General features: G+C 35.3%; 5 protein-coding genes across 9 annotated transcripts in view; 2 read left to right on the forward strand and 3 right to left on the reverse strand.

Annotated features, from left to right (window-relative positions):
* LOC108978192 overlaps positions 1-167 on the reverse strand; it is a 78,418-nt gene extending 78,251 nt beyond the window's left edge. For both annotated transcript variants that reach the window (XM_018948357.1, XM_018948351.1), the window contains exon 1: positions 1-167. This exon is cut by the window's left edge and continues 179 nt beyond it. In XM_018948357.1, the coding sequence (XP_018803902.1) occupies positions 1-107 (107 nt within the window). In that variant the 5' untranslated portion in view covers positions 108-167.
* A 10,645-nt stretch (positions 168-10,812) lies between these two features.
* Positions 10,813-20,709, reverse strand: LOC108978373. Its single transcript, XM_018948629.1, has 5 exons — positions 19,817-20,709; positions 19,537-19,752; positions 18,728-18,972; positions 16,019-16,411; positions 10,813-11,093 (listed from the first exon to the last, which is right to left on the reverse strand). The coding sequence occupies exons 1-5, from the start codon at positions 20,628-20,630 to the stop codon at positions 10,836-10,838; spliced, it is 1,926 nt and encodes a 641-aa protein (XP_018804174.1). The 5' UTR covers positions 20,631-20,709; the 3' UTR covers positions 10,813-10,835.
* Positions 20,710-21,485: 776 nt separating this feature from the next.
* On the reverse strand, positions 21,486-22,208 carry LOC108978680 (thyroid transcription factor 1-associated protein 26). Its single transcript, XM_018949077.1, has 2 exons — positions 21,960-22,208; positions 21,486-21,890 (listed from the first exon to the last, which is right to left on the reverse strand). The coding sequence occupies exons 1-2, from the start codon at positions 22,116-22,118 to the stop codon at positions 21,654-21,656; spliced, it is 396 nt and encodes a 131-aa protein (XP_018804622.1). The 5' UTR covers positions 22,119-22,208; the 3' UTR covers positions 21,486-21,653.
* Positions 22,209-22,722: 514 nt separating this feature from the next.
* LOC108978637 (adenine phosphoribosyltransferase) lies at positions 22,723-23,780 on the forward strand. Its single transcript, XM_018949016.1, has 3 exons — positions 22,723-22,953; positions 23,013-23,250; positions 23,314-23,780. The coding sequence occupies exons 1-3, from the start codon at positions 22,871-22,873 to the stop codon at positions 23,527-23,529; spliced, it is 537 nt and encodes a 178-aa protein (XP_018804561.1). The 5' UTR covers positions 22,723-22,870; the 3' UTR covers positions 23,530-23,780.
* Positions 23,781-27,661: 3,881 nt separating this feature from the next.
* On the forward strand, positions 27,662-60,154 carry LOC108978304 (carbohydrate sulfotransferase 11). Of its 4 annotated transcripts, none has more exons than XM_018948509.1 (9): positions 27,662-27,797; positions 35,776-36,111; positions 49,976-50,104; positions 51,596-51,743; positions 54,836-54,902; positions 54,970-55,114; positions 57,578-57,733; positions 58,039-58,370; positions 59,867-60,154. In XM_018948509.1, exons 2-9 carry the CDS (start codon positions 35,980-35,982, stop codon positions 59,934-59,936), a joined length of 1,179 nt encoding a protein of 392 aa, XP_018804054.1. In that variant the 5' UTR covers positions 27,662-27,797; positions 35,776-35,979; the 3' UTR covers positions 59,937-60,154. The 4 variants fall into 4 exon arrangements, with proteins under 4 accessions (XP_018804054.1, XP_018804082.1, XP_018804063.1 ...); XM_018948518.1 differs by lacking the exon at positions 27,662-27,797 and adding an exon at positions 32,922-32,971; XM_018948528.1 differs by lacking the exon at positions 27,662-27,797 and adding an exon at positions 33,051-33,100.
* The last annotated feature ends 7,593 nt before the right edge of the window (positions 60,155-67,747 follow it).

Here is a 67,747-nt window from a genome sequence, read left to right on the forward strand (position 1 = left end):
ATTCTGCTATAATTGTGGTTGTGGTTGTTGCTGCTGCTGTGATTGCTGTCGCCGGAGTTGATAATGACCAGTGATAAGAGCATGAGCAATACCGATATGCGTGACATTATGGTGAATCAATTTGTTTTTGTTTTTTATCTTAAAAATATTGCACTGAAGAATTCACGTTTAATTTTAGTTTTATTTTAAATTAATTTTATTTTATTACTTTTTTAGTATTAAAATTATTTTTTAGTGTTGAAATATTTTTATTATTACTTATGTTTTTTTAATTAATTTTTTTTTTTTTTAATTATTTTTATAGATATATATATATTTTTTATTGTTATAACTATTTATATTATTATTTTAAATATTATTTAAGATGTAGTGATGACTTTTTTAAATATCTGGCGCTTTTGATGACTGACTGCTTAAAAGTGTGACTGACCGTTAGACCGGCGCACGCGGAATGCGCTCCACTCGCTGTGTTTCGTAGCGAAAATGCTGTTCAAGGTAAAGTCGCTGCTCGTGCAGCGTTTAGGCGGCGTCTCAAAGCGCAGGCAGCTATGCGGTAACGTGACGCACTTAACCACTCGACGCTCGATGCTCGAAATCCAAATTAATAACAGGGTTCGTTGGCTATAACTAAGGCATCTAGCGCATTAGAAATTTGTTCACAGCAAGTTGAAAACTTGACGCGCTTTCAATATATTTTTGTAGTTGTAGAATAGTTGTTGCTGTAATATTTTAATTTTTCGTAGTATTTATTGTTGTAATATAAATTTGTTTTTAACATTTGCTATTGTTGTTGTTGTTGTAATATTAACATTTTTAAATGATATTTTTTGTTGTAATATTTAAGTTTTTTATAACATTTTTTGTTGTAAAATCTGCATTTTTTATACTAACTGTTGTTGTATAACTATGCGCTTGCATCTGATTACTATGCATCGTTTATTTATCAAATCGTTAACGAAATTTTCAAGTCAATAGTAAACAAATGCGCGGAAGACACCACACACGCGTTACGTCACTAACACACCGAAAACAAGTTTATCGCCGTCGCGTCCACTAGCCTTTAACTGTCGCTTATCTGGATTCAGGCTGGCCGTCTGGCTAACTTGTATAGATTATATTATTGTACCTGTTCCGTTACAGCTGGCTGCGCCGCGTGTTACATTTCTCCGCGGTCACTGCTTATTTCTGCACCAATGAAACACCTTCACCACTGCACACCACTCTCACTTTCGCCTGCGACGCACTCGTCCAACCGGCTTGACGACCAAAACTAAATTGGAATATTTTATGCATGTAAATCTGCGACTAATCAAAACGCTTTCTAAACATTCTGTTGACAATATTCAAATGCAACAAATTATGAGAAATAAAATTTCCAAAGAAAATAAAAAAAAAACACAAAATCGAAAAACAACCACAATTCGTTGCGACAAAAGGCGCTAATGAGGCCGCTGACGCTTAGCTGTTGAAGCGCACACTGGCCACTCGTTGCTGTCTATCGTTTCGACTTCCACCAGTCCCACCTATATGCATGTGCATATGTTTGTGTCATTATTATCCAACGGATTAATTAAGGCCGCGCCGAAGAAAGCATATTCGTTTATTCATATTTCAGCGACGTAGTATTTTCGATTATTAAATAACAGCAACTAATAAAAAAAACCCAAAGAAAAAATTAATGCAAACACAACACCGCCTTTCTTCACCGTAAATGGTGTGTTGTTGTTGTTGACTTGAATAAAAAATGTTGTTCGTAGCACGCTGTACGCGATGCTTCACTTCGTTCGTTACACTTGATTAAGTCGAAGCTTTGAAATTTGTAATGTAAATGCTGCGCATGCGCGCCACAGCTGGTCTTTGCACAAAAGTTCGTAGTTTTGGACGTAAGAGAGTGAAATTGCTTATCAATAGCGTTGTTCTTATTGTTGTATTGTTGCTGCTGCATTAATGACTACCAGCGGGTGGTAAGCGCTGCTTGACCAAATGCGTTCGCATGCACTTATTAGCCATGAAATTCCAGCGCGATAACTCCGAGTACTACATACACATACAGCACATGCGCTCTCTGCTCTGCCTCTACTTGAAGCTTTGAAAATTGCAATACATTCACTCTCTTTGGTGTGCGCTCTCTCACTGTCTTCGTTTATTAACGCTCACTAACTGTAGCTTCGTTGCGCTCACCAAGTTTCTCATTGCCACTTTTGCCTCTTCGCACTGATGCTGCGGCGATCTTTTGGCATTCGCGCGTTGACAATCACGCTGTTAACATCTTAAATAATGCTTGTCGCTTGCTTGGTGGCAAAATCAAAATATATTCCACTACTATCTAGCGAGCTGCCGTCTCTCTGCATGCTTGCTTGGCTTTCGACGTACTAAATGTTGGCATTGCTATTCGTAAAACCGTAAACTGTTCGTCGCTCTCTGGAACTGATTGCTTGCTCTTTGCCACCGAGCTGGACTTATTTGTAAGTCGTTGAGTTTGCTCTTATTTTGGCAAGCTTTGCCTTTGCTTGAGTGGCTATTGCTGTGTGCTATTTCACTGACTCTTTGAGATATTGCAATTGGGGAACAATTTTCAGCCTTTCACCTCAAAACTAGTCGTAATGTTTTACGAGTATAATGTTGTGCCTTTGCGCTCAGCACAGCCACTGCTCCTCGTGAGAAATTGCTGTTACCGTGAACAAATTGCAATGTGTATGGGTCTTTTCATTCATACATTTACATATATTAACTTGTATAAATTTTTTCACTGGAACTGGTTGCATTCTTAACATCATCCTTGCATTTATGGATGATCATTAAACCAGTCGCTTAACCAATAACTAATGACAGCGTATTTAATGGTTTGAATCGAGTAATCGAAAAAAAAGTGAAATCAAAAGACTTAAGCAACAAACTCGATAAAATATAGCCGCTGTTGGAAATATGTTAAAATTAAAATTTCAGAATAGCTGCATGGAAACCAAGAGAATATTTCTTTAAGGTAAGGATAGTTTTAAAAGTAGTAACTTTTCTAAAACAAAGCTATTCATATGAATAGTAGGTATTCAACGAGTTCAGTTGGAGAAGTATATTTAAAACACTTAATTCAAGAAATATTTGAAGTGAAGTTCAATGCTTAAAAAATTTATTAAAATTGAGCAATAAATTGTATGAATACCTTACAGGCGTTGGAGCGAAAATGTTTTAAGAAAAATTAGTGCTTTTAACTATGTCAAAAATATAAAAAATATAGCCTTAAAGACATCTCACCAAGAGCACAATAAAGTGCTACAAGAGGTATTTTCGAATGGTCCAGTAAGCTTATCGTAAACAATTAAATACAGTTCAGTCATAATTATACCCACACTATCCTCGGGTTAAAAACAGTTTTTTTCAACATTTTTTCTCATATATATAAAAAATTAAATATTAAAAATTCTGAAATTAAAAAAAAATACTTTAAACTCGGCCATTGCGATACCTCGGAAAAAAGTTGAGCCCGAGTTGGCAGGATAACTTCTTACAAGATTATCTAAAGTGGAAAAATACGTGTTCTAGTTTAAAACCTTAACTTAGAACTTGTACGAAGAAAAAAAGCTGATAATTCGATTTTTAGCAAACATTTTTACATAATTAAATAAAAATCCGTCGTCCAAATCTTTAGAATTGTATTTTAAAGATCTGTGCCTAATTTCATGAGGATCATTTGACTAGTTCTCGAAAAATCTTGTCAACCGACTTCAAAAACAAAGCTTCCAGAAAAGCGTGTTTAAAGACGATGCACATAGCTTAGCTAGTCTAGAGTGCAAAAGTTCTGAAGGCTGTATCTCTGAAACAATTACTCGGATCAACTTGAAAATCTATGACAATATTCAATATTCTCGAGATATTGTAGAATTTAATAAGACAACCAAAACTTCGGTCTGTTGAAACCCGTAAACCCATGTAACCCCTTAAGTTTGCCATGATTTTTGTAACGCCCATATCAACTATCGACAAAAACGCCCTGAACCCATCACAAACCTGTTTAGGTGTTTTATTTTTAATTTTGCAATTTCACCTAGTTGTCTACTTAAAAGTATCACATCTTAAGTAATTTTACATTGATCTTGCATAAGTGGGGCATTCGAGGGGGAAGTATATTATATTCTTCCAAACAGCTGATGCAATTGGCATTCGGTAAGATATTCAATCTTACTGCATAAATCTCAATCGGACCGTGCCCACTCAGAACTCCCGCAACCACTGAAAAATGAAGCTAAAGCGAAAAGTTTCCTGAACCTCCTACGATACGCTGAGTCAAAGAAGTTCCCGTTCCTACCAGTTCATACCGGTTCCTACCGATTCCCATTCCGCAGTTATTAAAACTAAGGTGACCGACTAAGCAACAATATCTGCCTTACAATTTCCTGCAAAATCGCAGTGGTCAGGCACCAAAACCAGTCAAATCATAAAATACTCGCCTTTCATTAGTTTTGATCACACAATCATCGAACTGAAGACTTACATCGCTGCTCCACTATCTGAATGGATATTCACCACTTTAAAGGTGGTTGCGCTCCGGAGCAGTAGGTTTACTGTCACCTTTATGGCATTCACCTAAGCTTGGAAAACACTGGCGTGGTCAAGAAGCCTAAAACTGGAGATAATGAACAGTGTATTCCTCCACCAACCCTTCCAGCAAGCTTTGACCTATCCGTACAAGGTGGAGTCACTCGTTCTCATACCTCGAAGGTAAATTATCAAAGCGATACCCAAGGTTAGGTTTTAGAGTGCCCACGCTCGCAGTTATCTAAGTATCATGTCATACACTTCGTAGCTACATCCACTACTGATTTATACAGGAAGCCATTTTTCGTGAGTGAGTGTGTGCGACTTCAACCAAACAAATATGCTATAGAACGTTATGGGCCTAACTATGGCTTCACTTTCAGCAGCAGTACAAAGAAACCGATGCTTCTCTTAATCTTTCCTCGATTTTTGGTTTCCATTGAAACTTCTTGTCTGGGATGAGCTGTAGATACTTAACTTTGTTAGGAATCGGAAGAAATTTTCCTCTCATTGATGGTAAATACACCTCTAATATTTTACACTTCCTAGTGAATAAAAGCAACTCTTGCCAACAGGTGCTACTTCAAATTGAGTAGGTAATTGAGAAGTAAAGTCCTCTCTCGACGAACAAAAACCAAACTCTATAAATCACTCATTATTCCCGTTCTGCTATATGATGCAGACGCTTGGACGATGATAAAAAACTGATGAGTCGACGTTACGAGTTTTCGAGAGAAAAGTTCTGCGAAAGATTTATGATCCTTTGCGCGTTGGCCACGGCGAACATCGCATTTGATGGAATGATGAGCTGTATGAGATATACGACGACATCGATATAGTTCATCGAATCAAGACACAGCGGCTGCGCTGGATGGATTATGTATACGTATGGACAGCTCTGAAAGTATTCGACGCAATACCCGCCGGGGGAAGTAGAGGAACAGGAAAACCTCCACTCTGTTGTTAACTTGGCTACAATCGTATAAGCGATGTCTGCGCCAATAAAGAAGAAGTGAATAAAACCAGTTCGGTGCCGCTAGGATTTATGGAATTGCCGTTTTCAGCAATCCAGTTGAAAACGACACTAATGTACCCCGTCTTGAGCTCTTACACGATATTCAGAAATTTTCAACATGACAGGTAACACAAAGAACAATCCATCATTCTTCCGCCATAACAAATTAAATAATGATTAAAACCGATATTTAGTTCTGAAATAAACATTATACATACAATTTTCTTCTCATCTTCTTCTTGTAGCATTCAATAATATTCGTATTAAATCCACTGATCTTCTACATACTTCTGCCCTGCTTAGTGCCAGACACACCACTTTTTTTATTTTTTTACTTCTGAATTTAAGTATTGAATAATAAAGCTCATACAACACTTTTGGGATTAAAAACATGTGTTATTATTGCTTAGTTGTAAATTATGTAATTGAAATTCCAATGGCCCAACATTTAGTAATGTCATGTCAAGGTTGATAAGCGCATCAATCTTTTTGGACAGCTAAGTATGACCACATGCATCCATTTTGTATGTACCTGTTTAAGTAAATGTAAAGCGACTAATTGCAAAGCATTTAAAAATTCAATTAAACACAAATAAAATTATTAAAATATTGTTTAAAATTCTTCAATGAACGGTCAATCGCTCAAGCTAATACCATAGTTTCAATATCTACATTATTCATCGCAAGAAGTCCACTAAGCAAACTACTTTTATATGCACACTTCTAAATATACATATGTGCTAGGGTGTGCGTTTTTTTTCAACATTTTATTTACATAAGTTTCAAGCTGTCTGTGTGTTTATAAAATATTCACCAATTATTATACATATAATAAAGGTAACATGCTTCTTATATTCACTTACAAAGGCTTTTGGGTCCATGTCATAACTGCCTTATCTCCACAGATAGTTTGACAGCCAGACAAATAGTCTTAAAAATTTGGAAATAAATCGCTATAATTGAATTTTAATGAGTTTATAGTCCAAATGAATTTAAAATTCTAGCTTGTCTCAACAAATATGAATGTGAGTTATCATAGTAGAAAAAGGGAAGGTTTCCAAGTAGGGTTTCCAAAAATCTGAATAATTTTGAAAACGGCAAAGTACTAACTTTTTCTTTCCAGTTTATAAGGAAAAATTCACAATTTATATCATCATGTCATCTGAAATATTTGTATCGTATCAGAGTATTTATATGCTCTATAATAAAACCTTACCTTCACAATATCAGTCTATGAATATTGCCTGATATTCGACTTAATTTAGTACTTTGAGGGGGGCAAGTTTAGGTATTTTGTGAAAACTGCACTTCTCTCCCTAACTCACTATAGACTAAGGCAAAAAAGGATCCTGAAACAATATATTAAATGACTATAGAACTAAAGCAACGTGTTGGATATTTTTTTTATGCAAATACTGTGTGCAAATTGTGAAAAAATATACGATATACGAAACATAGATTCATGTATTCACTCCAGAACCCCAGTCATCCGAACCAAACCCGTGAATCGAAAACTAAGAGTGGGAAGACACAACTACACAAAAACATAATATCTAGATAAGGAAATAGCCCTTTAAATTACAATTATAAATGATTGTTGCAACATTTAAAGGAAAATGCAGAAAAATAGTCTCACTTGAAGAAGAAGAACRAGACAACGTATCACAAAATAATAAAAACATTGACAATCGGGCCTGAAGTGGGGCCTCTAATTGTTACAACTCTGAAAAAACTTTAACTTCGACTATACCGAAGCTTTAATACACTTCACAAAGACGAGATTTTAAACCGTCAGCTCGAGCTGAACCATTACTTCAAAGATTATACCGTTGTTTTGGATACCGTAGCTGTGAGTATACACGAAGAGAGTCGATTCGGCGCTGTTCGCAGCAACTCGGAGTGACGTATGGAACGATTTAGCGCATTTTAATTCGGGATCTTAAATTGAAAGCAAACCAAATTGTGCAAGAACCGTATCCGCTTCCCTCTATGAACCCTTGAAAAGTTCCAAGAAGGCCCGACGTTTTCGAGCAAAATTTTCTTCAACCATGAGGTAGACAAGCAAAATTGCCGCATGTAGAACAAAGAGCAACATGAAGATGTTAACAGCTGTAATTTCACCCAGAAAAAACACAACAGTTTGATGTGGTTTTTGAGCCTGTGGAATCATCGGTCCATATTTCTTCTAAAATGATGCCATCAATGGCAACTGTTTTCGCGACATGATAACCGACTATTTGATACCAGAATTTGAAGCTTGTTATCTAGGCGACATTTGGTTTCAAAAGGACGGTGCCACTTCCCACATATCGCATCAATCAATGAATTTATTGAGAGGACACTTCGGTGAGAAGATAATTTCATGGTCTTGGAGGTCTTGGAGCAAAGAATCACTCATGGCATTTGCTAGTTACTAGTGGAAATGCTCAAACGAGTCTTCGAAAATGGGACTCCACGGATTAACTATCGGAGATGTAGCCACGGTCAACATTTCAAGGAATAACCTTCAAAAACATGAATCTCAAAGGATGCTATTTCGATTTCGAATGATAAAATACAGAATCTAGAAATAGATCACCTTTAAAAAATCTGTTTCTCTTTTGGAGCCATATGAGTGCTCTAATATATATAATAATCTATTTGGAGTTATCTCTTCCTTAGAAATAAAATTTTTTTTAAATTTAATTTTAGTGTAAAAGTCTGCATTTCTACATGCCAATCAGATTCTTAGCCATCTCACCAATCTTATACGCATTGTGTATTGTTTAAAGCTTTGATATTGATTTGGCAATAAAAGTGAAGGATCCCAATGCTGTAGTGATTCCGGCCTCCGCCGTAGATAACTTCTAAAAAATGTTCGCTCTGGAAGCCATTGTCCTAACAATGTTCTACGGTTTGAAAAAAATTAAAAATTGAATAATTTTGAAAACTGCCGCGTAGAGAAAAAGTCGCAATACCTAAGAAAACGATAACTGAATTTTTTAAAAACTTCGAAATTTATAATATTCATCTGAAATTGTTGATATGTCTGACTACATATGTATGTGCCTCTTATAAGGCATATCTTATAGAATATAATTCAACTGCCAAATAAGCTACACCCTAATAATAAAATACCTTAAAATATACTTGTAAATGTACTAATCTATATATAAGTATATATGCTTTGATGAGCATACCAACGCGTTCTGTAGGTGTGCACTTACCTGAAGGTGGACTTGTGCGTCCGGCGAACATCTTTGCGCATAATAAATCAGACCAGCCGAGTGTGAAGCGTTTGCAAAACACGCAGTGGCAACTTCTGCAATATAGGCAAATGTTGGTTTTGTACTTGAGGAGCGGACTTAAATCGCAAATATTAGAGGGTATTAGCAACTAAGCGCATAACAACGCCAACGTCAAAAACAAACAGCATCCGCAGATGTTAGCCGGCAGCTTAACTGACCAAGAGCAATTGCAATAGCAGAAGAGCGCCCAGTGGGCAATTTCAATCGTTGAACGATCGTAATTTACACCACAAACGATCCGGTATTTTTTGCATTTTTTCTAAGAATAAAAAAGAATGCACCGGCACGAATACACATTGCAAAATCTTCGTAGATTTGCTTAAGACACGCTGTGGATGGCCGACTATTTGTAAGACAACCAGATGTACATGATGATTACATGCCGGTGCTACCATGGTGGGCAAACAGAAGTGTCGCAATGCCATCATCTGGCAGCTATTGCATACCCGTAGAACAACAACACCAAATGCAACAACTGCATTAACAGCAGTAACCAGTACGCAGGTATGTACGAGGGCATGTGCTCAAATTTTAATTTTAAATGGAGAAGATCAATACCGTTCAACGATTTTATTTTAATTTTTGGTAAGAAAATCATGCAGGGGTATTACTGATTGTCTTTCTCAGATGAGTACGGTTAAAATTGTATTTAAGGAGTTTCAAGGACAGTCGCATCTACGTAACCAGATTTTAATCGGGCCAAAGACAGGCAGACAAGTAAATCGGCAGAATTCTACCGCTACAACAACAACATATCTCGACAGAAGTACTCGATCTCGTATTTGCAAACCACTTATCGTCGATTTTCAATATGGCTTTACTGTCTCAGCCATTAGCAACTTGTAATGACCTATCCCACAAGAAATATCGAAAATGAGAAAGTTTTCGTCGGGTTGAGTGACGTATTTGCTCACTTCGGACAACAGACTGAACTTTGAGTTCACTTCACCGCCGGCTTAGCACTGTTTCAACGCAATCTGAAGGTTTTACAGTGTGTTTCCTTAGCGGTACTGAAATATGGATCCTTTAGTATAAACCAGAACACAAGGAACAGTCAAAACAACGGACTGCACCTGGTGGTTTGTCTCCGTAGAGAGTCAGGAATTTAATATCGACCAGAAGAGTAATGGACACCGTTTTCTGAGACTCAAAAGGCCGATCTATTTATGTCGACTAACGATCATAAGTCGATTCCGACGCCGAATTGCTTTAATTTTCAGACAAGTGAAAGAAGATAGAGAATCGCTTGAGCATCGAGTTTAAGTAGACTCTGTAGAGAAACATAAAAATTCTATTTTCTCTTCTAGGTTAAGTACATATCGCACCGTCCTCGTAGCAATGCTGAAGCGGTAGCCAATAACAGCAGCAGCCGGTTGAGCTGGCACGTCGAGTTGAATGGGGTAATTGTGCGAGCGCTTTTCTTAGTCGTATCTTTATGCCATAACGCTTTTGATGGCGTTTATGTATCACACAGTTGTCGACGGGTTGTTGCCATTATATGTGGCAATATTCCTTGTTGTTGTTATTTTAGTTGGAATCTGCTAATATTGCCGGTACAACCATATTTAATGGCAGCGCAGCAACAAATGGTGAGCGAATTTCAATTGTGCGAGCAGCAAGAAGCCCAAAATATACACAAACAAACAAAAACAAACACAAAAGCATTTCGACATGACTTCCTCATGCCACATACGGTATGCCAGCTTGCTGGAGTACTTTCATGGATACACTCAACAATTTTCGAACACCTTAAAACTCTTTAGGCAGAGAATGTTGTATAAAAGCTATTTACAAAATCAAAAGAAAAAATTAAAAAAATAAAATTATTTTCTATTAATTTTTTTATGTGCTTTAGCTAATTTTGCAAATAGTTATTGTTGTTTTTTTTTTGTATTTTTGTTTTAATTGTAAATATAATAATTGCTGATTTAAACAGAATATAATAAATTCAATTTAAATACATTTTGATTTTAGCGCGAAATATCAGTTAATTTTTAAGTTTACTTCTTCTTCTTCTTTCCCTTTTTCCCTTTCTTTCCCTTCTTCTTACCACCGCAAAGGGCGGCAAGCGCTTCGTCCAGCTCCTTGTCGGTGATCTGTGTCTCCGTGGTCATTTTCTGTTTCGGCAATACAATCGGTTGCTTCGGCGTCTTCAATTCGATTTCGATGGTGTTGCGCTTATGGCGATGTTGTTGTTTATTGCCTAATTTCACTAAGAAGACGTCGCTGTCGGTGTCCTCGCAGGTTTTGTAGCAAACCTGCAAAATGGAATGTATGAATTTATTAAAAGGCAAATTTAATTTAACAGTAATGCTCATAAGGAATTATTTTAGACTAATTTACTGCTCCTTGCTATAGGCAAAAGAAGTGATTGCGAAATTTCAATGCCTGTGGAAGGCATTTAAGTCTCCGTTCTGGAAATGTAGACCGTAGATGCATATTGTTTACTCCGAAGGCGAAGTCTCATACTTAGCACGGTAAAAACGGAGGCTGCTCTGCAGCTCCTCAAAAGACGAAATTCGGATGTTTGGAAGATTGGAGGGTGCTGAACGGATGGCTGAACGGATCTTTGTATCCTATTATATGCCAGACGTTGGTGAAGAGCCAGGTTGGAAGGGTACAGGATACAGGGTGATAGGCGCAGACACCAATGCCACCACACAGTATGGGGTAGCAGGGAAACCAACAAAAGAGTATATTAGCTTTCCCTTAATAAAATTGAAAATTTCAGGAAGCCTATGTCTATTAACTTACTAACTGGAATCTGTATAGGAAGGCACAATTTTAATTAATGGCCGGCAAAGCAGTACTCTTTAGTCGAAGTAATATAGACCAATAAGTTTAACATCACTCCTTCTGTAGATATTTGGAAAAATTCTTCTTCTCTAAGGGCGGAGACCCTACTTATTCGGTTATAGCCGAGTTATTTCCGAACATCTGTTATTGAATAAAATATGAGCATTTTCAATTTGGTTTTTGACTTAATTGAATAGTTAGTAAAGTCCATAGTTATCAATTTTCTTAAGAGGACATATGAAGTAGTAAATCAACACTCATACTTTTACGATCCCTAGAACTTCCAACATATCGAACAATTTTAAGACGCAAACTATATTGAATCGTAGACACCATATTAAGCATCTATAATAATCGTTTTTATGTGAGTACCTTCCGGCGACGACTCCCCGGCCCCTCAGTGATTAAAAGCATATAGATCGAAACAATGCGTTGATCAGGGCCCCAAATAATACAAACTCTTTTAATTATTATTTGGATCTAATTGGTCAAGTGAATGGGACATCTTTTCCACCTTGGTCAGGTAAGAGGCCGACACATCTGAAACCTCTGATGTGCTGTGGGTCCGACACTCGGCCGCAGTGCGAATCCCCACTGAATTGAATTTTCAATTCTACATAGTTATAGGTTTAAACGATAGCCACCACGATTCTCCACAAAGGCTCAAACCCAGGTTGATTGGAGTGAACTCCAACGTCCAACTACTCCCCGTGGTACCAGATTTAAGTCTCCGTTCAGACAATGTAGCCTTTCCTACCACCAATTGAGCACCCATTAAACTGAACAACTGATGACATTTGTCGCTTGAACTTCATTAGAAGAAATTTCATTCACAGTCTAAAATATCAGTTCAAGCTAAGTTTTATACCACTATTTCTGAACTATGCTGAAATTTTGATACAAGCCAAAAAAAATAGTGAATATTGGGTTTTGGTCGCCCCTTATAACAGGCATACCTTACCGCGGGCAAATTCTACCCCCTGCCCGCTGGGGAAACAATTATCTACAGTTATATATTACGCGGAAGGGATTGGGTAGGTGATAAATAATAAGATTTGAAATAATAAATTCTATGCCTAATTGTCCTCTATTCGCCAAATGTTTCGAAAGTCGTGAATCGAATATCGAACTGGTTTTTCAAACACATTGCCAGTTGAAGATTACATGCCATTTATGATTACACAAAATGTCGATTAAATGGCCACCACGGCTCCCTTTGCATATATTTAATTGTCCGTTTCCTTCAATTTTCAATGACGCCGTACAACACTTTGGTGGGGATTTCGGCATTTGCATTGACCTAAACCTTTGATTTACAAGTAACATATACACACAGTGAAAATAATCGAGAGGCGGCAAGTCACATGACCTTGGCGGCCACTTGACTGGGTAGTTTCTCGAAATTAACAAGTTTGGATTTTGCTCACCCCAAACCGAAATTTTTATTTTTGTTGATGAAGCCATTTTTCGATAGCCACCGTATTAAGTAGTCGCCAGAGAATGTAAATTTCCGTAAAATTCTTGAACAATCTCCAAGCGTTGTACCAAAGTGAAACGTAGCCGATACCCTGCACCCTGGTATGTCGCATTTCTTTTGCTATCGAACTGGATTAGACTTTATCAACAACTACTTCAAATACCTTCAGTAACTTTAATTTAGAGTTATGAACTTCAAAACGAAAGCAAATCGTACCGTTTAGCATATGGCCAATTTCCAAACAGTTATGTAAAACCAACAAAGATTTTAACGGTATTTAAGCGAGCTTATGCAATTTTCCATCGCTCGAGTAGAAAAGAGCAACCTGTACGCTAATTGCAACCACAGCAGATAAATGGAGCACTTATGCAACACATGTGGCATAAAGACACAATGTACGGTGGATACACGAACAAATGTATGTTTGCATGAAATTGTGATAAAAATGTTTGTGGAAAACGATGAAAGCGAATTGAATTGAAAAAGTAAAACAAATGCACGCAAACTGGGACAAATCGATGCTCCGACTAGATACCATACAATAAGATTCAATTGCATTGGATTGGTGGTGTTTATGCCATTGCATTGGCCCAGCTTTGATTCGGTTGACTTGCTACAATTGCTATGCCATGGAATTTGTTGGCGATGTCATGCGAACGAAAGCAATCGAATGGAACTGAATCATACTGAAATGCATGAAATGAAAAGTGGTAGCTTATGGCGTTGCATATACGGCGATACGACTTATGGATACTCTGCAGGAATAACTTGCGAACAGACAAGACCAAGTCATTGGCAATTGTAAGGTATCGGATGGCTTAGAAGTAATGATTAGAAGAATATATTAGCTTAAGTTAGGTTTCCTTTATTACCGCTGTAGCACTCAAACCAGTCTTATCGTAAAATATCCTTTCACTAGTATTGAGCGTACAGTCAGCATACTCAGCGCTTATAACGCAACCCTACTATTGGGATTGATAGTCACCATCCAAAAGGAAATTGTGCTTCGAAGCAGTAGATCCACTGCTGCATTAATAGTAGCCACCTCCACTTTGAAGACGCTGCAGTTGTCAGAAACCTCAAACTGGAGCGGATTAAAGTTCCCGACAGTACACTCCTTCATCAACTTCCTCAGCAAGCTTGGATTCATCCATAAAAAAGCTCACCGCTCTTCTCCTCCAGCGAGTCCTTCCCTTCCAAGCACTTCCTCCCTCGAAGGTATGTAAAAGCGACGGCCAAGGATAGCAATAAAGTCAAAGTGTACGAGGATTTCGGAGTGCCCTGACTCGCAGTCATCTAAGTATCTAGATTTTGTGCGTCCAAGTGTAGGTTTTACAGTCACGCACCTTGCGGCTATATCCACCGGTAGTAATGCGACGGAACGAAGAATATTTTAATTGTACATATTTTTTCTGGAAAGGTTTCTTGACCGTTTCTCTTTACCGCCTCAACGCAAGCCACCATTTTATAGGTCTGAGCTGAAAATAAAGTCAGCAACCCATCAAACTTAACAAATATTTCAAGTTTATTCCCGCCGACAGTCCAGTTTCTTTCCGATGGAAATATTAGGGACATGCTCAAAATAATATTGTCTCAATCGCCTACAGTATATTCATCCGCAAATGCGATGCTCCATAGCAAGCAAGTTGCCTAGCTCGCGGTGGCTCAACGAACGAAACTAACAGGATTTTTATTGTTATGGTTTTGGGTCGAATTATGTTTCATTACTCCGAGAACTAAGTAGCTGTAAGTTTTACTGTTGTTGTAGTCGTGTGCCTCTGGGTGTAATTTTTTGGTCTCTCCTAGTCGAAATATTCGCACCCTAACGCCTTACATACTGTCGAATCTATTTCCTAGTTTCTGATTACGTTTAAATTTCCACGGCTTTATAACTCTTCTCATAGCACAGAAATTCCTTTCATCGAAAAGTAATAGGCTTTGGTCCTAACATCAAGGCTTAGATTAGACTAGATTAAACCTAAAACGCAACTATCGTAATGACCGTATACTAAGCGATGGTCAAGCGGCACTCAGATCAAATTGCTATGGTTGACCGAAACGACTGAAAAGCCTATCAGTTATCGACCTTGTCTTGTCTCAAAATATCGCTTGTCTGACATACTGAAAACCAATGAAGTGATATAAGCGGAGACCTACTTGAAGGCCTCTAATGTACTCGGTTCGACTTGAAGGCCTGTACCTACGGCTATTTCACGTTGAGACCGCCTTTATGAACTACGACGCTAACTTCGGATTCACGCCACAATTTTATTTCAGATTTCCCCACAGGGCCCATTAATAACTCCAACATGGTGCAGAGGCCAGCAACAAGTGCATTTGGAGTATAGACATACATACCATAGAAATGCGCGTGCAGTCGTTATTGTTACCTGTATTATACATACAAATATTCCGCTCCGTAGAAGAGCTACTTTTATATAAGGCAAATGCGGCAGCTACATCCGTAAGCGTTGGCGAATTGATAAAACAACAACATGAAAGACAGAATTTATACACTGCGGTTTTCATTTTCTCCCAATTTACTGCGGCGCAATGCAAATACAACAACACGAACAATCATAAACAGTCGTTGCAATCGGAAAACGTGTGTAAATGTGTGTGTGTTTGAGCGAATGCAAGAGTTCGTGGACGCAGTTAGCTTATCAGTCAGTCGATCTCCACCTGGGTTATTCAGCTGCGGTCTATAAATCAGTGGCGAAAAACGAGGTGTACAAAATCGACTTATACAAATACTCAATCAAAGTGAATGTGAAACGTGCCACCAAATATATCTTTGCGCATGTTGGGAGTATGTAGACATGAGCTTACATTCACACACTTTCAATTGTTCAAGAACTTCCGGCAGTATTATGACCACCCAACATTACAACTCTATTCGTCGCAACTTACCTCAATGCCCTTCTTACGGGTATCAGTATTTATGCCCTTCAAAGTGTCTTTGATCTCTTGGGGATCGACTTGTAGACAACAGTTGCGGACATCTTGTGGATGTAGTGGCGGCGCAATCGGTCCACAATCGTCTGTGCAACAGGGTCCCTTACGTCGGTAGAGCTCAAGTTTTTGTTCCGCATTGCAGATTGACTTGATTTTATTGAAGGGCACACAGTAATTATCGGGTTCGCAAGAGTCATTGCCGGCATATTTGATATTGGCACGTATTTTTGGTAATTTCGGTCCGTTAATGATGTGACCATTGGTGCGTCGTTTTACGTGATTTTTGGCGAAATTACTGCGTTGTAGTATTTCATTTATGGTTTCACAACGATTGTTGTTGTTGGCATCCTGTAAATATAACAATGATGGTAATAATAAGAATAGCAATGAAATTTACCGAAAAATGAGACAAAACGTTAACTTCGGTTACAGGTGTATTTCTTATAGCAATCATATGCTTAACCAAATATAAAACCTTAAATGATGTAGTGGTAGTATCCCTGATCGTAGATTGTAGAGTTGCTTTAGACAATAATCCTTAATAAATTTCATGAAGACATCTTGTCAAATAAAAAAGTTTTTCATGTAATGGGTTGATTATGTCCGATCAGTTTGTATGACAGCTATACACTATAGGGGTTCGATATCAACGGTTCCAATAAATGAGCGATTTCTCGAAGAGAAAAGGATCAATATCTCAATATCTTTGAAGGACTAGTTCGCGTATATACAAACAAACATGCGGACATACAGACGGATATGACGGAATCGACTCAGTTCGTCTGATTATTCTATATAGGGGTTTTCGACGTTTCTTGCTGGGTGTTACAATCTTGGATGAAAAATTATTATATCCTGCTCAGCATACAACAAGTTAGGAAGGAGCTATATACAAATTTAGTAATTCCTTATTATTAACAAAATTTGCTAATCGATTACAATCAACAAGGAGGAAGAAAATTATTACATTATGTTGCGGCTAGACCAGGAGAAGAAAGAGAAAAGAAGAAATTTCATATATTTCCCAAAACTTTCGGTAAAATTTCAGAACAATGCTTTGATAATCTTATACTCGAAATCTGCAGTTAATTTGTTGAAGAAATGTTGGCGTATTTTTTTAGTTCGATACCTCAAAAATTTAGATAACTTGTGTAAAAAGGCCCATCAGTTGTCCCACGGTAGGTCAACGATGGTTCGGACGTTCCATTGCCCGACCGTGAAGTTCGTATAACAATTGGGAGTCTGAAGAATAACAAAGCAGCGGGGGCCGATAGATTGTCTGCCGAGCTATTCAAATACGGCGGCGGAGAACGATTGGAATTTAAGTTTTTTCTGCCAATCCACAAGATAGACTCCACTATCTGCGTCAACTGCCGTGGGATAAGCCTCCTCAACATCGCGTATAAGGTTCTATCGAGCGTATTGTGTGAAAGATTAAAGCCCACCGTCCACAAAATGATTGGACCTTATCAGTGTGGCTTTAGACCTGACAAATCAATAACCGACCAGATATTCACCAAACGCCAAATTTTGGGAAAGACACGTGAAAGGAGAATCGACACACACCACCTCTTCGTCGATTTTAAAAAAGCTAATATTGATAGCGCGAAAAGGAGTTGCCTTATGACGTGATGTCTGAATTTGGTATCCCAGCAAAACTAATACGGCTGTATAAGCTAACGTTGGGCAACATCAAAAACAGCTCCGTCAGGATTGTGAAGAACCTCTCCGAGCCGTTCAAAACCAAGCGAGGCTTCAGACAAGGCGCCTCTCCTACGTGCAACGTCTTCAGTCTACTACTGGAGAAAATAATTCGAGTTGTGGCGCTGAATCGAGAAGGCATAATTTTTTATGAGGATCTACAGCTGTTGGCGTAAGCCCATGATATTGGTATAATTGCGCTTAACACCCGCGTCGTTAGTTCTGCATTCTCCAGACTGGATAAGGAATTGAAGCAAATGGATTTGGTGGTAAATGAAGGCAAGACGGAATATCTCCTGTCATCAGCCGCGAAATCCAATGCTGAATAACTCTTGCCAACTGGTGCTACTTTGGACATTTTAAAATAAAGTCCTTTCTCAACGAACAAAAACCAAACTCTATAAGTCACCCATAATTCCCGTCTTCCTATATGGTGCTGAAACATGGGCGGCAACAACATCTGATGAGTCGGCGTTGCGATTTTTCAAGAGAAAGATTTAGGGTCCTTTGCGCACTTTGTGGCTACGCTTGCTAGGTCACGTTGTCCGAATGGACGAAAATACTCCAGCTGTGAGAGTATTCGACACAGTATCCGCCGGAAGAAGCAGAGGAAAAGGAAGACCTCTAATCCGTTGGAAAGACTAGGTGGAGAAGCACCTTACTTCATTTGGAATTTCCAACTGGCGTCAAACAACGAAAAGGTAGAACGAATGGAGCGTTGTTGTAAGCTCGTCTATAACTGCATAAGCGGTGGCTACGCCAATAAAAAAGAAGGTCCAGGCAATCCAATCAATGCCGGATTTACATTCGGCCAAGGATTATAAACTCTTAAGTATTTTGGAAATGTTTTCTGCTGCTACAACAAGGTTTTTCGGACAAATTCGAAATATTTGTTTCTCTTTATAAAGTTCTACAAATTTCCTGAAAAAAAACAAAAATAATTATCAAAAAAAATGAACTCACCGCATTATTCTTGCCATCGCAATCACTCCCACTATCAAGGTTATCCTGAACACCATCATCAATGCTCTCCACTTGATGCGTGTTCTTGAGGACACGTATTACCAGACCACTGCCATTTAGGCAAGCTTCGAACTCTTCGTATGCCTCAGGACCGGGTTCGGGTTTAGTAGGAACAATAAAGCACGGTGGCATAATTTGTGGCGGGACACATTGCTGACAGGAATCCGATTCTTCTTCGGTGCTTCCTAATGTGAAAACATAAAATTAAAGAGAATTATCGGAATACATAACTCATTTATCAGGAGGAGGCTAAGAACATACCCTTTTCGACTATTTTTTATGGAAATAAATTCATTTTAATTTTAAGAGGTTATATATAATTTTGAAGGTTGTAGAATTAAAATTTTTTCTTTTTAATATCTTAAGCATATTTTTGCATTAAATAGCGCAGTTTCCGCAATGCTCTAGCTTTGGCTGTGTAAATGATAAGAAATTAGGCGAAAGTTGTGGAAGAAACGAAAACATACTCAAGGAATCGCACCCGTTTTGTTAGCACATTATATGGAAAATTGAATTCGAGTGTGCGGTAGGAGAACGTACCGTGGAAGCGCTAAGTTATTTGTAATTTTTTGAGCGATTTTAAAGTTACGTAAAGTTGCCAAGAAAAAATTAAGAAGTACCGAAAAACGACAGCTTTACTAACGAAACCAAAGCAAATAATAGTTTTATACGAAAATTTTCTAACATAAAAATTTTACAACAAAAAGGGTACGATCCGCTCCTACTTTAAGCTCTTCGAATTGACTTACCCGCCTCGCATTCGTCCATGCATTCTTCACAGGTGCAGCCCTTCGGCTCGTTGGAAAAGTAGCGTTGACACATATCTGTGCGTGGTTCCTTCTTCTGTTGGCAAGGGTCGGGTTGCGGGCAGCACGGAGGTGGCGGCGGGCAACAGGGCGGCGGTGGTGGACAGCAAATATTTTGCGATGGTTGCTTTTTCTTCTTCTTACAACCAGTAGGACATTCTACACATTTAAATTCGATATACTTACATATTTATTGCCTAAATAGAATATACCATACGCTTACCTCTGTCACAATAGTCTTCGCACTCTTCGCAAGGACAACCCTTGTCGGCATTACAAGCAAAGTACCGACGACATATGGGTTTTTTCTTTTCCAGATCTGGTGCACAAGGATCTGGCATTGGGCATACACTTTGTGGCTTGGACGTTATGGCCGGACAAGTAGATGGGCATGGTGTCACCTTTTTACCACAAGCCGTCGAACAAATGCGTGAGAATGGAAAACTGGATACAATCGTTGGTCCATTGCAAACCAGACGCATTATAAGTACTACATTGCCGGTTTGCATATGTTTCATATTGAATAGCGGCAGCACACGCTTGGTCAACTCCGAGGTGGGACACATTCGTTCGCGGCGTCCAAAAGTTTCGTCATCACAATCATTATCGATGACTGTAGTCTTTGATGGTGTTTTCGGATCAGGCATACGCGCGGTATGTTTGACCAATTGCTCCATCCAATTTGGATTTTCAATATTGAAGCTTTCTGTTACCTTATCGAAAAGTGGCTTGATTGGTATATCTGTGGCACCGACGAGGAATTTGCATTTATCCGTCTTCTTCTTATAAATGTGTATTAGCAGACGATCTTTGTCCGTTACTGGTGACTCCAGTGAGAAGAGGCAGCATTTGCCACATTTAGGTGCGCAAACGTCGACGCATTGACCGAACTCGCGATCACATATGGAGACGAAAACGCTGGAACGAAAAGAGATTTCACAGCACGTTGGGTACTCCTCTGGGGCGCAATGATTTGGCCGTGTTATCAACAGTTCATCGACCACAAATTCGAACATGTACAGAAAATTTTGCGCCATTTTAAGAATTTTGTTATAAAGCAATTTTATTAAAATAGATTTAATTTTTATTGGTAAAATGTAAAATTTTTCTGTTTGGATTGAAAAATAAAATTGTTTCATGCCAAATTTTTTTTTGGAGTAGAAAGTCGTAGAATATTTGCATTTGCCTCAGCAAGTAGCTGGTTGTTAATTTAATTCAAGCATTTACATAGTTATGTATGTAGCTTGGTTTTCCGCTAAATAATTGACGAATACAATATATTTTACACTCCGTAGGAAACGCTGTAGCCGATCGTACGACACTCGTGTCTATGTAACTGGATCAACTCGTCAGAATTCTGCTGCTACAACAAACCTATAATGAATATTTAAATAAATGATCAGTGCGCCGAGCCGCGTCGATTTTGCCAAAAATTCCAATAGTTTTGAGATATCTGTCTAAAATTTTGCACTCGTCCTTTTCTTCTCAAGAAGCGGCTCATTTGTCTTAACCACTTACATCGGACTACTGTAATAAATAACTGCCATACAAAATGAACCTTGAAACTGGAGTTATGGAAATTTTTTTCTTTGACAATACAGCTTCACGACTTTTGGAGAATCATTCCAATTTTCGAACAATTTTTTTCAGAACGTACCACTATATATACCGATATGTAGCTGTCATACAAACTAAACAATCAGAATCAAGTTGTTTTTTAAGAACTTTTTTGATTATAAAGGGTATTCTAACTTCGGTGTAAACGATCTTAAAGTTTCTGCTTATTTGTAATTTATTTATTTAGTTCTTACTTACAGCATAAAAAGTTTGACGACTACTTTAATAATAAAAGTGTGTTATATTATAAACTCAACAAAATTGTTTAATTTTTGTATATTATTAATTTTTATTTAGCTATAATTATTTATTTTCTAACATTATTGTATGATAACGCTTAAGTTTTTCATCCTGATGAAAAATATCTTAATTTTTTATTTTCATTTACGTAACACGTTCCTCTTGAATCCTACAAACTATTCATTATTTTCCATATTTCTTAACTATGTCCCACGCTTCATTTCTTGTATTTGTTTCAATAACAATTCCATGCGATCCTTCATTAGCGGCTGACCGCGTTTGGTTTTCTTGCTAATCACTTTGGTTTTCTCTAAACGTTTTTTCTTGTAATTTCGTATGCGTTCCTCTTTTTCACGCTGCACACGCTCCTTTTCAGCTTTGGATTCTGAAATTTTTTGCAATCTTAGTTCTTCGCGTTCCTTTAATTTTTGTTTTCTGCCCTATATTAAAAAAATATTATAAATAAATGTATAATAAACCGTTTTTTATACAAGCGTGCGAATCTTTACCTCGTCTTGTGGCTTTTTCCGGCGCCATTGGTTTGAGTTTGGAAAATTAGGTTTATTAGACTTATACTGTTGTTTTCCATTATTTAGCAGTTTTCGCTTATTTTGCTGGTGCCGCTTCACAGCATTATTATTTTTCACTTTCGGCTTTGAGTTTCCCATATTTTAACAAATTTTTTGTTTATTTACAGTGAAAGGTAAAACAAATTTTCAATTCGCACATGGAAGATTTATTGACTGTTTTGTTTAACCATAAATCAGCTGTTTACCAGCGCCAGTGTTGTATTGTATTATATATGGAGCACAAGATTGCTTAGTGTGGCTTATAGAGGCTTTATGAACAAACATCCAATGTAGTCTTGAATAAGAAGTGCACAACTAAGAACGAACATAGTCTTGAAGACTTTTGATGAAAATTGTGTATTTGTATATCTTTTTGTGAAAAATAGTAAATTCTATAACGGTTTCTTTACATAACCATTAATTATATATGCTTGGGATACAAATTTTTTCAAAAAATTTTTAACTATAGGTGTGAAATTTTTTTTTTTCAATTCGGTGTGTCCAATTAAGTCTTGTAAAAATTATTTAATTACGATTTTCGGGATTACAAAATATAAACATTTAATTAAAATATTTATTGAATTATTTTAATAATGCATTATTTGCAACCCTGTTGTTAGGCTAGTTTTTGGTAATAATAAAAAACGGCAGCGCTAGTTTTACGATATTGATAAGAACAGTAACAGCTGTTTAAACTGTCAAATTTTATAATTGCGCTAAATTGTTTTTACTTTACACAATAAAACTTCAATTCCCTCGCAGCATTTCTAAAATATTAATTTTAATCAGTTCATTCCAATACAAGCACTGCCCCCTCTATCTATACTTGTACTTATCAGATTAAGTTAAACATGGGCAACGATGACAAGTTGGAGTATATTAAAACTAAAATTGGAACTTTTCCGGACTTTCCAAAGAAGGGCATTGTCTTCCGGTAAATAAGTTGAGATGAGATCATACATTTGAGAAGACTAAATTTTATTTTACTTTTAGTGACATTTTTAGTGCGCTGAGAGACCCAACTGCCTGCAAGTACTTGAAAGAAGTTCTTGTGCAACTAGTTAAAGAAAAATGTCCAAACGCTGAAATAATAGTAGGATTAGAGTCACGTGGTTTCCTATTCAATTTTATGGTAGCAACCGAATTGGGTCTTGGTTGCGCACCAGTGCGTAAGAAGGGCAAATTACCGGGTGAACTCATATCTGTGGAATATGTACTAGAATATGGAAAAGTAGGACAATTGTATTGTTATTTATGATTTTTTATTAAACAATTGTGTGTTTCTTTTTAATAGGACATTTTTGAAATGCAAGCCAACGCGATTAAACCGGGTCAAAAAGTTATAATCGTTGATGACCTACTCGCTACTGGTGGGTCGCTCAAAGCTGCGATTGAGCTGGTGCGCAAAGCGGGCGGCAATGTAATTGGCAGCTTTGTTGTGTTAGAACTGCAAGATTTACACGGTCGTGATAAATTAGATTGTGATGTACATTCTCTAATCAAATATTGATTGAGAGAAATGCTGATGTTTTCATATCCACTATGTGGACACAGTTAATAAACGCCACATACTACTCAGACGAACTCAGTGAAACTTTATAGTAATTACCAATTTATCAATAAATGGATTCAGGGCTATGTAAAAATAAGAATTTTATACTTTAACGACATTAAAATAATTGTAAATATGTGCATGTAAATTAAATGAGAAACCGGAAGCAATAAACAAAACCCTATTTTGTTAAAGTAAATCAAATGTAATTAAGTGTGTTTATTTTTTATTTTTCTGTTAGCTACGCGGAATGTATTTGTGAAGATAGTAAACCTTTCGAGATTGTTAGTTTGATTATAACAATAAATGTTTCCATTAATTAATGCATATACTTTATACGTATGTCTATAGATGTATGTATGTTTATATTGACTAAAGCTTCATGAAGTGCTCTAAAAAACTCGTCATACAAATATTTACACATGCTTATACATAGCAATATCAGCAAATTTGTTTTTACAGCGATAAGGAAGATTGATCCTAAATGTATGCAACGATTTACAAGTTTTTGAAATATAAATAGCCAACGACGAACCCATATATAAATAGATATGCTTGTAATTCGAATTATTCAGGAATTGTATCTCAAGTTTAAATGTCCATGGCTTCATAAATTTCAACCAAACTTGGGAAATGAGATGTAATTTATTGAATTTATGGAGGGGACCTCGAAGATTGGCTAGGCAATCCTGACACAACCGCCTCCTAGGAGAATCAAGAGGTCTTTACTTAACTACGTCGACGACATAGTACAGTACGCCGAATGGACTTTGGACGCAACTAACTTCCGACAGGTACTGATCGCCATTCACAGTTTAGCTATCAACACCTTCACCGACTCACTTCCAGTGAATGTCGTTCTTGAAGTAAATCACCGCTGCGTTAATACGAGTGACTCTAGCGCGAGCGAATCTAGCGCAGCTTCATACGGGATATTTTAATAGGTTAAACTCCTACTTATTCAGAATCTACCCCGACATATCCAATATATGTCCTGCATGCAATGAGTCCCCGCACAACACTGGCTCTGTCTCTTATACACATCTAGATGTGTATAAGAGACAGACTCTAGCACGAGCGAATCTAGCGTAGCTTCATACGGGATATTTTAATAGGTTAAACTCCTACTTATTCAGAATCTACCCCGACATATCCAATATATGTCCTGCATGCAATGAGTCCCCGCACAACACTGGCTACCTCTTTGCATGCCCTGCCAACAATACTCATCTAATACTAAATGGATCGAACCGAATCTAGTATTTCTCAAAATTAGTTTTCAAATTCTGGCGCTACAAAAGCAACAACTCTGTATAAGCAATATTATCCAAGTTCTACAGCTCTCTTATGCTAAGTTTGCCTCGAAATAATCGAAAAAAATTCCTGGTCGGCAAAAATTCCCTGCTCAACCCTCTCCAAGGTTGCCGGCTAGTATACCGCAGTGCTTTCCACGACCGTCGGGTCTAAGTAACCGGAACGGGCCTCCTTTATTTATCAGGCTAAGGTCTGTCAACTCGAAACTATGCCTCGAATTTACTTCATCAATGTATTCCTACGTTACAACAACAACCTTACTAGCGAAACAAGCTTACCTACTTTCCCCTACACTCGTAGGTAAAACATGAAAACATGTCATAAAAATCATAAAGAACAAAAGGAGTTCAGATCTACTGTAAGAAAAACTAAAGGAACTGCCTGCTTAGAGCACAACTTCATTCGCTTAACAATCAGGAGCTTACAAAGAAACTCCAGAACTCCATTACGCGAAGGCGGTTCAGCCCAATTTTGAACTGACAGCAGTGGCAGCAAAGAGACAGAGGTCTAAAATGCCGAAAACGAATGGTGCGACACTCGCTAAATCACTTACTGATATGACCCGAAACCGTATTATCATTCGTATTTGGGATGAGGATTCTCCCGAAGAAAAACTTTCCAGAGCAAAAACGGAAATGGGTAAAAGCTGCGCTGCTAATCGTGGCGCGGAAGGTGCTACTATACAATCATGCACCGATACCAGCTGGTATAAAGTTATGGCTTGCGACGACAGGAGACCGGTCGAACTTTACAGAGCCGCTGTTAGCAAGGTTTACCCCTGACGCTGGTAGCGGTAGACAAAAAAGAAACGCTAAGGGCAATGGTCTGGATCCCGGCTACACCATCGCAGCAAAACCAGATAATGCAGCCCATTAAAGTCTTTAATCCGCATCTGGCTACGGAGGAGTGGAAATACGTTAAGGTATTTGAGGACCTGGTAGCAGAAACAAGTGTGTATACCAAAAGGGGCCACAATGCAGATCCTTCTGCTATTAACAATATAATCCAACAAACTCTGGTGAAATGTGGCGGGAAGATAGCTTATGAATTTACGAAGGTAGGTAGATAGCGGTAAAGTCGAGGAAGATCCTATGAAATCCTCGGGTTATGTTGAAAGCATTGAGCAAGGTGAGTGTTTTTTCAGAGTATGAGCTTGCAGACAAACTCTCAACACTTGACACAGAGAGAGAGTTATATAGCCACTATCAGGAAGATACAGACAAAGCAATTGTTAATACGTCTTCTACAAATTAATCAACATCACAGCAAACTAGCTTCAGTAGTCGTACTAAATCCTAATGATTTATTAAATAAAAACCCTTGGTCAATTTTGGTAATGTAAAGCCGGCTGTTGTGGGAATCGCAATGGTCAATGACTTCCACTAATCTATCAGCCATCACCTGATGGTGCGAACCCGTCGAAACGGCGCGTTTTAGGACTTCGATGACAACCGGATTGAACCTTACTACCCTAAGGGTGATTATATATTCGTTACAACAACAATAACAACATTGCTCAGATATTGTGAATGATTGTGCTCAGATTGAGCTATAGATCTAGCTACTYTCTAAAGCCAGCCGCTGCGAGATAAAGCTTTATATTATAATGTGGACCAGTTGACGTAATTTAATTAATAATTTTGTATCAAAAATCAATTTCAGTACATATGTATATGTATGGTATACGTATGATATATGTATATGCATTTACCTTCTGTTGGCGCTTTGCATTGTAAAATCTTTGATTTCTGCGACTTGAGACCCGTTTGTTTACAAATAAAGCGGAAGCTTTGGCCTTTGTAAACAATTACCAATACAAAGTCGGTGTGAACCACGGAAATACACCACGCATGTGTAAGTTGAGAGGTGGCGCCGAGAGCGAATATAGACAAATTGCGCTCAACCAGGCCAAGCAGAGAGGCAGAGAGGCAGAGAGCAGGAAATAAAATCGGCGGCTCACAAGAGCATAATGACAGAGATTGGACGCCGATTACTGATAAGAGCAGTTGCTCCTTTATCAATTAACAACAAAAGCAACAACAATTTGAAGTTACCGTTACGATGTACGTTCTACAATTTTTAGGGGTTGAAAAAGAAAGCTTTTCACAAACTTGTTTATATTGAGTAGGAGAGAGTCGTTGCCAATATTTTACGAAACATTTTTCTAAACAAATTTATTGCGAATTAATATTAGCTAGCAAGTGCTAATATAAAGTGGCGAACAATTACAAATTAATAGCTTAACTAGAATTTAATTATAGCCAACTGCCAATCAATGAAGACAGCGCAGCCGAGGGCGAGTAGGGTTCGACGGCGTGTGGAAGTTACACTTGTGGGCTATATACTTGTATGCGCTGGAGCTGCGCACATTTCAGCTGAAGCTTTGTGGAGCAATCGACAAACACTGCCACCTTGCCGCCGGGGATGAACGCCAATGGCGCGTGGACGCGGCGGAGAGCGGCGGCGGCGCGGTAGTGGGCTTGTCGTTGCTTTTTTTGTGAGATTTGCGCGCTTTTGCTATTGTAGCCAGAGTTGGCATGTCCGTTGGGCAGTTGTTGTTATTGTTGTTTTTTGCTGCTTATATATGCGGCATTTGTTAGTTGGCACTGACGCCACATACAAACACACACACACATCTATATACACAGAGAATGACATGTGTACGAACGCGTATGTTTGTTTGTGCGGCACTCACTGCGGCGCAGTGGCTGTTGGCATTTGCTGGCTTTGCCAAAAGTACTCGCACTAATTTCGATTCAGTACACTTTCACACGAGCAAAGCGTGAGCGTTTTGCAGAGCGCGCATAGCAAAGTTGAAAATTAATTTATTCATTAATAGAAAAACACAAACCCAATAATAACAATAACATAGTGTTAAAGGTGCGCAACAACGGCACAATTAAAGCCTAAAAGTAAGCGCTTCAAATTTATAGAAAATCAACAAAGAAATATGTGCGTGTGTGTGCGTAAAATGTTTATGTGAAAAATTAATAATTCATAAATCAGAATAGAAATGTTGAAAAAAGTTATGTGCAAAATAATTGCCTGCGCGTTGTTGTAGCAGCAGTGTAGCAGAAAAAAAACGAATATGAGCATATTTTATTGATTGTGTTTTCGTGCCTCTTACGAGTGTGCATTCTGTTGTTTTTTCATTGTTTTTTTTTTTGTTTCTTTAATTTTTGGTGGTTTTGGCCAAATACGAGCCAGTGCTATTCGCAAATTACATACATATATGCATGTATGTACTTGCACGAAAATAAATTTTGAAACAAAAAGTTTGTTCTGTAATTGTGTATGTGTATGTACATGTGTTTATAGGCAATAAATCGATTAATTTAAAAAATAACACTTTGCTTAATTGAGAATATCCAAATATGTGAGGCTTTTTAATTCGAACAGCAGCTTAAGCAGTAACTGAAAAAAAACTGTATATAACAGTTTTGTGCAGATATATAATATAAGTAAAGTGCTAAATGTGCAAAATATTTAAGAATTGTTTTTTTTTTTTTAATAATTAAACAGCCTTCGTGCTTATGTTTAATTTATTACTTATTTATTGAATATCAGTAATTTTTTATTATTTCAATTTTCACAATGTTAAAAAACTTTTATTACAACAGGGTAAAATTAAATTAAATAATATAAGAAATAACATAATTTAGCAGCTTATTTTTTTGACATTTTAAAAATAAATTTCAATTTTTTATAAATACTTTGAAAAAGAAAAGTTTTTTGAAAAATTTGTATAATTAACTTTAATGTTTAAAAATAAAAATATTGTAAAAAAATTTAATAAAATATGCGAAACCTGTCTCTTATACACATCTAGATGTGTATAAGAAAAAACTATTAATTTTTGGAGTTATTTAGACTTTTAAAATTAAGTTTTAATTTTTTTATAAGTTTTTGGGAATAAAAAAACGGTCCTTAAAATTCGTAATATTAACTTTTATGTTTAAAAATAAAAAGCAAATAAAATGTTTGCATTTTTTTCTTAAATGGCATTTAAAAAATAAATTTTAATTTTTTAAAACGATTTCGTCTTAAAAATTAGCTTTAAAAATTTCAAAATAAGCACAAAATTGTTTTTACGTTTTTGAGTACAAAAAACGGTTTTTTCAAATTTTAATAATTAGTTTTTTTTTAACTTTTAATAAAAAAAAATATATAATAATTTATCTGATTTTAAAATACAAATAAAAAAGTTATTTGGATTTTTTCCATTTACGTAATACTTTTCCATATTTATAAAGATTTTGAGTGTTGTTTTAATAATGACTTTTGTGTTTAAAATAAAAAGCTGTTAAAAAACATTAAGAGCGTATTTAGTTTTGTTTCCATTTTAAATTTAACAATTTTAAAAGTAATTTTGTTAATTTTTTTGACATTAAATAATCATTTTTAATTTTCGTTTAAGTTTAAATAACAGCAAATTTAAATGAAAACACAAAAGTTTAAAAATGTTAAACTAATAAAAAAAAAAATCAAACAGAAATGCATTTAATTTTTTAAAGAGTTATTATAAAAATGTTTAAAATTAATATTAAGAATAAATTTTAATATTTAATTGATTTTACTATGGATTTTCATTTTAAACCCTAAGTCTAATGTTTCTATAGCCGATTTAAAATGTACATTTAAATAAGAAATTTTGGTTTTTTAGCTATTCTTAATAGCACAGTGGTTTAAGGGGGTATTCTAGTGCAGAGGCTCGAGTTTCGAACTTTTTCAACAACTAATAAAAAAGAAGCACTAGATATTTTTACTATTCGTTTTTTTTTATTATTTGTTTATTAAACTTAGAAGAGTATAAAAAATAAATTACCAAAAAAAAAAAGTTTTTTCATCGAGTTATGCGTCCTTTAAGAAAAGGGGGGATAAAGAGGCCGTGTCCTCATCGCATTGATTTCTACCCTTGTCGTCATCTGAAAAATAAAACAATGACAGATTCTTAATGAGTACGAATGCGCTGTGTCATGAAGCAGCAAAACTAAAAAAAAATTTTTCATAAAATGGCGTCTACTCAAAAAAGGTCGATTTTTCACAAATTTTTCAATTTTGTTGATTTTTTTAAAAATATTATAAATTTTAAAGCTAAAGAGATATATTTAAAGGATATTCATGCCAAATTTCAAATAAATCGACTGATTAGAACTTGAGATGTGGCTACCACATCAAAAAAAGGAGTTTTGAGAAAAACGCGTTTAAATTTTTACGTTAAGTTTCGGGCAGCGTAATAGATAGATAGATAGTTCGCTCAACCGGTCTAGTCAGCCACGTCACTAAAATGGCTATAACTTTGAAAATAATTTGAGTTCTGAAAAATACTTTTAGGGTGATATTTTTGAATATCAAAACTATCGAATTATGAAAAAAAAAATTTTTTCGATTTTTTCAAATTTCTAGACTAGACTAGGGGGTATCCCTTAATATAAACAGTAGCTATTGATTTTTGTAGACAAAAACTTATTTTTGATTTTATTTCTCGAGCCCTTACTAAAAAAAGAAATTTTGTAAGCTTATGAAGAGATTTCAAAAATATTTTTCAGTTTTTAAAAGAATACACTTAGTGTTACTTAGAATTAATACTCTAAAAAAGACGATTTTTGGGAACTTAAGCAAAAAAAAAATTATTTTTCGATAACAATTGTTTTCACATTTAGAAGCTACACATATAAACAAATAAATAAAAAATTTTCAAAAAAATGTTGAAAAGAGATTTCGAGTTATATGCAATCTCGAACGGCCTAAAAAATGATCCTTCACTGCTGCAATAACTGTACTAAATGATTTGTGTGTGTTTTTTTTTAGTTTTAGAATACGCGTTCAAACGTAAACTGCTTTAACTGATTGAATTGAGCGGCTACAGCTTAGGAGGTTGTTATCTAAAAACTAAACTAAACTAAAATCTAAAAACGACTAATATTTTAATAAGTTACTTTGAAAGAGATAATTTATCTAAATATGAAAAAATTATTATTTTTTAATTTATCAGTTATCATTTGATCGAAGAATACTTTTTTTTTTAATTTATCACCTATAATTTGATTAAACAATATTTTATTTTTGTTTTTTATGATAATGTGTGTAATTATAAGTTAAATTCTAGCCAAAAAAAATTATATTGACCGCATAAAGAATCATATTTTGTTTTTTAACTGTATAATAATTAATATGTATCAAATATACTATGAAGGGCCGATGAAATTGAACTGATTGAACGATATTTATTTATTTAGTTTTTCRCAATTAATTTAATTTATTTTGCAACTTTATTCTTTCTTTTTAATTACACATTACATTAATAGGCGAAGTTTCGTATTTGTTTTTATTTTTTAATTAAAAACCTCTGATCTATGGAAAATGTGCAAAATAAAGCATAAATTTAGCGAAAGCGTTAAATTTTGTTAACGATTTTAATTTGAAATTTTACATGCTGAAAAATAAAAGAAAAATAAATTAATTAAAATAAAAAAATATATATACATAAGTTAAAAAATAAATAATAAAAAATACCTGAACATTAAAAAGTAAAGTAAAATACTGTCAAAATTGTTGTAGTAGCAGAAAAAATTTAAATTTTTTACTCACAATTAATTTTCGAAATTCACATCCCCTCTCTTAGCAACAAAATTTGTATGCACCAATAATACAATAGAAGTAAAGCGTGCCTAAATAACGCAACATTTCAATAATCACTATTATTGAGTTGCTAGACACCAACTACACTTGCCGTTTCCATGCGAATGCACGACGCTGTATATTCCTACAAATCAATTCATTGCTATTATGCGACAAGCTTACAAATTTACACACATCTGCATGTACGTACGTGTTCATGTTCACATACACAGATATATGCATGCGAGTGTAACTACCGGCTTTGTGTTGGGATTTGAGCGATCGTTTTAATTATTTTGAATTTTTTAATGATAAATAATTGAGGCATTCGCAGAGAATGAAACTGAATCACATGCAGATGACAAACAGATTTATATATGTAAGAATGTACATAGATTTTGCAAAATAGTATATGCATTGCGCTCCCATTTGCGAAAATAGCTCATGCGACATCGTAGTGGGGTGACAGACAGGCAATCTCTTGAGCACAGGCTAAATTATTCCACTGCCAAGTGGTGGCGGCAGTAGGCCGATGGCTATTTTCGCTGCAACGAATTCGATAGACACATATATAAATATGTAAATAAGTACATACTACGTATATAAAGGCAATGAGATGAAACAACTAAGTCAATACAAGCACAAACACATATACATACTATACATATGTGTACTTATTGATGCTAGCACGAAAGCAATGACGACAAATGCCCAGCAGCAGCGGCTAATAAATAGTGTCAAATAGCATTCGATAGATAAGATTCATTTTTATACATACACATACAGTTATTTTTGTTTATAACAACAAACGCACAACAAAAATACATAACAACCTTCTACCGCAGTGAGTCCTCCCACTCGCTAGCAGGCAACGCCGAAGATGTTACAAGTACAAGTGCGTGCATAAAACAAAAAAAAAAAAAAAACACACACACACACACACAAAATAAAGAGATCAAAAATAAAACATTTGTATTTATTCTCAATTGTTTTCTTAAGTGTGTTTACTCTGAAAAGAAATTACCGAATATTGACCACTCCTGCGCTGCCACTGTCCCCGTTTTATTAATGAATGGGAGCGCTGTGCGCTCAGCTGCGTACCAACTGGCTCATACGTAGCCAAGTGAATTGATTTCGGCTGCTAACTGTAAAAATTGTGCAAGCAAAGAACCAGCAATGTATGCATATGTGTGTGTGTATTTGTTTATGAATCGCGCCGCGTCTAGGTTCGCTGTCAAACGTCAGCGTTGGCAAGTAAAAAATCAATAAAATGTATGTTTTCATAATTTTGATGGTTGTTTGCTGAGCATTTCTTTACCTTTGCGCTAGCTTTTACATAATATTCTTCCGCTTCCGTTGTGTGGGTTAGGCGAAGGATAATCAGTCGTTTGAAGACGGTTGTGAGCATAAGCAACATAATTGTGGCGAACATTTTTGCAAGCTTAGAAAAATAGCAATTTAATACGTATGTACATATACATATGTGAAATGAGTTGTACATAATAAGTACATATGTATCTACTTGGTTGCAATATATAAGAATGTGGAAAGAAAGAATAAGTGTATATAGAAGAAAGTAAAAAGTAACTAAGAAGTATGGAAAACAAATTGCAAGAAAAAATTGGCAAAATTTACAAAAGATGCAAACAGAGATGGCAGTGACACTTATGCGCTTGTGTGTGTGGAAAAAACATAAAAAAAATACTTTTTTCTTATGAAAGCTTAAAGCTGTATATATATATATTTAGTTTTTCATATATATATATGTATATGAACATTCATGTGTATAAGTATATAGAAATACGTATGCATGTTCATGCACATCTACTTTTTTGAACTAGAAATGTCGGGTGGCATATTTACCTTATTACCAGCTGCACTATTTTTATTTCCGATAATTAATTTCGTACATATGTATAGTATGTAAGTGCATATACCTTTCCTAAATCAATAACAAGCCGTTTGCTACTTGAGTATTTAGTTAAAAAAGCGGGATCGCTGTTACCATACCCTGTGAAATATCAAATAGTTTACCGAGTATACCAACAAATGTGCAGCTGCATATGTATACATGCATAAACAAATAAATATTAGTATATGCATGGAAAATGTTGCACGTGAGCAAAAACGTTGACACAATTTTCACAAATGTCAAAACAAAAGTTAAAGTGCATTCAAAAACAAAATAGCAACAAAAAACATAAAAAACAAAATAAAATACAACGAATAAAATAGAAGCACCCAAAGTAACCTCGCCACTAAAAATATAACATTTATATAATAATAATAATATAATAGTCAATGCTTTTGTCCGCAACTGTGCTTAGTGACCAAAGTTTAAAATTAAGTGCGAAAGTTAGTATTTAGTTTTGCTATAATAGTGAGAAAGCCAAAAAAAAATTTAAAAAAAATATAAATGTATATTTTTTCTTGTAGTATCCACTTAATACAAGCTGCTTAATACACTAAATCATATAAGCGTAGTTTAAAAAGTATTTTTTTTTACTTATTATAAAAGGAAATATAATATTTACGTTACATTGTTACGAAAAATTTGAAAATATCTCAATTTAATATTGTAAAAATTAAATATCGGCGTGATGTATGATCAATGATTTCAAGAACGATCAAAATATTTGTCACATAAAATCCAATTCGACAGCATCTAAATACTTTGAATTGTTATACGATAGGGTTACATAGGCTTCCTTGGGTAAAAAAAAACAGCCTTTTTTCAATGATTTTTTTCGCCTATAAAAAATTAAATTGTAAATTCGAATTTTTCCTTCTTACAAATATACACTAATAACAAAGAAATTCTGAACTTATAGGGAAAAAATATTTTAACCTCGGCCATTGCGACGCCATTTCCGGTGATCCCTCGGAAAAAAGATGTACCCGCGTTAGCAGGATAATCCTTACAGAATCATCTAAAGTGAAAAATAGGTGTTTTAGTTGAAACCTTAACTTAGAAGAAAATAAAAAATTCCTTTATCCAAGTCTTTAAGATTTGTATCTCAAAGACCTGTGTTAAATTTCATGAAGATCGGTTGAATAATTTGAGAAATCTTTCTAACCGACTTCAAGAACATAGCTTCGAGAAAAACTCGTTTAAAGACGGTGCACTTAGATAGCCTCGGTGCACTTAGATAGCCTCGAGCGCACAAGAAACTATTACTCGGATTAAATTGTAAATTTAGAACTAGAATATTGTAGAATTAAACAAGACAATAAAAAAATCAATTTTTTGAAACCCAATGTAACCCAACCTTAAGTTTTACTCGTAACTGTTAGAATAAAGCCAATAAATGTAGTATATGAGAATCGGGGTAATTTATAGAGAATTCATCTATATATGGAACCTTAAAGTACAGTATATCTAAAGGCATTTTAATCTAAATTCCGCGCGAAAATCCTTTCGTCGAAAATTCTCTTTTCTGGCTTGGTATGACTGTCAGTGACATCTGTGATAAAAGTAACATCAAAATAGTTTTAGTGTTTAGTATACGCCTGCCTTTCCGAAGTACTCAAAGCGCATTAGCCGATTTTGACGATGAGTGAAATTATTCAACAATGAAGTTCTATTAAATTTTGTGCACGGAATCAAACTTCTAGTGCTGAAGGTTCAGAATGTTGGAGTATGCCTTCGTTGAAAATTGTTTGTCTCGAGCAAGCCTTTTTGATTAGTACAAATTATTCAAAGAGAGTCGAGAACGCGCTAACGATGAGCCACGTTCAGGACGGCCATCAACATCACCTGATGGTCAACACGCCAATAAAATAAAGAAATTGGTGATTGAGAATCGACTGACATCGTTGCAATGTCGCAAGGATCAGTGAAAACAATTTGGAAAGATCATTTGAGTATAAAAAAGTGAAATTGGTCAAAATCACTCAATTTTTTTTTAGAAAACGGCAAACGACAAACTATATTGAGTCTCTTTAAATAAGTATTATAAATATACGTGAAATTCAAAATCAAATTCACTGATCTCGCAAGTGACATAAGTATTTCAGTGCTGCTAAAAGAAAATGACGAGATCATAGACTTTGCCGTCAAGCACATAAACGAGGTTTCGAATCATTTTATGCATGCTGCAAAGCGACAAGTTTAATAATTCATGATTTTGCACATTTTTTGTGATTTTTCCTCCACATATTCGCACCTGTCTAAGCGCACTGGGTTCAATGAGTGCACAAGCCAAAGTTGGCTGCTGCAAGCATTTCGCCGCAATTCATGAATTTAATTGTGATTATCTTGCTTTTCAGCTATTGTCTGTAGCGTGTTCGTGTAGCAACTAGGAAATAGCAGAAAGAGCGCTTAAAGATATACCCGTAAAACATAAGCAATAACGGTGTTACAAGGAAATCATACCGCATGTTGTGCAATTCATATCAAAGCAGCGGCAACAACAACAGCAGGAAACAACAACTGTCGTTGTAGTGTCATCGCGGCCAGTGTCGCTTAAATAAATGAGATTTAATAGCCCATATTGGCGCGCCATCCGGCGATGTTTATTTATTTTCGTCGCTATCTCGCTGCTGCCTTTAGCGCTCGTCTATATGGTGCGCTTGGACCAGGCCTATCGCCTCAAAGGATATGAGGTGAGTTCACATTACAATTATATGCATATACATATTCAGAGACATACATTTTAGCTTATCATTACTTATGTATGTATGCTTTTGTAATTAGCGGTAAACTGCATTTTTACCTCGCCAACACAACTACAATTTATTATGTTTAAGCTTCAGACGCTCGCAAATTCTCGTTTGTTTTGAGCTAAGCTCCAATCTAATCGCTCGCGCTGATAATAAAACTAAGGTTTAAAGTCAATTTGACACTTGATCGCTGTAGTTATATTTGCTCGTTTTTTATTGTTGTTGTTTTTTGCGTGTATTTACTTTTTGTTGTTATATTAATTTGCTCTTTTATTCCATATTAAAAGCGTTAGTTTATAAAAAGAAAAGTTTGTAAATATTTTTAACACATCTCCGAGCTTCGTGGTACACAACAACTTTTACATTAGCTTCGCCACACGTCGTTGCCAAGTTACCGCTATGCAATAGTATATGAATACACACATATGTACATAAATACTTTATCACTTGAATGCTTGTTAATAATGTGCAAATTGATGATTTTAAGTGAAATCAATTTAGGTAATATTTTATTTATAAAATGCTACAGTCAAATCTCGGCATCGGTAAATGTCGATAATTTACATATTTTTATATCCTCGAATTATATTCCTCAGAGTATAACCGTTTTATTCAAATAACCGGTGTCTGTAACTTCTCTTCTTCTTTTTTGCTGTCGTAGACACCGCTTATGCGGTTATAGCCGAGTTAACAACAGCGCGCCATTCTTTTTGCAACGTGGCGTTAATTGGAGATTCGAAGCGAAACCACTTATATTATATAATCGGCATGCGTGCATTTGGCTCTAAGTTCTTACTCGGGGCGAGGGCTTCCAATAGCTTCACCTTCACTATCTCCTACTACTTTTGTAACAGCTATTCCAGCGGGTTCCTGTAGGCGATGTGCACCACGATCATAGGTCGCTTCGCATTCACATTGGCAGGCGCCATTGCATTGGAAGTTGTTGGCTTGTCGTCCGCGTACTTGACGTTCAGCTTTTGGGCTAAGTTCCAGAACTTTCTCTTTTTCGATGACACCTCCGGTTCATTCTCTGTCGAACGCTGCCTATTTTCATCGATGTGCTGCTTTATGCGCACAGCTCTTTTTCACCCCCTCTCTAACCCAAGCTAATCGTTTCACATTCCCTTCGTTTTGGTTGGACTTGCCTTTGAGTCGGCTACATACTATATACCGACAGCGGTCTTATATCGCGCTTAATCCTTCAGTCTCTCATGGCTTAAACTCTTCCGGCGCTTTCTCTTGTTGCCAGAGTTGGAACCCTTGGTTATCTGCACAAGTGAGCGTCGACACTTTTCTTTCTTCTTCACAGCGCTTTCTCCAATCTGATCCGTTTCTTGTTATTGTTGTAGAGACATAAAATATTATTGAAGCAATTTCGAGGAATAGTGGCGAATTGTCAGTCTTTGGCCGGATAAAAATCCGGGTCCTTAGCAGTAGTAGTAGTTATTACAATCACCGCAACCTACCCTCGTTAAGGTGTGGCCGCTAGCGACACTTCTTGTCATATCGCTGCGCCCGCAGGTGGTAACAGTAATGTCTCCTACCGACGTTTGGGCCCTTTTAACCTAACCTAATCTAACACAATATGGTCATCAAATGTTCCTATCGATATAGTGATTGTTTCACTTATGGTAAGATTTACTAGAAGATACATACTTGAATTTAGCACTTAGATCATTCTTAGAGTCGCAGTCAACAAATAACTTTCAAGTCATTGGCCTTCAGTGTTCGCTACTCATGGTAACAGTGGCCCCATCCAAGGTGTTTATAAACCATAATTCAATAATCTCTTAAACTTACAAACCACAAGGGACATTACTTGTTCTGGAGGCTAGGTAGATATGTAGAGTGTCTTTAGAATCGTATCTATACAAATGTGACAATTTTATTATTTTACGGATCCGTTACTCCAGAAATGTGAATCCCCATTGAATAGAAGATGAAGCTAAAAATGTGTGTTCCAATTAATTTTCAGCCTTTGCGAGAACTAACTATGCTGAATAAACTTAAGAAATTTGTTTGTTTGCTTAAACAGCTGTTTGCTGTTTAGACAGGCTTTTTTCCACCCATTGCTATACTAATTAAAGTAACTAGCTTCAGATTGACCGAATTGAAAACGTTGAATGAGTATTAAGTTAGGCATGAACGTAAGTTAGTTGTCGGAACATATCTATTCTGCACTAAATCGAAACTCTGTTGTGATTTTAAATAATACCGTTATTTGTGGTTCAGGGGGATTATCGTCTGATTAAGAATAATATTATTATACGTTATGTGGTGATTATAGAAAATACCTCTAATCATTCATTGTTATATTACTGATGACCTCTGTCATGTGAATAATTTTTAGTATATATTCGAAGAATACCACTTGATAGCTGGCTTATGCTATTATTATTTTTACCCAATTTCTTAGACTGAAAGATTGATATAAAAGGTCTAGTATTAATAAATATAAGTAGTTTATTATTTTTTCAATAGTTTGAATGTTTTATTTATATAGCATAGTTGGATTATAGTGAAATATGCGCCGTTTTGTTCGATAACTAATAGCCATTTTAAAAATAATTTTATATTGCCACTCTCCAGGGCAGTGGAGAGAAAACCGGTATCCGCCCTTAGAATTGCAAGCCCGGTAGGAATCGTTCCCGATCTCCCCCCACAGTCGATTTTTACCAACTTTTTAGGCAAAATTTTCAACTACAAAATTATATGTCCTACATAGGAGTAAGCAGTAATCATTGTCGCCTGATATTGACTATAAAGTGGTCATATAAAGATCTACGAACCTACTTTTCTGAGCTTCTGATTAGTCACCATTCATGTACTTGTATGATATAGCCTCTCTCACTGTCCCAAACTTGTCCCATCTGCTGATTTCTTCAAAAAGTCAACTTGTTATTAGTATATTTCTGAATTAAAAGTTTGGCGATAGGAGAGTAACTCAAAGTAGATGGATCCCTGCCCATCCCACCAACCACATAGCGAAGCATTTTTGACGGTCAATCAAGACTTCGTTATAGTTTTTGCGAGCTCATCCAATTTCAACCACGATCGTTTTCGCTTGACAGGATATTCGGTCAAAGAGGTTTTTTGACGCTAACCGGTGGCATATACTTGGATCATTTTTTTTTTTTTGGTTAATCTTATTTAAATATTTTAAAAGATTTTCTGAGAGCTGTTTAGCTCCCAACCAATCGAGTCAATGCTTACGGTTAACGCTATTTATGGTAATTGGTCTTCAAGACGTGGTGCATCTTTGRCATCAAAATGCGACAAAACCAAAACTTCCTGTGATTGATTGATAGAACATCAGGACCATAAACACCATTCACTTTTTCAGTAATCTTACTTAAATAAAAACATCCGTTTTCGCCTTTATAGAAAAATAATGGACATTTTACTAGACTTTATATAAATTAGTTCAATATTTCCCCTCTAATCAATACTAAATAAAATATTATATTCCATATAACAAATACAGTAAGAACAAACATTGTTTCCAAATAACTTGTAATTTAGCTGCTGCTCATAATTCTTAATTAACTTTTCGGACTAATTCACTGCCGCCACCGTTCGAAGCAAAAGTGAGAACTGCAATTACTGAGCAAAGTAAAGGTTCTAATTTTCCTTCATAAATATTTATATTTTGTGCATAAACAGCAACTTGTGTAAATTCAAGTGTAAAATAAATTCGAAAAATTCTCCTACTTTTCTCAATTTATGCACATATTTTAGCGCTGAGGTATGTTTATCTACACAAAAATATGTTTATTTAGTAAATATTGGATCCAATAAATATTTTGAGGCTAAAGATAATAAGCTCTTAACTATCGCCTTTTCTTGAGACAGATACTACTAATAGCCAAAGTAATTACTAAAATTGTTTATCGCAAAACTTTAGTACGTATATGTATTGGTATGAATATACCTATCTATGTGAATGGTATTAGATATTTGAAAGGTTTAAGGCTAGTGACTGAAGGCCAGAGCTTATTATAATTACGGAGGGAACACTTCTCTATCTCGCTGAATGTCAGTGAAAGTATAACACCAGGAGATGGAAACCCGATTCCCCAATCTATGACGAAAGAGGAGACGTTCCATTTCCCGGCCATGAAGAAGTTCGAATAGCAATTCCACGTCTGAAGAACAACAAAGCGGCGGACGCTGATAGATCCCCGGCCAAGCTATTCAAATATGGTGTCGAAGAACTGATAAGGAGCATGCATCAGCTTGTTTGTAAAATATGATCGGACGAAAGCATGCTCCACGAATGAAATTTAAGTATGCTCTGCCAAATCTACAAAAAGAGAGATCCTACAATCTGCGCCAACTACATTGAGATAAGTCTCCTTAACATCGCATATAAGGTTCTATCGAGTGAATTGTGTGAAAGATTAAAGCCCATCGTCAATAAACTAATTGGACCTTATCAGTATGGTTGCATTTGACAGTATGAAAAGGAGGTGCCGTTATGCCGCTATGTCTGAATACCGAAAGCTCCGTCAGGATCGGGAAGACCTCTCCGAGCAGTTCGATATCAAACAAGGTTTCAGACAATACGACTCTCTATCGTGCGAATTCTTCAATCTACTGCTGGAGAAAATAATTCGAGCCTTTCCTCCTGTCAAACACCAAACATTGGTCAAACCACGTCAGTGTTGATAGTCATAACTTCGATGTCGTAGATAATTTCGTCCATCTTGGAACCAGTATTAACACCAACGACGATGTTATCCTCGAAATCCAACCCAGAATGACTCTTGCCCACAGGTACTACTTCGGACTGAGTAGGTAATTGAGAGTAAAGTCCTCTCAAGTTGAGCCAACACCAAACTCTTTGAGTCACTCATTATTCTTGTCCTGCTATATGGTGCAGAGGCATAGATGATGAAAGCAAAGACATTACAAGTTTTTGAGAGAAAGCTTTTGGGGAAGATTTATGGTCCTTTGCGAATATCGCATTCGATGGAACAATGAGCTGTCCTAGTTATACGACGACATTGACATAGTTCAGCGAATTAATAGGCAACTATGAGGGCTATTATAGCTTCTATACAGCCAAAGGTAACTTTTTTTTCTAGTTCTATACAGGTATTTACGTGAACTATGGAAAAATTCACAGAAGAAAATTGTTTATATATTTATATTTGTTTACATAAAATCAAAGCTCACAAATTTTTAAAATTATGATATAAATATATATACATAAAACATTCGTATAAGCCTGTAAGAAAATACATGTATGTTTGTAATTAACTATACCCAAAATCTACAAGCTTTGTCAAACTACGGACGTAAACGCTCGTTCATGCGTGACCTTGTTCAAAGCGTCGGCGCTGTGTAGACTAATTAATTTATTCTTTAATTACTTTATTTGGACAAAAATAACAATACTACGTCATTGCTATTCTCTACCAGAGGAATAAATTATTCTTACAAAAAATTGAGAGTCATGGACAATTTTGCACCCATTAAACATTCAAAAGAATATCACAAAATGAAATCATAGCAACTGCGTGTGTGTGAAATTTTCAGTGGATGTGTGAAGTGAATGGTATAAACTAAAATATGCTGATTACTACTTTTATACTCTCGCAACAAAGTTGCTAAGGAGAGTATTATAGTTTTGTTCACATAACGGTTGTTTGTAAATGCTAAAACTAAAAGAGTCAGATATAGGGTTATATATACCAAAGTAATCAGGGTGACGAGTAGAGTTGAAATCCGGATGTCTGTCTATCCGTCCGTGCAAGCTGTAACTTGAGTAAAAATTGAGATATCTTGATGAAACTTGTCATGAGAGAGTATAAAATGTTCGGTGACACCCGAACCTAGCCCTTCCTTACTTGTTTGTTAAAAAAATGTAGTTTTTTTGTTTAAAAAATATATTTTCTTTATATGCCCACCATGTAGCGAAACATGTACTTATATAAAGCTAAAATTTTATGAACTTTACTAGCAAGTATTATGTTAGTCCGTGTGGACCTTTTTGAAAAAAATTAATTCTTCTGTCACGTCATTTTACATATGTATATTAAAATATTTACAGCAAAATTTATTGGATTATGCATGGCTTCCGACTATAAATTAATGGAAAAAGATCAGATTCGCCAGTTTAGGTATATTATGTACTGCTATCAACTTTTGTTGTGGTACATACATAAGGGACAGGTATGTGAAATTCAAGCAAATTTGCAAGAGCAGTTACTTACAGCATTTTTCGAGTTCATGTATCAATGCGTTTAATTCTTTAAAAAATATATATATATATATATAAATTATTTGAAATTGTTCAGATATGCTCACTATAGCATATAGTTGCCATACAAAGCGAACGATGGGCATCAACGGCTTGTATGGAAAACCTTCGCATTTGATGTGGTATCTTCACGAAATTTGGCATGGATGCTTAAGGTAATCTCCGAAAAAACTTTTCACATCGGATTACTATAGCATATAGCTTCCGTACAAACTGAATACATAGTTACTAAAAGAAATGCACCTGTGAAGGGTATATTAGCTTTGGTGCATCCGAAGTTAACGTCTTTTTATGTTCTTATTTACATACACATTGTGTCAGAAATGGGCCTCAGCGCTGAACAAAATTTGCCTCGGAAACGTTGGATTTTCTTTGAACTTTTGAAGGGCCCACAGAGCGAAGCGATGTCGCTTGGGAATGTCAAGCGGCTTCAGTTCTTGCACAAGCTGTATTTTGTAGGCTTTCAATTTAAGACCTCGACATAAAATGTGCCAAACTGTTCCATACGGCAGTCCGGTCGAATATTATCTAATCCGAATAATATCCTAAATAAACGGATTGAATTTTCGTAATAAAGTTTCAAAAATTTGTAAACGTTGTTCAGGCGTAAGTTTTTCCATGATGAAATGCCAAAAAGAAAATGACAGCTTGCTTACACGTAATCTGTCAAAAAAAAAAAAAAAAAAAAAAAAAAAAAAAATAAAAAAAAAAAAAAAAAAAAAAAAAAAAAAAAAAAAAAAGGAAAAAGTACTTCTAGTTATATCACCAGTTAGTAGGCAGGGCAAGAAGTCTGGCAACCTATTATTATGTATTATTACACTACTATTCGTCCTACAAACTACTGGGGTTAGTTTTCCTTGTTTCGGAGTGCGCACCTCAAACTTTAAACGCCGTTTCTCTCAAAACACAACCTTTTATACTCTCGCAACAATGCTGCTAAACAGAGTATTATAGTTTTCTTCACATAACGATTGTTTGTAAGTCCTAAAACTAAAAGAGTCAGATATAGGGTTATATATACCAAAATGATTAGGGTAACGTCTAGAGTTGAAATCCGGATGTCTGTCTGTCCGTCCGTGCAAGCTGTAACTTGAGTAAAAATTGAGATATCATGATGAAACGGTACTCGTATTTCTTGGCTCCATAAGAAGGTTAAGTTCGAAGATGGGCAAAATCGGCCCACTGCCACGCCCACAAAATGGCGAAAACCGAAAACCTATAAAGTGTCATAACTAAGCCATAAATAAAGATATTAAAGAGACAATTTGGCAAAAAGGATCGCCTTAGGGAGGGGCATATTTGACCGTAATTTTTTGGAAAAGTGGGCGTGGCCCCGCCCCCTACTAAGTTTTTTGTACATATCTCGGAAACTGCTACAGCTATGTCAACCAAACTCTATAGAGTCATTTCCTTCAGGCATTTTCATATACAGCTCAAAAATGGAAGAAATCGGATAATAACCACGCCCACCTCCCATACAAAGGTTATGTTGAAAATCACTAAAAGTGTGTTAGCCGACTAAAGAAAAACGTCAAAAACACTAAATTTGACGGAAKAAATGGCAGAAGGAAGCTGCACCCAGGCTTTTTTTAAAAATTGAAAATGGGCGTGGCGACGCCCACTTATGGACCAAAAACCATATCTCAGGAACTACTCGACCGATTTCAATAAAATTCGGTATGTAATATTTTCTTAACACCCTGATGACATGTACGAAATATGGGTGAAATCGGTTCACAACCACGCCTTCTTCCAATATAACGCTATTTTGAATTCCATCTGATGCCTTCTCTGTATAATATATACATTAGGAACCAATGATGATAGCGGAATAAAACTTTATACAAATACGGAATTTCAGCTGAGGTATCCCTTGTGGAAAAATTGTCGTGATCGGACTAAAACTTTTCAATGCAATTAAAATAAATGAAAATWCAATTCAATACTCAAAGTACACAAATTGATCTAATCTAATTAATTTACAGCAAAATAAAAAAATATGTAAATGACGGATAATGAAATCTCGATTATCACTTTATCATGCGAGAGTATAAAATGTTCGGTGACACCCGAACTTAGCCCTTCCTTACTTGTTTTTAATGTTTAAAAAATGCCTAGCTATCGTCCCTATAAATTATTATAATTTATGGACAATGTTATGACAAAATTTATGTAAAAAAACGTAGAGAAAAATTAAAAAAATACTTTTTTATTTATCAAAATTTTTTCATGATTATAGTAGGGACGATAACCAATCACGTACTTTTTAAGAACAAATTGACTTTTTGTGTTTCAAATGATCCACACATGAGAAATCGTGTCCGCCAGTGAAAATACGCATATCTTTCACCCAGCCATTTCTCCGACACATGTCATAAAAAAATTCCGAAATTTTTTTTATACACTCCTCGATAAACGTCATGATATGCAAAAAGAGTTTTATTGTAGATTACAAATTTTTACGAAAAAAAAATGTCAAAAAAACGGGATAATTACCCTACTGACCCCTTAATCAACATTTTAAGACACTCTTTGTAAAAGAAAATATCTAATAAACAAACAAAGAGCACATGACCTAATTGGTCAAAAACACTGTCTACTGAGCTACTTTTTAATATTTGCATAAATAAGTATATATGTATGAATATTGTAAGAAAGTACAGAAATAACTTCCAAGTTCCGTCCAATAAAGCAAGCTAACGGTTTATCGTTTTTAATTAGCGCCAACTCACACACACAGACAATTGGTTGTGCTAATCCGTCCATGCAAATAAGCTACTATAGTATATCTTTTTACTGTTCGTCTTCCGGGACTTCCAACCATACCTCACACACACACGCATACACATGTATGTAAAAACATTCGAGGAAGACATATCAACGAGTTATTGTCACTCTGCTTGCACTTGACCCTGGCACTACTGACCACGACAGCGATTACAGCGCATTGGGCGAGTAGCTGCGATTGAGGGGCAAAGCCATAAACTTGTATATTGCATTTGTATGCATTCATACACCCACACATACGCACTAACATATGTCCACATATAAGCTGCTTCGAATGCTTTTCTTTTCTTTATACGCCACTTTGGAAATTTGTTTACGACTTTTTGTTGCTCTGTCATTGTTGCTCTGTTATTGTTGCTGTTGTTGCATTCCAGTAGCATTTCGCTGAATTCATCTGAATTTGCATTTGTATTGTCGGAGCAATTTAGTGGTGTTGCTAGCGGAAAAGCGTGTAGGAAATCGAAAAGCGTATGACTTATACATATGTACATATATGATTATCTATATATTGTATATACTTACACAAAAAGGTACATTTTAACTCTCCTTAAAATGTTGTGAATAAACAAATTTCTATACAAAATCACTTTTGTACACATTGTTATTGTGCACACAGACATACTTGTTTTTGTATTCAATGTAATAGATATTGACGTTAAGTGGTTGTTCGAGATGATATAAATTATTACGGAGTGATCGTTTGAGCTTGCTGAATAGGCAGACGCCACACGGAACTAAATTCAGGTGAACACGGTGGTTCTGGTATGATATTGATTGAAAATTTGACGAAAAGCTCACGAAGAATCAATGCGGCCCGCGACGGTGATTGTCCTGGTGCAAAAACGAGAAGTTTTCGGTCATTAATTATGCCCTCTTTTTACAAATAGCTTCGGACAAGCGATGCATAACACTCAAAGAGTATTCCTTGTGGACAGTTGACCGGTCGAAAGGAATTCGAAGTGCATAACACCTCAATTATCGAAAAAAAACTGTCAACATCACCTTCATTTTAGATCTGCTTTAACATTGTGTTTTCGGCTTCGGTTTACCTTTGGCACGATATTGTTCGTCTATTTCTGCATCGTAAGCATAGATCTAAGATTTGTCGCCAGTAATAATACGTTTCATGACATCCTGGTATACGGAAAGCATTGTTTCACAGGCGTTAATGCGACGCTGTTTTCCAAAAAAAATTAATGATTTTGGAACCAATCGTGCTTTCACTTTTCTTAGGCCCAAATGATCTTTGATCTCTGCCTATTAATCGTCGATTCCTTTATTTTATTGAGGTATTGATCTTCAGTTGATATTGATGGCCGTCCTGAACGTGGTTCGTCGTCGATGCGTTCTCGACCCTCTTTGAATAATTTGTACCAATATAAATTGCTTGTTCACGACAAACAAATATCAAAGAAGGAGTTTTCCTACCAGAAATTTGATTCCGCTTACAAAACGTTATGGAGCTTTTTTGTTGAATAATTTCATCAAATTCAAAAATTGCTGAATGCACTTTATGTACTGCAGAAAAATTAGCATATAATATTAAATTATTTATTTATTGAGTATAAAAAATATTCAATATATATTAGTTCTAATAAACCAATAAATTTGTATTACATAATTTTTGCTTAAGCTAAGAAATACGGCCGGTTTATTCTCAGATCGGTCTGATTATGTCTGAAACATAAAGTCTATCGAACATTGCGAAAAATAATTTTTTCTTCAGTCAGATTTTGGTGTTTTTGTGATGCTAGGAACTCCAGATCTAAAGCAAACCTCTTTAGTGATATCAAAATCGACTTTAATGCCGACAAATAAATAGAGAATATCGATTTGTTCTTCTTGTGTGTTTACCAAGATCTTGCGCATGCTAAATCTCAGTTTTAGATATTTTCATGTTTAGTGGTTCGAATTATGCAGTGAGTGGAACTACACATTTTGTAGATTGGTGATAGATCTTTTACATTCAGGTTTTTAACTTTACTTTCATTCGTTCATTTTCCGCATGAAAGTTAACACAAGATTTTTTTAGCTCCGCACCGAAGTATTTGAACAGATGCCAGCAGTTTTTCTATGTTGCATTGTTTTCATTAGCGAATTTAAGAGTATATTTTCCCTAACTTTGACTTTTAGAGACTTCTCCGCTGCCATTCTTCCATCCTGAGTGCTTGGATCGTTATTGCTGCTCACTCACATTTGGCTCCCATCCAGACGCTTATTCATAGCATTTATATATTTATTGCAGTCTATAAAAGTGCTGTCGACTAATAATTAAAATAAGAGTTTAGACATAATTGTCCTATCTACTAAATTATAAGAATTATCATTATGATATAAACTTATTTATACATAATTAGACTTTGCTAAACGCTGGCATCACAGCCAACTCTAATGACGTATAGTCTGGACACTGCCTATGCTTTATTGGTATTTGGTTTTTGATGCAGGGATGTCCCTAATACTTAAGCAATTTTTTTTTTCTGAAATTTTTTTTGGTGAATAGCCTATATTTTATTAATTACAAGATTTATTGCTTCAATAGCATCCATAAAGAAAAAGAGATAGACAAAAGCCGTTCATGATATTTAGGTACATAGCTATCGAAACTAGAATCTTTTATTATATTTTAATTTAATGATTTTCCGCAATTAGTTTTTTATGGAAAAAAAGTTCAATATTTTCCAAAATCTCAATTCGAGTGATATCGATTGAACCGAAAATTACTTTACAGCATTTTTTCACCAATTTTTTTCTCATACAGAAAATTACATATTTTAATAGAATAACTTATTGTTACTAAACATACATTATTAACTAAGAAAATTCGAAATTTTTGGATAAAAAATAATTTAAACTTGACCACGCACCCCCATTGGCAGGACAACTACGTATAGGATCATCTCACTTAGAACTTGAACGAAGAAAACAAAATCTGAAAATTTAATTTGGCAGACATTACAAAAAAAAAAAAAAAAAAATCAGTGAAAATTTCGCAACATTTTTTTTTCAAATTGTTGTAATTGAAAAACAAATACTTCGTCCAAGTCTTTGAGAAGCTCAAAAATCTGTGTATAATTTCATGAGTATCGATTGAGAAATCTTGACAACCGACTTCTAAAACACAGTTTCGAGAAAAACGCGCTAAAGTCGGCACACTTTGTCTAGCTAGCTTCGAGCGCACAAGCTCTCAAGACAGTATCTTCGAAACTATCACTCGGCTCAAATTGAAAATTTAGAAAAATATTCTAAAGGTGTTGTAGAATTTCTTAAGATAACAAAAAAAATGATTTTTTGTAACCCGTAAACCCATGTAAAACCTTATTGTACATACGTCTGTAAAAACGCGAATTAGTACCTGAGATTTTGCGATTACCACGAAATTGCTATTTATGACTGTTATAGTATATAGCTGTTATGCATTGAGATAAATGTAGTAATGTACCAATGAGAAGTTAACGTATTTTTGTTTTCGAGGTATTTATTCAAAAAAAAAAAAAAAAAAAAACTAAAAAAAAACTAAAAAAAAAACACTCACTTTGAGTAGTACTGAATGACATTAAAAGCTAAATTTCAACCATTAATATGCCATTTTTCCAGTTCATGTTGCAATTGTGGTTCAACTCAAAGGCCATTAACTTGTCAAATATATCTTTAATGAAAATGTATTTAATATTGCATTTACAGTTGGTAATTAAAATTAAATTTATGAGCTCATACACAATATACTTTGTAAATATAATAATAAATATCAATAAACTTAAGACTCATGCTTTGAAGTGTCTAATATTTTATTGGGATAAAACGCAGAACAGTCGCAGAATATATTTTTATATATACATACCATTTGTTATTCAAACTTTGTTACTATATAAATATAAGTTTTCAGCACACAAACATATGTAATAATATGTATTTATATGGCACAAAATAAATATTTGCGCTTGAGATGAGCTACTACTGACACTTAATTGCCCATAATATACACAATAAGATTTTATTATACGCTTTGTTGGCGAACAGCTGATTTAACTACTCATAGAACACGTTTCGTTGAATTTTCGCCCACGACATTTGCTTCATTTACATCAATTATAAGCTTGTGGCAGTCAGCTGCGCAGTTGCTGCAACGCTTCACTATGGAAATGCCATGTGTGTACATATTTATAAGAATATTACCTATATTCATTATAAAATATATTTTTAATAGTGACTCGTTATATCACTCATACGCCCCGTATCACAAACCAACACACAATCACTCATACGCCGCGTACCGCCCAAAAGCAACTCTTTTGTCATTTATCGCCACTAAATATTGCACTTCAGCGTGCATTGACAGACACACACACATTCAAACATCAGCGACATTTTAAGCGCGTGCAACGTGCACACATTTTGTTGTATATTGTTATTGTTGCTCGTCATGTTATTTCTTTTCATAGTTCAGGCTTTTGTGCAAATAGACGTACACATTTTTTTCTTCAATTGTATTGTATAGCAATTTATGAGAATATGAAAATTTATAAAAAAAATTTAAAAATTATTAAGCCAAATTTTTTCAATACAATACTCGCACCCCATATTTGCACCAGCTATTTTGCAATATGCTAAAATTCGAAAAATTACATAGTAAGCATAAGTTTGCGTAAAAATTCCGTACAATACAATGAAATGTTCACACACTTAGCTCAAATGTTGCAACAATAATAACACCAACAACAAATAATCTTTATATTATCGTACAACTTTTTTTAGGCGACAAAGTTCAACGATCATTTCGGTGATCAAAGTTTTCGTTATCCGGTAATGTTGCTGGGGAAAAATAAGGATCTAACGGTAGCGGCGACAGGCAGTTCGCGCAAAAAATTTTACAAATATGCTAAAGTAAATATACATGTTTGCAAAATGTACATTAACAAACACAAATACATACAAACAATCATATACTTACAAATATATTGCGTAGTCGAAAAAGTCTTTTCGTATTTTGTCAATAGTTGTGGTCGTCAGTGCTACCAATCACATTCTGTCATACTATATAGTGTTGGAAAGGTGAGATTTTAAGTTTCAAAAAATTAAAATCGCTGAAGTTGAAAAAAGAAATTACAGCTGTTCAAAAATCAGTGAAAATAATGAAGAAGAAGAAATTGGCCATAACTTGAAAATTTTCTATAAAAAATGCAAGGATGCCATGAAAGCCACCAATGAAATTTGTGAAGTGCACGGAGACAATGCTGTAACAGTTCGTGTAGTACAACAATCGCTCGCTTTAGTTCTGGAAAATTCGAAATTTCGATTTACACTGATGAAAATTTTTCCCTGATGGAATAATGTCTCTAGCGGAAAAATGACAAAAAGTGAACGACTAAAATATTACATATTTGTTTAATTATTTATTTGTATAAACATTAAAAACTAGTAAAGTTTGAAGAAATACGTAAACACTTTTCCGATTTCCCAATATGTAACAAACAAAACAAATTTGTATGTAAACAGCAAGTAAGAATTTGAAGCATTCGTTTTCAATACGCACACACACACGCATTCACATGCATTAGCATCACATTTGCATCGCTACAAGCTAACTACACACATACATATGTACATACATATGTACCTACATAACTGTTAATTAACACTTAGTGCCATACATTGTCTGGGCACATGCACACGCGCAACCAATCAATCAGCAAACTAACCTGTACTCATTGTAAATACTCAACGTAAAACTCAAACAAAAATATTTGCCCAATTTTAGAAAACTAAAACCGCAAGTATAACTGTGTTGATCACCCACAACTATTTATTTGCTCAGTAAAATATTAAATGAAAAAAAAATATATATATAGTCGCCGTCGAACGAAATTCCTCATTAAACCCTACGATCCAATACATACCTACATATATTGAAAATCAAAACATATAGCCGCAAGCTGTCAAAATCACGCCATACCTCGCCATACCCCGCTCTTAGCATTAGCGCTCATACCACACAACCAATCAAGCGTCCAACATTTTACTACGTGTTTATTACTCATACGCCCCGTCGTGCACATTTGTACCTCCACCGTACCCAAACACAAACAGCCACCAGCACTACCGACTGTCCGCCACACCACCCATCATCACGCCCCCCAAATGCATTTTGTACGCTTAATGACTTTCCCATAAATCAGACATATAATGCATATTTCCCTTTAGTATGCCGCCGTCCGTGTGCGCTCTATGGTTAGTAGTTAAGTATTGTAATACTTTCTTATTAGAAACACAAACAATATTCATTATGTACGCATATTTAGCATGTATTCGGTTTGTTTGCAAACAATTTTTTTCATATTTTACATTTTATATTGGTCTCTTTTTCTATGCATTTAGTATGTTAATGAGTCACACCTGCCAGTTTTGCCAGAAGATGCCGTGCACACGCTCGCCCCGATCGATGTGGAGCGCGTCGAAAAGCGCATGGAGCGACGGCGTAAGCTGCTGCAGGAGAAATGCACCGAATTCGGCCTGGATGTCGTGGGTAAATATAGCACAATTATTTACAGTATTAAGTGTTTATATATTTTTGTTTGTAAATATTTTGTGGTGACTCAGTATTGATAGAGAGAGTGCAGAAACACTTAGGTAATAAGCAAAGTACTCAGAAAAAAAAACAACAAAATAATTAAAATAAAGTGAAATTTATAGATAATTATATCCACAAGCACGTAGGTGGCCTTTTATAATTCGGGATTTGGCAACACTCGTGTTGCAATCTAGAAACTCACAGTTTTATCGTAAAATTTGAATTTTTTTTTTGTCATATAAAAAACGAAATATTTTATGTGAATTTTTTATTGTTACAAATTTTCACTATTAACAAAGCAATACTGAAATATTTGGCAAATATTTTAAACTCGTCCATTGCGACGCCATTTCCGGTAACCCCTCGGAAAAAATATGCGCCCGCGTTGCCATGATAACTTCTTACAGGATCACCTGAAGTGAAAAATATGTGTAATAAAACCTTAACTTAGAACTGGAAAGAAAAAAAATAACTAAACATTGGATTTTTGGATTTTTAGCAGACATTTTTATAAACAATTTAAGATTTCAAATAGTTGCAATCGAATGAAAAAATTCCTTTGTTCAAGTCTTTAAGAATTGTATCGCAAAAACCTGTGTGAAATGTCCTGAAGATCAGTTGAGTAGTTCTCGATAAATCTTAATAAAAGACTTCAAAAAACCAATTTCGAGCAAAATGCGTGTAAAGACGGCGCACTTAACCTGGCTAGCCTCTGACGGATCACTCTTCATCACGCTAGCTCTCAGACTCCAACTAAATAACTGCATTTTTGAGCACCTAAAACCCCAAATTGATGAGTTATCCACCAAATAGTCCTGAATTGGATTCGGTGCCAATTCTTCCTATTATTCCTGTTTGTAAAAATAAACCAATAAGTCAACGTTTTTCGGCACCTGAATAGTGTGTCTTCAATCAGAGTGGCAAAAGTGCTTCGACAATAGATCTTACTGGAGAATATTACAATAAAGCTACTTTCAGCAAAAATTTTTGTTCTTAAATCCTGAAATATAACATTCAACCAACGTATTAGGTCTATATTTGTTCGGATATTTGTTACAAATTTGAGCGTTTATTACTCAAAGCACTGCCCATCTGATTCCATAACATTCTGAAATCTCTATGCTAATTTGTGTGTTTTATCCTAAAATAATTGCGCCGGTTTGAAGGCCAAAAAGGAATCAAGTCAATTTTTGATACCCAAAGAGCGTTCTGCACATACCGCAAAAAAATATAAGTCAGGGGGAGCAAGGTTTCCGCTATAAAGCGTGTGACACAAAACTTTTCAGCCGCTAATTTCCAAATTTTTTTAATCGGTTTTGCAACAAGAGGTCCGGCATTGTCCTTATAAAGAATTACTGCCTTATATCTAGTGGCAAATTCCAGCCGTTTTTATGCAATCACTTGCTTCAATTTGTTGCGGGGTTTTGAGTCTCGTAAAAGAAGACGACCTCCTGCTCCATCAAACACTGACCATTACGTTGCCATCACAAATAATCGGCTTTGTTTTTCTCGTTGGTCAAAAATATAATCCATTTATGACCATTTTTCATTACCAGTCACAATTCGATGCAAAAAAAAACTTTCTTTAGTAGCGTTCAAGCAGCATTTCTGACATGAAAAATCGTCTTTCAACGTGCTTTGGGTCTAATTCATTTGGTACTCGATCTTGTTGCTTTTGGTTGGAGCCGTCTGCTTTTAAGACTCTTGAAATGGCTGCTTGAGCAAATATTGTACGTGCTCTTCTTGCCCTTGCCAACAATCTTCATCAAGTCATACTTCCAATTCCTCGATTTCAAACTTCTTTGGCCACCCAGCATATTAATTCCTTCCAAGCCACTTTTAAATCGCGTAAATCACGTTTGGATCGTTCGCTTACCTAGGGCATATTCTCCGTAAATTTGCTACAATACTGGCTCAATATAAATCCTATAAGAACACAGTGTGAAAATGAATGAAATTGAATCATAGCCCCGCTTTCTCGCCATATACAGTACTGTTAAAAACTACTAAAAGCGCGAAAAATAAATAACTAAATACGCCGGAGACATTAAATTTTACCACCCAGTTTCTATGAGAGGGCTTTATATGAGAAGGTGTTATAATCAGACGTTGGACGTGGCACTGCTCACTTTTAGGTGAAGTGCCATATTTTGAGAAGATTAAAGTTTGCACTAATAATGCCTTAAAAGTATGCCACCTTATGACTAAAACTTGTCCAATCCAATAAAAACTTTTCAAGTCCCTAGATACCGAACCCAGTGGACCCAGTGGCTATAGCTAATATTTGACCGATGTACGGGATATGCAATGGAGATTTAGACGGAATCATTTTCTGATAATAGTATCTCTGGAAAAATTGGTTGAATCGTATCAATACTTCCCTGAGGCCCCATATACCTCATTTAAAGATTCTCAAACTTCCGGGTAACTTTATGCCGCTGATTGAAAATTACAGAGCGTTTTTACTCACAACACTGTATCTTTGTGCTCAAAATGGATAAAATTGTCCAAAAATAGATCTAGACCCATATAACAAACATTGTAACTTTAGGCCATATGATTAGTATGTGGGGTACCTTAATGAATCTCAAGGAACATTTTCTGCCACTTCCATGTTAATAGTTTGTGGTATTGGTAAAAATAGATAACATCTATTGGGTGGATACTATATCAACTCCCATATACTACATATAATAATTTTTTCTAACAAGCCTAACATAATTCATACTTATCGAAATTCTCTTAAGAAATGATATACTTTTGAAAAAATTACTTAAACTTCTACCAAACTATACTTTACTCTAAATTTCTAACCAGAAAAAACGTTTGAATATTATTTATCCCATATAAAGGATTGTCTAAAGAAACTATTCCTTTTTACTGAATTAATGTTCAACTGCCTAAAGCTCAAATGTCTGAAAATTCTAGTATCATTCTTCCTTAACTAAAGCGTGTTTATCTATATTTAAAAAACTCAGTTTCCGAAATATTTTTTCATTATCAGTGATTAATTTAATAAATTTAAATTTTAATTTTGTTCTCCATAGGTAACGACACCTGGCACAAGCCCAACGCCTGGGAGTTTTTAGTCAATAAAAAATATCACATCATATGGTTAGTGCATTGAAATGAAATAGTTGCGCACAATATATTCAACATATTTAAATTTTTTTGTTCGCAGGTGTAATGTGTTCAAAGCCGGCTCTTCATCGTGGATGTACAATTTTAATGTATTAGCCGGTTATTCGCCGGAATTCCTACAACGAACCAAAGAAGTGTTCCTCACTTTGGCACGGGAACGTTATCCTCGTCTCTCTGTTGAGAAGGTAGGCGATTGACTTCATACTTATGAATACAGGGTGTTACAAATGCTCTATGGCAGGAATGACTAAGTATATACTAGTCTTTCGAAAACTTTTTTTTTACCTATTATTTCGAGGGTATGAAAAAAGGGTTCGTATTCCATTCATTCATTCATCAAACAAATGTAAGATTGACTTTTTGATCAAAATGACTTTCACACCCATCACCCATTTCAAAAGGACCTCGACGGGCGACGGTGATTCGAAAAATTCCTACTTTCTGAAAACCGCTCATTCGAGCCGCAGCGCTTCTTTGAAACTTTTCCAAGACGCAGCACGCATATACGAAGAGCAGATCAGTAGAGACTGCACTTCATACATTGATATTTAATATAGGAAGGACTCTTTAAGGGTTTGGGGTTGAATCCGCCAAAAACGGGTCTGGTTGTGCTCACAAGAAAGCACCTAATTCTTCTATAGAGGTTACCTTCCATTAGAGGGACACAACTCTCTCTCGCGGACAGTGGAATAAAGAGTGAGAAAAATCAGCAATGCTTTATATGCGTGTAAGCAGATGCTTATGGCACAACCTTGGGGCTCCCTCCCCCTCTCATGCTCTCATGCTCTGGTGCTACACAGCTATTGTAAGACCAATTCTGCTCTGTGCGATAGTATAGTGGGTAGACGTACGGAAATTTAATTACCGATGGAAGCGTTCAGAGGCTCGCTGCGCTGTGCATAACGTAAGCTTTAAGCATAACTCCTACGGCGGCTCTTGAACTGGTACTAAACCTGCCACTCATAGACCTCTTCGCTGAAAACTGACCAACCAAATCGGGATAGGTCTTAACATCTATACGGATGACTCGAAAATAGAAGATGGAGTTGACATGTGAATAAACTGTCCAAAGTCATGCATAAAGCAACCTTTTAAGTTGCCGGTCCACTGTAGTATATATCAAGTTGAGGTCTTTACTATTGAATTAGCCTTGGAGCTGGCCTTTAATGCATCTGCAGGCAATTTCACAGTCAATATTTACGTAGACAGACAAGCAGTAAACAAGGCAGTAACTTCTTATCACACATCGACCAAAAGGGTCTTGGGAATAAGCAGTTTTGAAAAGTGTTGCGAGAAGCAAGAAACTTCACTTCTACTGGGTGCCAGGCCGCAGAGGTATCGAAAGCAATGAAATTGTGTGCGAAATTACCAAGAGCATACCAAAACGTGATCAACATCGGAAAACCCATACCATATACGATGATCTCGACAGAAGCAGGGTAAAGTAAATCAAAAATTGATAGAACGAGCTACCTGGGTGCAAAACTGCAAAAGTCATGTGCCAAGCGGTAGATCGGAAGGACAAAAAATTCCTTTTGGCGTTCAATAGAAGAGACTGTAGGAACATGTTGGTTCCGCAAGATGGGACTGACAGATCGAGAAGACTGTAGGAAATGTCTAGAATACCAGGGAAAGAATGGAGTATATCTTGTGCATTTGTCCCGCATTGTCAAGACTACGTAGTAAACATTTCGGGTAGCCACGGTATGATAGACCAAAGGCTACCTATTCCTCTTGGACTTAGCAATTGAACTGCATCTGGTATCGCCAGGGACCAAAGCTGGTCTATAAGCCAGGTCAGAATAACCTAACCTAACCTTTTGAAGCAAAACAAAAAATTGGAATATTTTGCTGCATAAAGTTGGTCAGTGAAGTTCGTCAGTTTCTAGCTTTACATCACTTTATCGAGAACTTGTTGGTTGTGAAAATTGTTCATCGGAAAACTGAATTTTCTAATTTAAGAATGTTTTTCGGACTAAAATGTATTTTCTTCTTCTTCTTCTTGATTGGCGTCGACACCGCTTACGCGATTATAGCCGAGTTAACAACAGCGCGCCAGTCGTTTCTTCTTTTCGCTACGTGGCGCCAATTAGATATTCCAAGTGAAGCAAGGTCCTTTTCCACCGGACAACATGACCTAGCCAGCGTAGCAAATGTACAAAAATGTATTTTAGGACAACAAAAAATCGATTTGTTTACAGTTCAGGGCTTACCTGACCTCTTAAGCTAAATTTAATAAAATATTTATTTTTAAACGATTTGCACAACTACTTATGTAATTGCAAGTTACCGTTATTCAATACCAATGGACCTACAAATGACGTCCTCACGCACATTTATTTATCCCGACAATCTCTTCAACATATTTGTACTCTCTTCGGCGCATATTATTACATGAATACATACACACATATATATATATACACTTACACAACATGCCATTTACTAATTTGTTATTCACGTATCCTTGTGTAACGGTAAACGACAGTCCATCAGTTAAATGACGCTATTTTATAATCAATTACTGGTGATAACACTTCACCCACACACTTGCAACTATAATCACACATCTATACATACATACTATGGATATTTGCTTGAATAATATAGATGTATATTTGTTTGTTTTTGTTATTGTTTTATTTCAGCTGCGAGAGGCACAAAATGACTCGATTACATTCATGATAGCACGCCATCCATTCGAGAGGCTATTGAGTGCATATCGTGATAAGATGGTATTTGCTATACCGCATTCCTATCACGACAAGCTGGGACGGCGCATTGTGCGCAAATATCGCAGCAAAGTGAGTAGGCACGCGCTCGACAACAAAAAAAATATATATGTACACTATATGTTTATGTAACGGTATGCAAATGTGCAAAATTTATATATAATATATGTGTATACCTGAGCATTTTAAGTGCGTTATATACATATACTACATATATATTTGTTGAATTCTTAAGCGAGCCTCACCTAAATATTTATACAATTACATATACCATATACTCGTACATATTTATAAACATACAAACAAACTCATAATCACAAATGATTTTTACCATTATTTAAACCTCATATAAATCTCGCATCGCTCACACTTCACAGAATTTGGATATGAACTCACCCAGATATCCAACATTCCCGGAGTTTGTACGTTGGCTTTTGGTGCAAATCAAGCATGGCAGCGTTCAAATTGACATGCATTTCGTCTCGTCGACGATGTTCTGCACGCCTTGTCTCATCAATTTCGATGTGATCATGAAGTTCGACACAATGGACGAGGATCAATTATATCTCATTAACAAGACTGGTTTGTCGCGTGTCATAGCGCCGGAATGGCGAAATGCGGGCAAAGGCAAGAATACGCAGGAGTTGCTGCAGTCGTTCTACTCAAAGTTATCGCCAAGAGAATTGCAGGGACTGTATCAATATTATAAGTGAGTGCATGTTTAATAGTAATCAAAATCTTTAATAAAGGAGTCAGCTTGCCTACATTTACGAATATAAGTTTAGACTTTAGAAGTAGAGTGAAGAATTTCTTATTTAGTTTTAAGCAGCGCTCGATCACATACTTCACTGTTATAGTAGAATATAGGTAAAACTGGCTCAAAAGAAAAAAAATATTTTGTTCTTCAAACAGACCGATCCAACTTCTTCCATTATACCTAACCTAATTATTTACTTGTAGAATCTTTACTGTAGAATAGTTCTCAGTATATTTTCATCTACTGAAGATCTGTCAATATCTCAGCAATTATATTTTGCTTTATGAAACTTGTAAGTTTCTGTCAACATAAATTCCACTTTTGACAGTAATTTGGTTCGATAGGATGGCGCATTATAATAGTGTAAAATCCATGAATTGTCCTTCTACAATTTCGCCCGTTTTCGACGGATAATGTCACCTTGACTTTTGAGCGGTTTCAGCTCGTTTTTTTTCCTCCATTCCGATGATTGTTGACTAGTGTCAACTATGTCGAAAGAGATCAGTTTATGGGACTCATTTCGAAAAAGGATCAGCTTGTCACGCAAGAATGCATTTCATACGCAAAATATCCACCAATACCAGGCGAATAATCTCGCGAGAGATGTCGAGCTTTCTTGCCATCTCTCCAACACTAGCCTGACGATTTCCAAACACCATATCTTTCGCATTTTCTTAGTATTTTCATCAGTTGAAGATGTTGACGGTGGTCCAAAACGAGTAGTGTCTTCAACGATCTCTCGACAGCCTTTAAAGGTGTTGTTTTTGATAAAATTTAATGATCGTATGCACTTTTCAATATTCGCGATAATTCCGCACACCAAATTTGGTTAGAAAATGAAAAAATTGAAACAAATTCGATGTTCGATGACGTGTACAAAATTGCAGATCGATATCTTAAGAACTGAGTGGCTATTTCGCTTATATACAGGCAGATGGATAGACGGGTTTATAGGGTATCAGGTGTTTCCTTCTGGGTTTTACAAACTCCGGGGAAAAGTTAATATAGATTCAAACTCCTCGAAACATTTTTTGCATTTTGCTTCAAGATAGGCCCGAGTGTCGGCGATAACGTCTTCATTCTCACATAACTTGTTTCTTGAACTAAGAAAACGCTGCTGGGTGGAAATTTTAGAGAACAGTAGAGGAAATTTTTAAATAATTCTCTTTACTGGCACGAAGGCAGCACAAAATTTTCTTATGTCGTCCTTTCATAGAAACTGCGAGTAACAAGTCGGAAAAAGACGGGTAAAAGTCGGATCACCAACTAGTATTAGCTCATGATTTTTATGGGAAATCTTCGTCTACTAAACCAATAACTTTAAAACTCTTTTTCAAGCTTTTAATTACATTTTTTGCTGTGCTCTGAACTAGTATCAGCTAAAGCTTCAACAATGCATTCAATCAGCCAAACTACCAGTGATTTTACTTTCGTCTTTTTTCTTGCAGATATGATTTTGAGCTATTCAACTATAGCGCGGCTTCGTATTTCAATTTGGTGCATGAAAATGGCACCTGAAAGTAAACCGGTGACAGCCGTAAGGGCAGCAGCAGCAACAGTAGTAGCAACAATTTAGGCGCTTAACTACGCAGCCGCACTCAACACAGCAGCAACAACGAAGCACACACATATATGTACACAAATCAACATATACACCGGCAAATCATACATATGAACTAACATACGTACATACATACATATATGTATAAGTTAATGCTAAAAACCAAAAAGTAAAAAAAATCGCTCTGAGTAGAAAAAAGATGTAGGAGTTCAGCAAATGGATATCTGCGCATAAACAACTGGCAACTAATGAACCGGAAGTGAAAATATTTTGCAGTTTTCAACATATTCCGCCATAATTTAGCTGAATGATTAATTTAAACCTTGACGAAAGCTGCCAAATTGTTGGTTCTGCCTTTTCTTAAGCTTCTATTTCACTTCCGGTTACCACAGTTGCCAGTCAATATATGAAAATGGATACCGTTAGATGTTGGAGCATTTTTAAAAGACACTGTACAATAATTTAGCAAAGTAGTTTAACTCATAATTACTAACGCCATACGCGTAGTTGCATACATACAAACATACGTACAGTTATTGGTAGTAAAGCTAAGCTTAAAATGTTTGCTAAATATTAAAGTCAAAATAGATTACAAAATAGTGAATTATTCAATTATTGAGCACTTGTTCGATTTAACGAACACGATAATGACGTTTTGGAAATTTAAAAAGCGTGCTAAGGCGCCTAAAGGTATGCTATGATTAAGCAAAATTTTGATGATAGATTAATATATAGTATATACTAATAAATCAATAAAAATATTATATTTTTATTTTTTTTTTTTTTAATTTTTTTTATAAATTTCAAAAAAATAAATAAAATAATTGCTGAATTTTGTACATATAATTAAAATAAAAGTAAGGTACGGTTAAGTAAAATGTTGATAATTTCAAGAATTTTTAGCAACATAAATTTGTATTGCCTATATCTAGGCGGTTTTTTAAATTTGAAAAAAAATTGTTCTTTTTTAGGACAAGATATAAAATTTTGAAAATTCAAATCTGTTTTGAAAACATTTCGAAATTTCTAAGCAACATAAATTTATGTTGTCTACATCTAGGCAGTTTCAGGAAGCAAGTCATGAAACTTTGAAAAAGCCTAAATTTATTTGGTATGCCTTTTCAAGACAAGACATAAAATTTTGAAATTTTTTAAAAATTCAAATTTGTCTTGAAAAAAATTATTTCTTTAGAAAAGTTCAAAAAAGTTTAAAAAATACTGTCTAAATTTTATATATTTAGAATAAAGTTATGGTGAACGGAACGCTTTGAAAATTTTTAGCAAACAAATCTATATTGCCTACTCCTAGGCGGTTGTATTCAAGACAAATTATAATTTTTTGAAATTTCTTTTCAAAACAAGGTATACAATTTTGAAAACCTCAAATTTGTTTTGAAAACTTCGTATTATTTTTAGAAAAGTTAAGAAAAGTTTAAAAAAATATGCTTTAAATTTTTTTAAATTAAAAAAAGATATGCTAGGGTTAAGTAAAATGTTGATAACAGTTTAATAACGCCACATTTCAAAAATTTTTAAGCAACCTAAAATTAATATTGCCACATCTAGGCAGTTTTTTTTAACATATCGTGAGTTTTTTAAAAATCACTATTTTAGTTTTAAATTCCTATTTAAGACAAGACAGAAAATTTCAAAAATTTTTTTTTGTTTTTTGAAAAATTTGAACATTTTACGAAAAATTCCGTATATTTAGAAAAGAAAGCTGGAATTATCCACAATTAATTGCTTTCTTACATTTGGCAATCAAAATTTCAGTTCCAAAAATTTAACAACCACTTTCCAAATAACTCGGCAAATTTGAACTGAAAAGCTTGCATACATTTAGGCGCCATAGCATAAACAAAAAATAATAAAATAATGTTGGCTGAATAATTTTGTAGGTTTCACTGCATTTTAATAATTTGTTTGAAGTCAAAACACTTTAGGATACGTTACTAGGAATAATATATTTTTTTAGAGATCCCAAAGTACATAGGAATATAATTAAATTGATTATTAATAAAAAACCAAAAGTGAAATGTTAATAAAGCAAAATACAATAACAATTATTATCCTAAATGCAAATGCTATAGGAGACTCAAAAGCAAAAAAAAATATAAATAATAAATAAACAAAAATCATATTATCAAACGTGAATTGTTGCGCTAAATTGGTCAATTTTATTATTACTATTTAAAGAGGAGTTGATAATAAAATTTAATAAAACAAAAAACTACAATTAATTGAAAACTAAACGACTCTTTTATTTATTTATTTATTTATTTAAGTATTGTAAGGGGAATATGTATATTATTAAGTGGCTTCATTAGTGACTTCCGGGTATTCGACGAAGCATTGTTTGTAATGACGTCACTTTAGCGAAACTTTTCATAGCTATGCTGTTTAGTAATTTTAGCCGAACTGACAAAAATACGGTTAAGGGTGCTCGAAAAGGCTAAGAAGCTTGAACACATCCATATATCGCTCTAAGACTCTGATAAACTGGTTATATGAAGGGAATCAAACAGGGTAGCGCTTAATTTCTCTGTCGTTCAATTGCAATCCCTGAAAACGTGGACCACTGCATCACAGAGGCTACACCAAGTAACTGTTTTACACTCACGTGCCAACGATGCAAATGTTGACAAAGAGAAGTATCTGGAGAAGAGGCGCAGTGAACTTTTTCACGGATGTGTCCAAGCTAGGATGGGGAGTCTTCCGTTGCGAACTCTCTCTCCAGTTGTAGTGTTTTTCAGGCAGATGTGACTGACACCAAGGTAACAGCAGATTTACGGCTGCGGAGAGCAGCGCTGCTTTCGGGAAGGTGAGCATTCACTTCGATAGCAGAGCGGCGATAAAAACGTTGAGCTCGCAAACTATGCGCTCAAAGTTAGTCAAGAAGTGTCTGTCCTCACTAAAAATAGCACCATGTAATTACAATATCAGACTCCTTTGAGTGTCTGATCATAGGGAATTCTTGGAAACTGCATAGTCGATATGCTAATAAGACAGGGGACCTGTACCGCAATCGGGCACAAATTGTCATAGTTCTATGGTAGAAAATGAGATATAAAAATCCAGGCACATTATCTGCTTTGGTTTTAACAAATTTGTGATCCGCTCAAAGTGATCGGTCGATTTATGAGGATATTTGTGATCAATTTCATTGGAGTTCTGGCTGCCACAACGGACCAGCGACCTGACACAAAAAATTCACGCACAGTTTAACACACAACTTTATTATCGTTTCAAAAAAAGTCTCCTGAGTCAATACGTTCAAGCTTTCAAACGCTTAATCCAAATTTCCATGCACTTGCATATGGTACATCGTCGGCTGAGATGTCCCTCGGTACCGTCAGCGAATTTTGATTTTTTCGATTTCCGCTCATCTTTCGGGCGCCGTTGTTCAAAAGTATCTACTTCACCGGCTATGACGATTTCAATGAATGTAGAGTCCTCAGTTATTTTGTCAATAATTTATTTTGAGACCTCTACTGCCTACAACTTTAACCAAAATGATTGAAGTGAATCCATACGAGATTTTTAAATCACATGCTATCTCCTTAAATTGTTAGATATTATCGTCATTCACCGAAGCGGGTGGAAATTTTTAGAAATGTGGCTGTTCTGCCGATTGTGCGCCGACTGTATGTCTGGCTACGTAGATGTTACGAGTAATCATGATAGGTTACTGAGCATTAAGAGGGTATTCTAGTCTAGAAATCAAATTTTGGGCAGTTTTTTGAATTTTATTAAAAAAAAAAAAAAAACCAAAAAATATTTTTACTATCCATTTTTTATGGTTTTTATTGATATCTTAAGAATACAGAAAAAAAATTTTATAAAAAAATGTTAAAAATTAAAATAATTGGAAAGGGGCCGGCGGGAGAGACAGGTGTAAAAAAATGGCGCATCCTGGTGACAATGATCCTGACTCTCCTGGTGGTCTGACAAAAAAAAATCAAAAGAAATTCTTAATCAGTAAGGTTGCTGTTATATAACTTTTTTTTTTTTTTGAAAAATGTCGACTGCCTGAAAATAAAAATAATTTTTTACGCTTTTTTTTTGAAATCCCTGAATTTTTTTTAAAAACTAAAAACAAAAATTTTGACACGATGCTGGTAGGAACGATAAAGGATTATATAAAGAAGGTTCACACAAAATTTCAAGTAAATCGGTTGTATAGAACTTGAGATAACGCCGGTACCATGTGGAAAAAAGTAGTTTCGAGAAAAACGCGTTTAAAAAAGTGAGTCAAACTTCAGGCAGTTTAAGTAATTTATTAGTGCGCTAGGTACTGCGTCACTAAGGTAACTGTAGCTCTTAAAATAATTTAAATTCTTAAAAATCCTTTGGAGGATATGTTCTTAAGGGTCTAAACTTTAAATATACGAAAAAAAATCGAATTTTTCAAAATTCTAGAGTACAACACCCCCTTAATCCAAGATCTTTGTTGTTAGAACATAGCTTCATTCAGTAAAGATTGAAACCATCAAGAGTTCAGTGGTTAAAACATCGCTGAGAGCACAAAAAAAATTTCAGCCTCTCATCACGACAAACTTCTGATCAACGACATGGAAACCATTTGGATTAAGGATAAAAACTAAATTTTAGAGGGCCCTTTAAAATCATAACGAACACCCTAATGTAATAAATACTTACTACAAGAAACAAAGTCAGGAACCATTTCCTTCGGCAAGACCTTTGAGTTTATGACCACCATCCGGTTTTTATGGCTTTCGAATCCTATATCAAGTTCCAGCTTACCTGATAGATTATAGTCAACTAAAAATTATCTAAATAATTTTTTGCACATTTTTATTTCAAACAATTTTTAGTATTATCTGTGATCGATTATTACTTTTCTTCTATTTTATTTTCATGTGAAAGTTTTCGTAGCATTTTGACATTGAATTAACAATATAATTCCGCAGATATGAGGGACTTCCCGTCCTTGATTTGCTTTAATCTGCCGAAGTCTATTATTTCGACTATTCCTTAGTCTCTGGTGCGTACCCATGGATTTATATTTCATGGAGGAGCACGAAACGATCACACGGAATCGGTACTTGAGAATCAACGATTAATAGCTAGAGATTTTAGTGGACCATTTGAAAGATCAATTGGGCCTAAGAAAATTGAAAGTTCGATTGGTTCTAAAATGAGTCTAGGATCTATGCTTATGACCCGGAAACGGGAGATCAATCGGACGAATATTGTGGGAAAGGTGAGCTCAACCGAAACATTTTGTCATGTTTACAATTTTTTCGGTTGTCGAGGTGTGGTGTGAGCAAGGAATATTATTTGAGTGCTATGCGTTTATGGGCCGACAGCTTTTGGTTTTTGGATCATGATAATGCATTGTCGCATACTGTATTGATTCTTCGTGAGTTTTTCGCCAAATTTCCAACCAATATCGTGCCGCAACCACCACCTCGGTCCGTGTGACTTCGAGCTAACGCTAACTCAATCGACAGCTCTAAGAAAACCGTTTTAGGTCAATTGAAGATATTAAACGTGAATCGCTACACGCACTGAAGGCTAATATAGAAATTGCCTTGAACAACTGTTTAAACTATTCGAGAAAAAAAAAAAAAAAAAAAAAAAAAAAAAAAAAAAAAAAAAAAAAAAACTTGGCACAAGTGTTTTGAGGTCAAGAGGGATTACTTTAAGGGTGATTAAATAGATTTTGAAGAATAAATTAAGAATTTTAAATAGCAGAGTATGTTACAACGAAACAATAGACAGAAGAAATAACTAGAGCTTAACCGGAAATCGATATTGATTGTTTCTAGCCCTTATAAACTTACCACAGATTCCCCTAAATGTGTATACTCTGAAAGAGTTTCCACGACGTTTGCAACACTTAGAGGGACTCTATAAAATTTACATAATAGATGAATGAATAGCTGTATATTCTCTCAGTCTTTGAGATATCCTTCTGAAATTTGGATACACATTATTTTATCCCTAAGAAGTTGCTCACTTGTCGGAACCGCCGATATCGAATCACTATAGCATATACATATCTTAACGATTGGAATAAATGTCTTGTTTCGAAAGATATTTCAATTTACGTGATGTCTTCCCGAAATTTGCCATGGATTATTTTCTAAGGCAAGTGCAATCTCCGAATAAATTGATTAATTGATTGATGGATTAGCGCATCTATAGCCATACAGAAATAACGATCGAAATCAAGCAATCTTTTAAGCTTTTGCCATTTTCAAAGACTTCGACACTGACCTATACACGGTGTGATAAATTATATTTCGTTTGCTTTCATACTTCCGGTTTTTTTTTGTTTTTGTTGTTATATAAATTACTTTAATTTATTCATTTATAACTACACAATTTCATTGTAATATACAATAGTTAAAACTAAGTTTTAGCCAGCATTAAAATTTTGTTAAATGTTTAACTGTATTTTCACTTTTCACTTTGTTTTTCGTTAATTCGCCATTTTGTATATTCAACTTTTGCTTGTTTTTTGTGTGTTTTTTTGTTTTCCTTTTCTCGTTTTTTACATTATACAAAAGAACTTGATAACCTTTAACTGCAAGTGTTTGTTTGTGGTATTACAAAATCATAAAAATTAACTTAATTTACGTACATTTACATATTTTTTAGTTTTTGTTTTTGTTTTGTTTAGTTTTGTTTTGTATAATAAACTACTATTTTAGTTTGGATTCTCTAGCGGTAGTCGTCGCCAGCACTGTTATTTGCATTTTGTATTCACATTATGTTAATTATTTTATTTTATTTATTTATATATAAGTGTGTATGTATGTATGTATTGTTATTGGTGTTTCGATTGGTTGTTAGTCGATTTGTTTATCTTATTGTAGATATTTGCTATTTTTTGGGTTCACGGGTTGTCCATATTAAAATTCATAATTTAATATAATAATAATTGTAATAATAATGCCTTCGCAAATAAGACTACATACAATAAGCTGTTTGATACTATGCAATTTTCTATTGTTTTTGTTTTTGTTTTTGTTTTTCTCAACTGCTCGCTGCTTGCTACCTTATTTTTGTTTTTGTTTTTTCGCGCTATCAATAGTTTTAACGTTTAGAGTTTTCGCTTATGCTAACAAATTTTTAACTGCCTGCTAATATGTAAACCTTAATATTTAATTCTTTTATTATGCATATTTTGCTTTTGTTTTTATTTTCGCTTGCTTTCTTTCGCTCTCTGTTTTTGTAGGCGTTTAAAAAGAACGCGTTCGCTATCGTTTCATGCCGTGGCCACAACTTCTTACAAATATACAAATTTCTATGAATATTCTACTTAACGCTAAGTGTCCGCACTTAAATCTTAAGGTTGGTTTTGAACCGTTCTAACATGTGCTGTGCTCCCTCTACGAGTTTGGCAGCAAAGCTACATGAATATTGGCTGTGCTGTTGTTGTTGTTGCCGTTTTTCTCAAACTACAACTTAAAAGTGTGTAAATATTTATATGAAGTAACGGAAGAAAATCTGCTAGCAGTTAAACAAAAAAATATATAAACTTATAACTAAGGAAGTTTATCTAAATCTTAAGGAAATCGAAAATCTTAGTCAGGCATTTTTTGCTGTTACAACCACGCATTTTTTTGTTTTTCGCTAACTTTTATAGAAAATTCCGCAACATTCCTGCTACTTTGCTGCGCAAACTTGCTGCCCGGCGGCGCTGCGTTATGGCATTCACGCTTGCTGTGTACAAGAGGAAAGAATTTTCTTAAGAAGAAAAAATACAAAAAATAACAAAAAAAACTATAAAAAAAAA

This window comes from Bactrocera latifrons, unplaced genomic scaffold, assembly GCF_001853355.1.
Source record: "Bactrocera latifrons isolate USDA-ARS-PBARC rearing strain unplaced genomic scaffold, ASM185335v1 scaffold_1, whole genome shotgun sequence".
In the NCBI taxonomy this organism is placed as follows: Eukaryota; Metazoa; Arthropoda; class Insecta; order Diptera; family Tephritidae; genus Bactrocera; species Bactrocera latifrons.

Excerpts from the sequence above, each read along its gene's own strand:
- LOC108978373 (XM_018948629.1), bottom strand. The coding sequence starts at position 20,630 with ATGGCGCAAAATTTTCTGTACATGTTCGAATTTGTGGTCGATGAACTG. Across the intron at positions 18,973-19,536 it reads CATGGACGAATGCGAGGCGG|GAAGCACCGAAGAAGAATCG; the intron begins GTAAGTCAATTC and ends TTTTCACATTAG. Across the intron at positions 11,094-16,018 it reads CCCGTAAGAAGGGCATTGAG|GTTTGCTACAAAACCTGCGA; the intron begins GTAAGTTGCGAC and ends TCCATTTTGCAG.
- LOC108978680 (XM_018949077.1), bottom strand. The coding sequence starts at position 22,118 with ATGGGAAACTCAAAGCCGAAAGTGAAAAATAATAATGCTGTGAAGCGG. Across the intron at positions 21,891-21,959 it reads GGAAAAAGCCACAAGACGAG|GGCAGAAAACAAAAATTAAA; the intron begins GTAAAGATTCGC and ends TTTTTAATATAG.
- LOC108978637 (XM_018949016.1), top strand. The coding sequence starts at position 22,871 with ATGGGCAACGATGACAAGTTGGAGTATATTAAAACTAAAATTGGAACT. Across the intron at positions 22,954-23,012 it reads AAGAAGGGCATTGTCTTCCG|TGACATTTTTAGTGCGCTGA; the intron begins GTAAATAAGTTG and ends TTTTACTTTTAG. Across the intron at positions 23,251-23,313 it reads ATGTACTAGAATATGGAAAA|GACATTTTTGAAATGCAAGC; the intron begins GTAGGACAATTG and ends TCTTTTTAATAG.
- LOC108978304 (XM_018948509.1), top strand. The coding sequence starts at position 35,980 with ATGAGATTTAATAGCCCATATTGGCGCGCCATCCGGCGATGTTTATTT. Across the intron at positions 50,105-51,595 it reads AATTTTACAAATATGCTAAA|TATGTTAATGAGTCACACCT; the intron begins GTAAATATACAT and ends CTATGCATTTAG. Across the intron at positions 55,115-57,577 it reads CTCGTCTCTCTGTTGAGAAG|CTGCGAGAGGCACAAAATGA; the intron begins GTAGGCGATTGA and ends GTTTTATTTCAG.